The sequence below is a fragment of the Toxotes jaculatrix genome, chromosome 13 (assembly GCF_017976425.1).
Source record: "Toxotes jaculatrix isolate fToxJac2 chromosome 13, fToxJac2.pri, whole genome shotgun sequence".
NCBI classification, from domain to species: Eukaryota; Metazoa; Chordata; class Actinopteri; family Toxotidae; genus Toxotes; species Toxotes jaculatrix.
In genome coordinates, this window is record NC_054406.1 from 19,911,391 (window position 1) to 19,983,479 (window position 72,089).

General features: G+C 41.2%; 1 protein-coding gene across 1 annotated transcript; it reads right to left on the reverse strand.

Annotated features, from left to right (window-relative positions):
• Nucleotides 1-15,383: 15,383 nt before the first annotated feature.
• Nucleotides 15,384-52,117, reverse strand: LOC121192203 (schlafen-like protein 1). Its single transcript, XM_041053784.1, has 5 exons — nt 52,055-52,117; nt 51,044-51,196; nt 16,332-16,442; nt 15,786-16,175; nt 15,384-15,524 (listed from the first exon to the last, which is right to left on the reverse strand). Exons 1-5 carry the CDS (start codon nt 52,115-52,117, stop codon nt 15,384-15,386), a joined length of 858 nt encoding a protein of 285 aa, XP_040909718.1.
• Nucleotides 52,118-72,089: the final 19,972 nt, after the last annotated feature.

Here is a 72,089-nt window from a genome sequence, read left to right on the forward strand (position 1 = left end):
TGCAGGCTACAAGCCAGCAGTATGGGAACTTCTGCTACACAAGCCAGCTCTCTGTGTAAAAGACAGGCAAGGCATCAATGAACTGTAGTATGGTGGGACTACTTCTTAGTGGGAAATGGACAAAAATTCTCACGAGCATTTCACCCAGCTGGTACTTTTGGATGTGTTAAATAGTCAGAAATGAGGTAGTGATACTAGATACTACTCTGTACAGTGAAACTGGCCACACTGTACGCCACAAAGTGAAACAGCAATTCATAAACTGAAGACTCACACATCACTGTGTACAGTATACACAGGAATCTGTCATATGTTCCCTGACTGATATCATTCTGTCCCTTCGTCTGCTGACCAAACTGGTTCACTTCAAACAAGCTTCAGGCCCGACGCCTTCGCACGAACAGCCATCTCTTAGCCCCAATCTCTTTGTTATGTCTGCCAGCCAAGTCTAATCCAGGATACAGAGCCGGGCTGGCACAGCCAGGTCCACCTGGTGGGACAGCAGGGTGGCTCTGTGCGCCACATGTGCTCTGACATGGTAATTCTTTAAAGCACTGCTGACACCAGGGCTTTCAGATCCACGACACATGAAGCTGCTGTAATCACCAGGTATAGCAGAGTCTGGTTTTATACTTCTTTGTATGGAAGCAGGTTTGGTGAATCATATGAAAAGACAGAAGTCAGACTGATATAACACAAAGGATAACTTCACATGAATAATTCACAGCAGTTAGCAGTTAGACAGCAGTCAGTCAGGCCTTTTCAGCAAGCACAAGCACACAGTAACAAGCTGAGACATGCCCAGCATTACCTGGTTCTTATTTGGTTGTGTACTCAGGAGGAATACGCAAACACACAGTCGAAGAAGTAAAGTATTAACTATTAGTATACTTATCTTAGAGGCACTTGACTACTACTCTAGTGTTCTCCTGGACCCTGAAAATAACACAATGCAATGTAAATATGACAGTCATATACCCTCTTTATTAAAGTTTATTGGACATACAGTACAAGGAAGACTAATAAACCGTTCATTCATTCAACAAATGTCATGTCATTTCTTTTTTACTTTTGCCAACTTGTTGTAAAAAGCTTGCATTCCAGTCTAGGTAACAGGTTTTCTTTTTAGTGACTGTAAACTATGATCAGGACAAAGCATTGTACAAGTGTGAGGGAGAAAACTTCCTGACTACAGTGTAAAATAAAGTGGTCCCTTATCCTGGATTCTTGTTCAGGTTTGGTGCCAGATGGTATGGATTTTTGTGTCTACCTGATAAATTTAAGTCCAATATTCATTCTACTTTTAGCTCCATTTTGGTTTTGTCCTCTGAGGGAAATGTCTGGGTTTTTAGCAGTTAAATCGTCCACTGTGTTTACCAGCTAGTCTCGATCAGTGTCTGTCTGAGTTTGCTGCTGGGTAGTGTACATTTGTTGGTTTTGTAAAGGTAAAGTTGTGGGCTGGAAAACCAAAACAACAGGCTGAAAGATTGAAGAAGGCTTAATTACTTAATTCTGATACATAGTGAACAGTGCTTGGTGAAGGAGCTGGGTCACAGATGGGGCATGGTCAGACAATACCTCAATCCCAATCCTATAATAATCATAATAAACTTTATTTATATATCACTTTTCAAAACAGTTACAAAGCGCTTTACGTTGAAAGCAATAAGAACAGGGCACAAACTAGAACACAGAAAATTAAAAATGAATAAAACACCAATGTAATAAATAATTAACTGAAAAACAGTAGGATGGGTTTTTAAAAGAGATGCAACTGTTAGCCTGAGCCCAGTGACTCCTTTCATAACCACCAGTTAAATACCTGGTTTAGCGGGGGGCTTAATCTCTTAAACACAGCTTTCTGCAGATTAATGATAGTTCAGTGTAACCTCTTTAAATGTTTTGTTCCCCAGTGATACTAGGCTGCTACAAATACAAGTTTAAAAAAAAAATGAAATCCAAGAGTTCAGTGGTTTGTAAAGGACAGTGTGATTCAAGACTGCCAGAGCATGAACCACACCCTTTCCCGAGCTTTGATTTCATCAGCAGCTGCATGTCTCCCTGTAAACAGTTTTGACAGTCAGGTAGATGTCATTCGCTCTCCTCGCCCTCAAGCAACAGTGACGCATACAAGAGTTCACTTCAGGATTTCCCTCCGCTTTGCTAACGTCTGTTTTTCGCTCCAGCCTTGTGGCTCTGCCTCGCCGTCTGAGAAAGTCAGCCTCATCATCATTCCCTTGCACTTTTGCTTACGAGATGACTCACCTCAGCACTCTAGTGAAGTGGGTGCGTCAGGGTTGAACACAAAAGAAAAAGTGATGATGTATCAAGTATCGACAGTATGTGCAACGAGGCCACTGAATGGAGTGTCAGACTATGTGAGAAAGTATTACCCTTTTGATCTCTGATGTTTTATTACAGCATGAGACTCCAAAACTTGTGACATTCAAGTTTATTTGCCCTTATTTGGTATTAGTCATTTTAACAACTACAGCCCAGATTTCCACTAAACTTAGTGGGGATATTTATAGTTCTGCACAAAAAGAACTGCAAGGTTCTAATTTTTTTTTCCTGAACTTTTTACTAGTGTCACCATAAACTGCAGCCATGCTAGCTCTTACATAAGACGGAAAATGTCACATAAAATTAGCACGTAACATTACCCATAGTTTAACAGGGCATAGTACTAGAAACTTTCCCAAACACTAAAACCTTTTGAACATAACAACCGAATTCCTTTTTTCTCTAGCAGCCCCCCGAGAGTAGAATTTACATTGATGGTCCTACTACTATTCTTGAAGTCGCAAAGGGTTTCAGTATACTCCGAATAAGAGTGAATTTAGCACGTTCTCAAAGGGTGTTAGTCAGTGAAAATGCCAGAATACTCATTGTGACTGATATACAGATGTCCATGCTATGAGTCAGAGTGTGACTCAGAAGAGAAGACGACGGGAGCTTGTGTTTTACTTGGTTTACCTGAGACTACAATTATTTTTTATTAAGTCTGTACCTGTTCAGGTGCAGCCATGACTCTAAGTGCTGACACATTTTGATCTTTTAGTAATTTGAAGTACGATCACTGCAGCTAAACCAGAATGAAAGTCCAGAACACTCCATTGAAACACTTGATTGACATATATAATAATATCCTCCAGGTGAACAGGAAACAGGTGAGGTACTGAGCGTGGTGGATCTTGTTAGCTAGTGGACATGGGCCTGTGGTAACTCCAGGGAGCAGACCGGGTTAGTACAACACAGAGAAGTTTTCTAAAGAAAGTGAGTATGACCCTGGCAAACTGGCAGAGAATGGACTGAAGAGCTGGTCCTTAAATACAGAGGTTTGGAGGTGGGTTGATGACGTGATGCTTGTCAGGTGTGTAGGTGAGTTGGCGGGAAGAAATCTAGGTCACCACACAGAAGAGACACAAGGGATGAGGGGAGAAAGATTGCCTATCCTAACCACAACATACACAAAGATCTCCTTTAATATTTTCTGCCTCACCTGAGGAAACACTGATTCTTGGATGTTGAGGCTACATCTCCAATTAAGATTAACATTTTTATAGGATGATTCATAATATCAGGAAAACAGCACCTTTTTAAACTAAAGGACTTACTTCTTAAATGTTTATTTTACAAACTTCTCTGTAATAAAATACAGATGAATGGAATAAAGTCAGCGACAACAACTGCAGAATGTTTTTCAGGGTGCTTTATTTTCCCAGTGGTCAGCCCGCATAAAGGATAGAATAACTTCTACCGTAATGGCCAGTTTACTCCATCATAAGGGCATCTTGTAGGGCACAGTATTTCATACACTTCACTGGAAGGGCACATATAGAGACACTCTATACAAGGCTTCGTCCTGATTTACCTATTACCAAGACAGCCATTACAGAACTACGATATGTTTTCTCCTTTGTACGGGCGCAGTGGAGGGCATTTTATCATATCTGCTCTACTGTGGGGACACCTTAAGGACACTTTCACTGTATTTTTTTTTTGTCCTCTGGGTCATTAGAGTCTCCCCAAGTCCACCAGCTGCAGTGATCAAAGTTTACTCCCTTCAAATTAGTCTTCACCATATTGCCTAGATCTTTGGGTCCCTGTAACTTAAAATGAAGATAGATCCAAAGACTTAAAACATATTCTGGACTGTAGGGACACAGGCAGTACATATTTTTCTGCAGTGTATGTATCACATAAGAGATTTATCGTGTAAGAGATATTAAAGGCATAAAAAGGGGAATGTCTGACTTTTTAAAAGCCATTACAAAAAATCCCATCAAATTGCAGGTTGAAATTTGAAACAAATCAATGAGCATTTTAAATAAATACCAGGACAAGATCAATATTTTTGTTGTGCTAACATTTTTATTTCTCCCTTTATTCCTTCAGCTGCTTGAAAAACTCAGCAGGCAGAATGGTATCATTTGGACAATGACTGCAGCAACAGGCTGCAATTGTCTTCAATAACAGGTCATCAAATGTGGACTGAGCTAATCTGGTTGAAACAAGATATTGTCTGAGTGCTACAACGTGCCCCGCGGCTTCAAGAAATGTGATTTGTGCTTCTTGATGTGATTGCATACCAACACAGATCACAGAGTCATAGTCACACGGCTACAAACTCTGTTCTCTCCAGAGACGACTGTAGGAAGTGACTTAATTTTAAGAAGTGATGTGAGTGTTATTGAAATAAATGTCCATCTGTCAATAGACAACTGTCTATTGATCCAGAATTGGCTTAACCATTCACCACTTTCTGCATTCTTAATAACCAGGTTGATGAAACGTAAAACTTGGTTATTGTGTTTAAAACACATTGGGTTTATTAGTACTGTCAAATGTGTGATCCAAATCTTACATGCAGTTACAATACATACATCTTAAATGTAAGGCTATTTTGAGTGAATGTGTATGGCAAAGAGAAAATTCAGACAGGTGAACAAGGGTAATTGTTAATGTTTTTTGAAAGTTTATGATCTATTTTTTTTTTTTTTTACAGTGTGCAGCCAGTAGCAGTGAAGAAACTCTGAGACTTGAACTTGGGAAACATTTTCACATGCGTAGTTAAACAAGTCAATATTTGACTTGGTGCAGCTTCTGCAGCCATGGCTTTAAGGTCTGAATTATCTGAAGCCACAGCTGTAGCTCAGCTGATAATCTCCAGTATTAACTCTGATAGAAGTTTCTTAATTATGATCACACACTCTGGAGTATTACAGCTTTAAGACAATTATCAAAACTGCTGCATGAGAATGAGGGTGAAAGGGTTATTATGAATGTGATTTGACAGTCTAAGTAATGTTAATGGACTCTCTCTGCTTGTGTAACATCATTCTGTATGAACCCTAACAGCAGGTGTAATGTGATATAGCCTTTCAGAATGGACAGAGTGTAAAAACCCAACCTTGAGATATCTTTGAGAGAAGCAGCTCTGACCTTTGTATTGCATTGCTTGTATATATTGTAGGAAATCTGGCATCACTCAGCATGTCAACTGTGATATATGTGTGCGAGGAGAAAAAAAAAACAGTTTCAGAAACAACTTTAGTAACAGAAACACAAAAAGAAAGCCGTGATATAAAGATATGGGAGCTGGTTGTTGATCAGCTGAATACAGATTCTCATGTAGTTTACTGGGAAACTAAAATCACCTGAATTTAAATTTTTTCGCATTATTTCTATTTTGCAAAATTAAGAAAACAGAAATAATCTGTTATGTTTTAAAATGCGAAAGATGTCAAAGATAATACTGTGTTATGTTTAAAGGCCCAAACTTGTATGAGCCTAATTTAATCCAAAACCAAATAAAGCTGGAACAAAACAGATTAGATTTGTCAACAGTGTCAGACAGTCCATTGGAAGCACTGGGACAAATCCTGATGGGTGCTGCATGGGTGAGCCGGTGGACTGTCAAAAAAACCTGTGTACCTGTCATTCACGGTGTGCATGAGACAGGACTGGACTCACTGGCCAGTCACAGCCAAGTCTCAACCCTCACCGACCAGGTTAGGTTAGTTCCCCGTGTATCAACATGAATCCCAGTTAAATCAACAACACAAAATATCCTGTGAGGAGGAGGTTGGGGTGGACGACGGAGCCGCAGCAGCAAATAGCGTCAACACTAAATTAAATTGGAGGCATTTAGTTGGATGTGTGACGTGTCTTGATGAAGTGAAAGATCTTTACCCATCAGCCTGATTCCACTGGCAGGTTTTCTCTGAACAGACTGGTTTCAGTTCTTCTGGTTGGCTCAGGATCAAATTGCATCAGCATTTTTATAAAACTCAGTTTCACAGTAACAAATCTTTTGTCACTGCTATGACAGTTGTTATTTCCGACCAGCTGCACAATATGGAAAGCCCGGCAGGCTGCAAAGCGTCTCGCGTTACTATGACAACAGGGCTGACAGGAGGTGTGATGTCATTAACTCTGACATAGTATTTTTAGCAGGGTTTTTAATACAGTGCTTCAGATGCTGCTTTTCTGTTTTGATATGTTTGACAATGCCACATAAACTACAGTTCATGTAAACTTTTTATATTGTAATGAAAACAATGAAATGGAGAAACCATTGCCTGTTCTCAAGGCACCCCAAGCACCTGCGGCACCCACTTTGGGCGTCTCTGATGTCGACAGCTTATCTGTTCTGTTGTGTGACAGGTGACTGAAAAATATTGGGGAAGCAGGTTCTGTGTGGACAACCTGTACCTTTATCTTCACACAGCTGATTTCCTTTTTCCAAGTTATCATCCACACTGTTCATTCAGTCATCTTTCATCCATAATGACACGTATCTGAATTTGTGGCTGTGAAGTAGCACTAAGCGCTGTGCATCAGGTACTTCGGGGTCAGCTCTGTCTATTTGTGTCTGTTTTGGAAACAAAATGCACATTGTAGTACCCATTTCATTATACTTTGTAGTATTATGTTTTGGTAAGTGGACCGTTCTCTGTGAAACACTTGAGAATAACTTGCCAAACAGCAAAAGAAAGAAATGCAAACTTGACGTTTGAGCCTCCCTTGTGCTTCATTTCATCTTTTGCCAGAGATCACCACGGTCCACCAGGCAGACTTTGGACCAGGGCCATCTCCTTGGTTTCCTAGATTTGCATGGCTGTCCAGACGTCAGCAAAGCCCCGTCCACCAGCTCCTAAATGCGTCAGCAGTCTTTCCTCCCATCCCCCCTCTCCTCCTCTCATCCACGCTGCCTTCCTGCAACACCTCAGCCACGCTCCCACAGCACATTGTGTCCTTGAGGACTCACTAGCTACAGGCACCCCTTCCCCCACTCATGCTCTCTCTTTCACTGCTATTCAGTCTTTTTAAATCCGCGCCAGCTACAATCAGATTGATACAAACGCTGATTATTGCTACTAACCACCTTGACCTCAGGGTGTTCGAGTAACAGTGAAATCAGAATGAATGAGCAGATTAACAGATGAGGATTACCTCTGAATCTTTCAAATTTCCCCTGTATGTACGCATCATATATGATTCATGATTTTATACACAAACAGCAGATGTTGACAATAGCTGTGGTTCCACGCACATGGTTCATTCGAAGATTTAGGGTCAGCAGTTTACACAGAACGTGATTTAACATGGTGTTTACATGCATTTAATTGGAACAGCTGTGCGACATGCGAAGAATGAGTGATGAATATGTTCATTATTCCTTATTTTCCCACTGTCCAGGCGTCTACAATGTTCACCTCGTTAAAAGTTTGTATCAAGAACCTGTAGAGAAGCTGCCATTTTGGGAAGCAGCAAAAAGTGTGTCCACATGCATTTAAGTCAAGATGGAGGGGGTGCTCAGAAAATAATCGGCCAGAAAGTAATAATTATGAAAAGGTTTAAAGTACCTTCCAACTGGTTTGTGTCAATGTATTCTGATTGAGGTGTTTTTATTCTGTTTGTGCTTTTAAACTGATGATAGTTGGAATATGGCTCCATGTAAACATAAATAAGGAGTTACTAAGATGTCACAAACTCACAACCAAGGCAACCGGGAACACAAGTGGAGAGAGGACCCAAATGCAAAAAACCCCCAAGACAGACGATGAGTAAACTAAAAGTCTTTCAATAAACCAAAATCACTGGAAGAGCCCAGGGCCAGGGAACAAAACAAAACACAAAAGTCTATACTTGAGGACAAAAGGAAGGTAAGTCTACTAGTGGGAAAACGCAAGGCACGGGTACACGAATGAACACAAGGACTTGACTAGGCAGAGGAGGCAAGGCAGAAGAACACTCAGGAATGAACACAGGTAAAAGCATGGGCAGACTCAGATACAGACAAACTGACAGGGATACAGGGGAACAACAAGACTTAAATACATAAGGTAATGGGGAACAGGTGACACCAATTAGGGCAGGGCAGACAATCACAACAGGTGGGAAACTAGACAAAGACAGGAAGTAGAACAAGACAAGACACACAAGGGCTATGACTTCAAAATAAAACAGGAACTACTAACAGAAAAACTAAATCAGAATCCAGAAAGGTTCAAAAGTCCACAAGAGTGCAAAACAAAAGGGTTCAGAAAGCAGCTCCCTTAGGGGCTGGTCACGACAGAAGAAAACAATGAACACAAACTAGACCCTGCAATTTTTTTTTGTCTTGTTTGTGGCATTTAAGATGCATCACAGAAATTCAGGTCATTCAGGAAATTGGGTTCATATTCTCCCCAAACTTTTAATAAACTTTAATCTTGTTATTTGTCAGTTTAAAATATATATATATATTTTCCATTTATTGATTCTCCAGCTCCAGTGAATCTAAAAGTGGATTGTCAAAGCAAGTTTTAGGGAGGAGACTGTCAAACAATCCTCAGTGGTGGAAGACACTCTCAGATCAGTCATTGCCACAGTGTAGAAATACCCAGTACTTCAGTAAGAGTGAAGAATAGTAGAGACAGTAGAGTCAATGTGAAGAATATGATTATTGATCCATTGCTGAGTAGGCTGTGAATTCCAGTAAAGTCTTATCTTAAATACATCAGAAAGTTGTCTGTGGGCCACCACTTGCCTGTTCTGCCTTCCCACACTGATGAAGCTGGGTCAGGCTCAGGCCCAGTAGGGATCCTGATGAAGACTAAATAGTCAAAAACATCTGGGATGTTGGAGAGGAGGGGTGTGTGTGTGTGTGTGTGTGTGTGTGTGTGTGTGTGTGTGTGTGACGCGTTTAATATTGAACTGATATTGAACCTGCTCCAGTCTGCTGCTTCAAATATGTAACGTTATTTACTACTTTAACAAGAAAGAAGGAAAATGTCAGTCTGTTTAGGTCTTCATACACCCACTTAGTCCTGAGAGGAGGTCTAATCAGGCAGCAGAATTGAAAGCACCTGTGCCTCTACCCTGAGTTTTAAACCATCTAATCTTTATTCTCTGTTGAAGTCAAAATATGGATGAACATGAAGTTTTTGCCCAGACTGACTGTTGTAATTGCACAGTAGATTTCTCATAGCTGGTGCTCAGTTCATATTTGACCCACCATATTTAATGTGGTTGTGCTTCAGTGGGTGAAAACAACAGAAGTATATTCAGGCATCATCTGAACAAGTATTTTCCATATCAGTGGTTTTAGATGACAGACCCTTCCCACAGTGGACATTTTGACTCATTAAATGGCTGTAATTAATAAAATGATGGCTGCGTTCCATTAAAGCCCACTATTGTGCATGCTGGCTCACTGATAGTTTTCTACAGCACCTAAAATGAACAGAGCCATCATCCGTGCTACTTGTTGCACCTGTATTTTTACTATGACAAGTTAAAGACTGTGAGACCATTTTTGGAGTTAAACTGTGGATTCATTTAAAACCACTTGCAGGACCTGCCTATGAACCTTTTCACAACAGACATTTGAACTTGGTGTAGTTCCTACTTACACTGATGATGGCTTAGTTCCAATGAAGCGTCCCATGTGGTTATATCAGTGAGCCAACACGTACAGTACCAGAGCCCCGGAGCTGGAATGCAGCCATATGTTGTTAATTACATCTGTGCTGACTAGCCATGGCTAGTCCTGTTGAATTGTCCATAGATGTCTGCAGTAAATTGTTATGTTAAAATGTCACAACCAATGATAGAAATGGCAACAGCAACCAAAACACACCCCAGGGTTTTAAAAAACGGAATATTAACACTGCTTTTATGCTGCCAGATTGGAAAGGTTACCTGATTACTAGCCATGTGTTCATACCTTACAGAAAGCCCAAATTTATTAGTTGAATTTAAAATATTATTCATGTGAAATGAAATATAGATATAAATATAAATCTAAATATAAATTCAGTTATTTAGATTTAACTGCAAAGTAATGGTAGTAGTTTTGCAGCCATTTTGTCATAGGTTTGTTTACACTGGTGTATTTCTCGTCACCAAGAATAGTATCAATCAGAAATTCCTGACTTACTTAGAACATGAATGTCACCATGAACGAACATGGTGACATTCACTCTGCTGGTTAAATGCAGGTGATGATGTTGGAAGCGGATAGTTTCTTAGTTGTCCACTGTTTGTCTGTTTTCTTCTGTGTGTGTGTGTGGGTGTGGGTGTGGCTGACCTACTTTTGGATTCTGGCCAGTTCACTTGCTCACCTGTGGCTGATCATCTAATCAGCCACTTTCTCTAGAGTTTATTCCAAAAAAATCTTACTTCTGCTCCTGAGGTTGTGTCCTACATCTGGGTCTAACTAATTAACTTAATAAATCATAACAAACTGTGGACAAGGTCAACTAATTTCGCTTCAAAACTTTCCGCAGTTGTTGTTTTTGTTCATTTAGAGTCTACTGCTCATTTTACAGACCCCACATTCATGCTTTAATTTCTGAGGTAGCGCACAAGCAGAGCTTCAAAGGACTCAGGTAGCCATCATTCAAAGTTTGGATCGTTTGGATCTGACAAATGCATTGAGTGCATTTCCCTGCCCATATCTAAGCCAGTGGTGGTGTTTTTTTTTTAAACTCTGCATTGTTTACATCCTGGGTATACCCCACCTCTCACCCACAGTCATCTGGGATAGGCTCCAGCTCCCCCGCGACCCCGACGGATTAAGCAGTATAGAAAATGGATGGATGGATACATCCTTGCTTATTTGCTAGCCGTCTTCTTCACTGCCTTTGTTGGCTCATTGCTATGTTTCTTGCTGTCAGTCAGCAGAATGACATGAAACAGCAGGATGTGAATCGAAGAGGGACCCACATGTAACTGCACCATAGCAATGTAAGTGGACAAAAACATCTACAGTGTACCTTTTAAAGTAAACATGTAAACACTCTCATTTTGAAGTGCCGGGCTGGACTGAGCTTTGGAGTCTGTGGATACTTGCTGGCATCATGTAACAGAGTCCCACAGCTGACTTGAGGAAAACCAGGTCTCTCCACCCTCCCATGTGGCAATATGTCATCAGTTCAATGACAGTGGTGCTGTTTTTTTATACTATGATACAGAGCAACAATCAAACCACAAAAAGGAAAACGTCTAGTTTGTTAAAATCTCCAACAGCTCAATGAGCAACAGCTCCCCAAGCAGCTCGGAGGCCTGATTTCAGTAGTTGAGTCAGGCTCTCTCTCCCGCTCCCAGTGTGCAAAGAAAGGCCTTTTTATTGACACAGCTTGAAAAAAGACTTGTCAAAAAAGCAAGTGATGTGAAGCAGTCGATCCTCCCTCTCTACTCCCTCGGCTAAGGCCTGATTGTCTCATGAGCTCTGTTCGGTAAACAGGCGTCCCTACAGAACCGGGCAGCCAGGCGTCCGGCGCTGGAGCTAAAATAAAATAAGATAATGAAAAAAATAAACCAAAAACAAACGAACAAACAAAAAAAAAACCAGAAGACAGGAAAAAGAGCATCCCTGTGAGAACGGCTGGCTAAAAATATATCCTCTCTGTGCCTCTCCAAGGTCACTCTGTCATTCTGATTTGATTGGAACACAGCAGTCACAGCCATCTTCCTCCTGAGCCTCGCTAACAAGCATGGTATTACTCTGCCAGTGATTGCTCAAACATCTTCCATATCTGTAGCAGTTATTATCCCCTTAGATTAATTTTGCTTCCTTGCCTTGAGTCATAATGCATGTCATTTTGTTGACCAGGTTGACCAGGTACTGCAGACTTTATCCCCTTTTCAATCTAATGGGCCGTACATGTGTTTTTACAGTTGGGAGCAAACAACATTCTCGTTCAAGGACAAGTGATGGTGGTAAATTATTTGCAGAGTACTGCAGATTTTATTCCCTTTCTCTTTTCCGTCTAATGTGCATTTGCATGTTTCCAGAAGTGTTGCATGACAACAGAACTTTAAGGGAACTGACAGCTGCTTTTGTGCCGATGTCCTCGTTGTTTGTTTACACTGGTGGCTGTTTGCCTTCGGAGGATCATCAGCTGGGGGTCATAGTCTACCTAGAGTTTTACTGAACACATCACCTTGTAAATTTATGACCGGTTTGTTCGGCTGAGTCACTGTTGCCATAAGAGGATGTTTCTAATATTTAAAAGCTATGACACTTCTGTGTAAATATTAGTAGAAAAAAAGGCCGTACAATACACTACACTACACTACACTACACTACACTACACTACACTACACTACATACACACACACACACACAAAAAAAACAAACCAAAAAACAAGAAAAGGCTTCCAAAACTGATCTTCTGTTGAAGGCGATGAGTTCGGCGGACATCTGCGGTATCCATATGATCATAAGACAGTAGCAGGTGGCATGTGCGGCACCATGAGTCAGACGAGCTGGCTGGTGGAAGATGGGGGTTTCTCAGATATATTTTTCAGAGGCGTGATACACATGTTGACTCAGGCATGTAAATTCACACTGCTGGTGTGAGGGAACAACCCCGTGGGTTTCAAGAAATCTAGAAAAAAATTTTTTTTTTCTTTTCTTTTTTTTTTTCTTTTTTTTTCTTTTTTTTTTTTAAAAAAAGGTCAGGTTATCCACACGTGAAAAGCGGGTGACATTTAGGAGTGTGCACACTAAACATATGCAGAGATATTCCTCTGCTTTATGCACATGTGGCATGACTCTGACACGTGTACACGCACACACACTGTCACTGCTGTCACAAATGGACTGTGTCTCATCAAGGCTGACATTAACAAAGCCTGAGTTTATAGTTTAGGATGTGACGTGATTGCGAGGTACATGAGGAAGATTGTTTGGTTAATGTATTACTGTTCCCTGGAGCAAGATTCCACTTATTCACTCCTGAGATAAATACGACTCCTCCAAAGGCTTCTACATGTGCTACAATTACTGTGAGACAAAGCAAAAGGCAGTTATTTCCCTTTTTGTTTTGTCTGTCATAGTAAAAGCGCCACTCAGATTGTACCTGTGAACCTACAGACGGTGCATTTATGATTTCCCCTTTACGACAACACCCGGCCACAAGAACAAAAACAAAACACAACGTGACGCTCTGTGTGTGGGCAGGCTGGGAGAAGGGAAGCAAAGTTTCTGCATGGTAAGAGGACTTAGTCAGCCACCCCCATGAAGCTTAGCTGGCTGATCGACACTAACTCACAGCTGCTGCTGCTGCTGCTGTGTGTGTTCGTGCGTGTGCATGCGTGCGTGGTTATGCTTGTGCTAAGTGAACCACACAAATAAAACATATGAGATAAGAAGCAGGGGGGTGAACTCTCCCCAGATGTTTGTTGCATAGCTGAAAGAAGATCAGAACCGGATATGTGACATGAAACTCAAATCAGAAAGAGGAAGCAGGCTATGAAATGTGTTGGATAGATTGAAAAAGTGAAACCATGTTTCTAAAGTTGACTTTTAAATATAAGATGTTTGCAAAACAAACCCTGCACTAATCTGATTTGGAGGGTTTTTTTTTTATTATAAAGAGGACCAAAGGCCAAGCAAGCATCAAAAATAGAATGTATAAAGCTACAAAAAAAAAAAAAAGTGTTCATCTGTTAATTTCTGCCACAGACACTATCCAGTTTTCTCCTAAAGTTTCAATTTCATATGACAGTTCCTCTGTTTGCACTCGTGTGTTAAATACATTTCTTTAAGGGGATTTCTTTAAGAAGATTTTGGTGGCAAATACAATTTGAAGCAGGGAATTAGTTGCATTGACCCCCGCCCTGAATGGAGAGCACTTATGAGTGCCTGTTCTGAAGGATGTGTGCTGTGGATAAATGGACAGGCAGGGACCCTGGCAGGAGAGCACAGAGCGGGCAGATTCATGGCCAGACAGTAGAAATCTGTCAGCCTCCTGGCAACGTGAGAGGACACCTGGAGGTAATGTAAGCAGCACCCCCCCCCCCCCCACCCCCACTCTCACTCTCTCTTCTTCTTCTTCTTCTTTCTCTTTATCTCTCTGTCCCATCCCTCTCCCACCCCCTCCTCATGACTCATCACCAGAACCTTAATCACCAATGAGTGGGCACTGCCTCCCCTTCCACAGGGCACAGGGAACTGTGCTGATACTCTGTTGCCCCCTGCTGGATGCTGTGTTGCATTGCAGTACACGAACCACATGGCTAAGAGACGTGGGCTGATTTTCACAGGGACAAAGAAGCTGCAGTGAACTTCCTGTTTGCATTTATGCACTTTAAAGGGCCACCCCCAATTTTGAATGTCCAAGTCAATTTACTGGTCACAGGACATGTGAACAGAGCTGTATCATTTCCTCTGTGGCTCTGGAGGAGTTTTTATTTCCAGTTAGAAAAATCAACCCTGATGATGCTGTCAGACTAACTTTGTCCATCTTAAGAGTTTTCTCAGCCTGGGCTCTGAGACACATTTGTAACAGAGAATGGGGGCACAGAGTCTGAAAGACATGAATGTTAACCAGGCAAGGAGGGGCTAACAAAAGACACCAGTGAAATGCATCATGGGAAGTGTAGGTGACAATGGTGGTGATGATGATTGGGCCTTTGGGGCCAGTGGAGCAAACTGAAAACATAACTGGGAAATAATATGACAAATTCAACTTAATTTGGAGTCGTGTCTCTGGCCAGTATTCAATCTCTCTCTTTTTGTTTTTTTCTATTTCAGTTTCAAACTCCTAAAAAATATCCAGAGCTTTAACATGTTAAATTCTCCACTGTGTTCACCAGCTAGCTGCTAAATCAGCTGCTCACTAAGTCCAGTAACTAAGTCCAGTTATAATGTCACATCAGGGGCCAGTCTCTGTCCCACTGGATTCTCTAACTCTGTGCAATCCACACACACTCTCCTCTAATGTCCCTTTCATTTTAAACGTTTGATATTTAAGTGAAGCACTGATGAGACATGAGAGTGAAACCGAGAGGAAAAGAACAGCTATCACACAGTAACTGTACTTTAGGTGAAATTATATTTTGCTATTGTATGAATCTCAACCAAACTTGGCAGCCAGGTGAATTCACATCTGGCTGGGGGAGGGGAATCTGGTGCCAGATCCGGGAATCTGGTGTTGTGAGCTGGCCTGAGATCTTGGCCTTGGGTTCTCAAAGCAGGTCTGGAAGTACTGGCTCGGGGTTGGACAAATGGAGGGGAGTAGCTCCTGGACCTGACCAGCTAAGAACCAGTTCATAGACTGTACTTTGTGCATAGCCTGCTCCAGCTGCTGCAATTTATAAGTCCACATCTGGAACACACACACACACACACACACACACACACACACACACACACACACACACACACACACACACACACACACACACACACACACACACACACACACATTCATTTTATGTACACATAAACATGTAGAGCAGCTTTATAATGAAAGAAGATTAGGAACAGTGATGGGTTTTCTCACCTGTCTGGCCCACTCTAGGATGACTGAGGCACCCAAAGGCCCCTGCACGCTCCCATCCCATCTCACGTACACTTCGCCCTGGCCAACCTGAAAGAGGGTTGGCTCAGAGAAGGTTGGAGGTCTAAAGGTGAGGCGCAGCACCTTGAGCTGGTGGCCCTCTTCCTGAGGCTTTACCACAGGCAGGAAGTGCAGGCTGCAGTTGTTGGGAAGGAGAGGAGGAACGAACTGCTTCATGATCCTGTCCACCTGCAGGCGCGTCTCGTCCTCCATTTTATGGCTGAATTTCACACCACAAACTACTCCATTGTCTTTCACGCCGACCAGCAGACTGCCTCCCCCGCTGTTCAGGAAGGCACATCCGTAGATGCGAACTTGTCGGTGGAAATCTTCCTTCCCTGTAGGAAGCCACAGAAAATCAGACACTTTCAAATTAATGTCATTCACATAAGAACATTAATGTATCTATGTAAAACCATGCTATATAATCCCATATAATCCCAAGGTGCAAACAAATTCATCTCCCAAAGAGCTGCAGTTTTTTTCAGCTGTTACAACCTTACCATGACCTTGTTTGAACTCAATCTTGCGCGTCTCATTGCCAATGTGAGCTCCATAGTGGAACCACTGGCAGTTGGTGATGTCCTGTTCACTGACACACTAAGTTTCACAGAGGGGAGAGAAAAAGCACCGAGGTTAGGTCAGTGAATGTGCCACTTCATTTCTACAGCACATGTATTTGTCTATAGTCCTGTTATTTCTACAGTTTCACAAATAAACCTTGGCTAACACTGGATATTTGAAGCCAATATCAATTTGAGAGAATATTAAAAATCAAATAAAAAATACCAGCAGGGATTAATTTTACATTCTACATTATTTTTATACTTTTTTTTTTAGCTCACATAACATAAGCATTTTGTACTAAATATATGTCTTAGTAAATATTTTACAATTGAACAGGAACAAAGTTGAATAATAACAAAACAACAGTAAATACCATGAAATCACAGAAGTACTGAACTAAAAGTCAACATAAAACATACAAACAAATTCACTGGGTGCCCTCATACACACTGTTGATACATATTGTTGATAATTGACTTGCTCTTGCAGCTATAATCATAGATAATATTTTTTATGCATTAGATATAATATTGCTGTCTCACCCATGGTGTTCCAGGGCGTTCACCAGCCTGGTTTTGGACTGGGGAGGTCTGTGACTGAGGACTGGGGATTGAAGAGCTGGAGAGTCTCTTCTGTTTTGCCCATCTGGACCTCCCTACAGGACTTCTGCTTCTGTTTCTCTTAAAAATACCTTTCCATTTTTTTCTTTCTGGACCTGGGCTCTTCCTCTCTTTCATTTTCTTCTGCTAAGGTTTTGGGCTTTTGTGTAGATGCTGCTGTGAATTACAACAGTAACATGACAATGCAGAAAACAGAACCTTGGAAAATTGTGAATTTTACAGATCAACATGGGGAGTTTGTACACGTACAGTAAGTTGTATGGAAGCTTATTGTGTGTGATCCAGCATAAGATACACAATGTGAGATGATAATAAGGGGGCGTCAGTGCACTAAATAGATAAATGAACATGAGGAGGCTTGGTAAATCATCAAGTCAAGGTGGATCAAAACAATGATCAATCAAAGCCGTGAGGCATGGCGAGGGAGCAGTGCTGCCACTACACTGATGATGACAAAGCTTATGAGTGTGTGCAAATATACTGCAGTGAACAGAGAGTCTTACCTTTTCTTGCTGTGCTGGGGAAAGTTTTGAAAGTGTCTCTCCAAACCGTGGATCAGCTTCAGAGTGTGTTACCTTGACAACCTCATTTCAAATACTGACACGTCGTCGAATGGAATTCTGCTTCTGTCATCGTTCGAATGCCCAAACTGGATCTCATGTCTTTCTCCAGATGTACATTTGATGCAGGAAAGTTTTGAGTTTTGAGTTTCAGATCAGATACAGAGACTCAATTCTATAACAGTCCCAGAAAATCCTGATTTACTGACTAGCCCAAGGCTCCAGACCGCAGGGGGTCAAAAGCATTTCACTTAGGCTTTGCTGCTTTGGTTAATTACAAAAGTGTGTGAGGAATATGCATTACTGAAGCACAGCATCACATTAATATTGATGCTTCATTTAGGGTCCTGGAGACCCCAGCCCCTCTCTGAACATAGAGATAAATGGAGGAATTGTCATTAACATGAATATTGAAAAAGTCAAGACTCAGTATCCTCTCTAATGGAATCCAGCACAACTGCTCCACCATGAAGTCTGTTTTTGTTCAGTTTTGTAAACAGTCACACAGACATCAGTTCAGTTATGTGTCAGCACTGAGGTGACAGTTGTGGTGTTGTACTGTGTTATACTGAGAGGTGTCTAATATTCTGCTCCCCTCATTGATGTAAATGCTAAAGACAAATCCTTGAAAAACCTGTCAATGTAATGTATAACACCACCTTTAACCCTGTGAGACCTGAACTATGAAAGAATGGTCAGAAAATTCTAATTTTTCAAATATGAACTCTTTATTTGTCCCTTTGACAAAATGTAAAAAAAAAATAATTAAAAAAATAAATTCTAATTATATTTTTTGTTTGTATCACACATGTCAAAACATTTGGAAAAGTGAGGGGGGTCCACCAGGAGTCAGTATACGAGCATAAGAGTTCATCTAAAAGGGTTAAATGCAAAGTTTATGCTTGATGGTGATGCAATGAGTCCCAGAAATGTGGGTATCATATATGATACGTACGGGCTCACAGGGTTAACTTTGACCTCAGTAATAAACACAGATCAAACTAACACATTTACAACAATGTCACCAAAAACTGAACATTGTGAGCATCAGAAAAGTCAACTTTGCCTGTTCATAACCAAAGTGACTCAGAATGCAGTGGCATGTGGCACTTTCCCCAAAATACAACTGTCAAACCAAATTAGTTGTGTATGTATACATAACTTATAGAAGACAGGGTTGCATCTGTGAGAGGAAGTAAAGCCACAGTCAACAAAGTTAAGATGTGTCCTTCTGTATCAGTGTGTCCTTTGTTCTACAGGGTCCAAAATACACTGCACCTGCAAAAATCAGGTTTGGAAACTTTTATCAATTCCCAAGAGTTGTGTTTGGATTTGTGATTTCCAGGTAAAACATCATTACCATGTGTATCCTACTGTGCACACAGTGCATGATGGGTGCTTGTATACACAGTGCACATATAGTTGATGGAGAAGGGATCAAGAGGGGTTGGCTTGTCTCACATTTACCCCAGGGCCTCCTCTGCCAGGCCCTGCACCTGACGTGTTATATACAATAGAGAAATAGTTTAGCCTCATTAAATAAAGCTCATCTCTTTTTCCATGCAATTTACTGACTAAATAGTGGAATGCACACAAGCACATTTTCAGTGCCTGAGGAAGTGAAACAGAACATTGAGCACAAACACTTCACTGTGCAGCTGTAACACTTTCCCATTGCTGACTCAGCATTATATGGCATCATAAGAGCAGTATGAGCGTGTTGTAAGTGCATGATAATCACTTCCATCACAGCATAATATCATGAAAACAATATGTCAGAGTTTTGAAGCAGGGCTCCAGTCGATTTAATGAGATGTTGTTGAACAACCACTTGAGGTCAGTGTTGTTCTAAGTTAAGAGCCCCTGGTTGTGCGTCGATGTCCTGAATCTGAGGTCAGCGCGTGCGAGCCCCATCCAGTGACCTCAGTGAGGAGAAGCCATGTGCCGCTTGAGTCTCTGAGGAGCCAGAACTAAGATGATAGTATGAGCCTGAGTGTAAGCAGTGACAAGCTGATGATACCAGAAACAAAGGCTCTCTGAAGCATGAAGCAATGTCAAGGCAATAATTTCTATGCCACTGAAATCCAATGAGAAAAACTGCTTACAGTAAACCAGTAGAAAAGGATTACACAAATGGTTTTATGTTATTTTTTTGTGTTTATGTAAATAGGATTTCAAACCAAGTCTTCCATATGTGAAGATTGGTTTTGCTTGTATAACTGTCCACATTGTATGTGCACGTGCAGAGAATGACAGTTGTGATTACAGTATGTTTTATTCTCTAACTGGAATAATTTCTAATACAATCATAGATAAGCTCATAACAGGCCCTGGCTTATACTCTTTGATGAGAATCATGTAGACGGGTCCTAAATATGCAACTTGATGGGTACATACATGATATTGTGCTAGAAACCTGAGCCTTAAGCTAACAGGTCCTCGGAAACCTCACCAGTTGATGATCCATGTAGAAGACACAGAAATACAGGAACAACAGTTTTCTTGTTGATCGACCAATCAATGAATCGTTTTGCCACTTCAGCTGTTCTCAACAATAAGAAGCTGTAACTACTGCATAAGCAAGATGAAAGCAGGGGTGTGTAGACATAAATAGCCGCTTCACAAGGAATGGGAGGCGTGAGTGTGAGGTCTTGGGACTCAGGTTGGCGAGTGAGCTGACTCGGTGTGCCCCGGGGAGTTGAGAGTCGTTGACCCGTGGCCAGTCTTCTTCCAGCAGCAGCAGCACACCTCACATATTATCACCCAAGTGAGTCATCAGCGTCACGTCAGCATCACTGAGGTTCTTCATGCCAATCTTCCATTTGCTTTTTTTAACCCCCCCCCCCCCACCCCCCCACGCTTTCTTTGCGCGATTGCCCCCCCTCCCCCCTCTTCTTCATTCTCTCTCACTCACTTTACATCCCCACCCCCCCCCCCCCCCCCCTCCACATAAACCCACACACACAAACACATACATATACACGCACACACACACACCATCATCCTCTGTATGCCTCCATCACGTTCTGCTGAAAAATTTGGAGGTCTGCCAACACTGTTACATTGCTGCTGCGCATGAATGTGGCAAGTGTGTGTGTGTGCATGTGTGTGTGTTTGTAGGCCTGTGTCTGCGTGAGCGTGCACAAGCGAGTGTGTACGTGCAGTTACAAGATGTGGGTGTGTATGTTCACCACTTTTAAGGACACAATGTTTTTTTGCAAACATGTGAATTCAATTGCCGACGACTGAAGGGAGGAATCGAGAAGAAGTGTGTGTGTGTGTGTGTGTGTGTGTGTGTGTGTGTGTGTGTGTGTGTGTGTAGGGACAAATGGATGAATGGGAAACTGGGTTCACTGCTTTTAGGGCCTTGTCAGTGTGTATGTGAAAGTGTGTGTGCGGACGTGTGTGTGCGCATGAGTGAGAGACAATATGTTGAAAAGAGTGAAAGAATGCGAGAAAAGGAGGTATTAGATGGGTGTTGTCTTACAAGCAACAACAGCACAGTGCAGAAAGAGGCATTTTCAACCAATTTATTAATCCTTTTAGGCAATGTTCCCTGTTCAGAAATGCAAATTGAATCAATCTGAGTCTGACTTTTAAGACTTTCAAGTGGGATTTAATTAGAAGCCGAGGCGCACAGTTTTAATGAGAGAGGGGGTGGAGAAGAAGGAGAGACAGAGAGGGAGAAAAAGGGGGGAGAAGGAGGGGACGAGAGGGGGTGTTTTAATGCTATTCCTACGGGATCGGGGTGAAGGACACATAAACCCAGCGCTGACGGCTTTCTTAAAAGACGAAATTCCATCGTTCCATCCGGCCATCTGTCCATCCGTCCCCGTTGCCCTTCACCTTCGACTCAGCTGTTTACACCCAGGGAGGGGTTGGTGCTCGGGTCTGTTTGGTGACATTAAACAACGCCCGATCCACTCCAAACCCACACATACCCCTCAGCAGAAAAAAATCACCCCACTTCCTCTGCCAGTGGTTCTGCAATCTCCATCTCTGTATCCTTTGTCCTTTTGTGTTTTGTTATTTACTCCAATACCATTTTTCTTTCCCTCTCCTCCTTCTACTTCTATTCCTTGCTGAGATTCTCTAACCCTCCTCATCATCCTCCCATCATTTTCCAAGCCCTAAGCTGACTGAGCCTCCCAAAGCCATCAGGTCTGATTGTCTGATCTTGAGGCATCGAGTCCGCCGGCTGAAATGAAAAATGAGGATTCCTCTCAGCCTCTATTTTTATTCTGTTTTCATTCTCTCTTTCATTCGTCTCTCCTCGGTCTCTCCCTTTTTTTCGTTTTCCACCTCCCTATCACACTCTCTATCCCGTTCACACACACATACACCTCTCCGCTGGCTCTTTCACCCATGCTTCTTCACCTTTTGTGGCCCTCCACGAGCCTGCCAATCTCAACCCATCCCTCCTCTTGTTTCTGTTCATCGCTGCCCTCCGTCCTCTGCTGCGCTGACTGGCAGCTGCGTTGGCACGGGGATATGTGAAGGTAGCTGAGACAGAGAAGGAGGCAGAAATTGCTGGATAATGCTTCAGATTACAGTGTAAATATTTTGTATGTACGAGAAATCAAAGAAATACAGTAAAGAAAAAAAGGGGGGGGTGTCTTCACTTGGCAGCATGCATACAGCAAAAAGGCGTATGAACAATGAAAACCCTTTATTTTACAGCCAGTGTACTTTGTAACTACACTGTAATTACAGTGAAGAGGGTGAACGATAAAACACCTTATTTGCTGCACATACACTGTAAATACACTGTAATTGCAGTGAAAAGGATGAACAATGTCCCACTTTGTTTTGCAGTCCACACACTCTGCAGCGCCACTGCAATTGCAAAGGAAAGGGTGAACAATAAGACACTTGATTTTACAGCCTCATACTTAATCAGCATTTTACAAACATAAATATAAACTGGAAAACTACAACAGGGTGCTGTTGAACTATATACTGGCATGTGTTTCTACTATTTTGTCCACCCTGCTTATGTTAATGTTGGTAGGTAAATAACAGAAACTGCTCTCTGTATAATGCAAAATAGCTCAACAGCACCACAGACTACATCAGAACATCATGAAGGGAGGGTTTATTGCAGGACTGTTGCATTAGACTGCATTAGGTTTAGCTGTGTATTTAATAAACCGGGAGCAGAGAGTATTTTATACTTATAGCTATAAAGGCACAGCCTTCTTCTTCTTGGGCTAAGCTTCACATTTTGTTGCTTAGCAACAACAATGAAAACAAATTAAAAACATTAAAACTATATGAGGTATATTATTGGTACTCCGTGATTCCATTACTTTTTACACTATTACACTGTTTTGTAAATATTTTATAAATTTAAAAGTCATAAGTAATTTAATTTCAGTATTAAATCTGTACCTGCACTGTTACCCAGTAATTCTCAAATAGGAGTAAATAAATCAAATGGGACTGAATAATTCTAGTTGTTGGCCCCTTATTCTTTAACAATTTGCCTTCTTCCCTTGTACTTGCATATGAGCATGAAATAAGTATTTCACTGACAACCTATATGCGCTAAATAATTACACAGTCGTGTACGACTGTAGCCTTACTAATCGCTTTTCTTTACGTATCAGTTTCTTACAGTGGTCAGTGGAGTTCTTTAAAATGACTCTTCTCTAACACCACTGCTCCCATTAAGCTTATTTTTGTTGATAAGATACTCTGTCTTTGACTTCACTGTGACCTTGCAACTGATAATTACAGCCCCAGGATCATTATAATGACCTACAAAACCAGTAATGCTCTATGGTTATGTTATTGTTTTCTCAGTAGCAAGTAGTGTGACAGATTTATTATTATTATTATGATTTTTTTTTTAATCTCTACTAAATATCACTTGAATTATCCCCAAACTAAAACCCAACCTGATCGCTCAACCTGTTCTGTGGTTGTTCTTTCATACTGAGCTAAAGTCTGTGAAGAAGTGGCAGTAAATATAACTCACTGTGGGTGGAACTAACTGTGCTGCTTTGATTTTACTGAGCAAAGAACTGGTGAGAACAGTGATCAATCAGAGCAGAGACATCTGGCTCATAACTAATTTTTTGAAGGGAACAGAGGATGTAGTGATTAACTACGAGGCGTCATGGAAAAATATGTGGTGTTGTGAGTTACTTGTCCCAGGGAAAATATGAGTAATGACTTATTAGGACCTTTTGGAGTTACGAGACCGACTCTAATTGCATTACAAAGGAATTCAGAGACCGGATTTCATCTCTGAATTCTTTGAAAACCTCATGGACAGAGACACTGTCAAATATCTACCAATATCTCACTATTTAAAACATATCCAAATATGTTTAAATAAATATGTTAGTCTGTATCGTCTGCTTTTGATGTGACAGACATGAAGCAGTCTTACTGATTACTGTACTGTGCTGCCAAAGCAATTTATTGATCGGATAATAGATCAAAAATCATTTTGTTAATAATTTCATTCAATTCTCAGAAATGCCAAACTTTGTCTTTCAGCTTTTCAAATGTGAGCACTTTCTGCTTTTTCTCATTATATTTGATCTGTTGTCGTGTTGGCTGAAGAAGCTTTTTTAAGCCTTTGGAAAAGTTTGATTTTTCTTTTATATGAAAAATAATCAACAGATTTAAACAAAAGGGAAAATAATTGTTACTGTGGCTGTAATTTATTTATTAATTATTGTAGAATGGATCACGACTAAATTGTTGGCTATGGGAAACTCTTAATCTGACCTTACAAATAACTGTGATGCTATTTCACACAAGAACGCATGAATATCTTATTACTGGGTTTAGTAGATTTAAAGCTGCATGAAGTAATTTTTCAGCCACTTGTGGCAGTGCAACAAGCTGTAAACACAACATGAACATATTAAATTATTAAGCTGTTGTGGCTGACATGTCAACAAACAGTTGACTTTTCACACATCCAGCCGACTCTGAGCAACATTAGCATTTACTGAACATCTGAAATAAGATGTTCTTTAGCTGTTACATGCTCCACTGTCTGTCTGCTGTTTGGTGCTGGGCAGACAGTCCACAGTGTGTTTATCACTGATTTTCCAATGAAATTAATTTAATAAGAGCAGAGTTTGTGAAGTGTAAATCCAAAACAAAGAGCTAAAAGAGGCTAAAAAAGCTTCTCAGGTTTAGGTTAGGTTTGTTTGTGATGTGTCTGAATATTTGAAAAAAGATTAACTAATATCCAAAGTGACTGGTCGTCACCCTTCACTGATGCTGAGTCCACCATAATGTCATGAAAACAGACAGAATAGTAGAAACTAGAGGCTGAGAGGTGGCTGACAGCCGAGCCAAAATGTTGTCTGGGCTCCCCAGAAAGCATTGCTCCTGTCCTGAGTTGACGGTGAGGTGAGGCAGGGTGAGGCGGGGGTGAGGCTGCCTTGTGTCACTGTGGTAGATGAGCTGGTAGTGTGTAAGGCACAAGGTGATGGAGTGTGTGAGGTCCGGTCTATCGCTGTCATTAATAACCCCGACAGGCCTGCCAGCACCTTGGAGCCCTGCTCCCATACATAAACCTCAGAGCAGCCACCAGGGCCCCTACACTGGCCCCTGAGGAGGCACACACACACACAAACACACACACATCAGCAAACTAGTCTGACTACTGATGTTAACATGATAAAGAGGAGTCATACGTGATGTGAGGAATAGTGCTACACCTGGAGTGAAAAAGTGTGTCAGCAGAAATACAGGAGATCATGGTCTCAGATATGTGACGTTCTTACATATTTTTCCTTCCCATCACTGCATCCATTCACCCGAGGCAGACAAAAAAAAAATAAAATAAGTGAAGGAGCCTGGCAGAAGTGTCTGCTTTTGTCTTTGTCACAAAGCAACTTTCTTTACTGTCAGTGCATCCACAGTGAGAGTAAATCTTTAAAATCAAGATGCACTATGTCTTGCACAATGTCCTGCGTCGATTTGGCGTTTGTTTCGCCCCGCTCTCCTGACAGTTAAATCTTATTTCACACATTTGGTCTTAGCGTCAGACTATTCAGGTTTTGTTGAACTCAAATGACGCAGCCTTTGGAGTTGTAAAACCTCTTGTATGAGGGAAGTAAAGATATGGAAGAGAAGAAGACGGATATCCAGAGGGAAGACGGGATGCAGAGCTTCTTCATGACTCTTATTGATCAGTGAATCTGCCCAGATACGCTTATTTTTGCCAGATACCAGCTTCGATCACTGTGCAGCTCGTCTTTTTACCTTCTCCCGCCTTTGAACATGGTCGAGCACCTGTCCTTCAACATATCAATATGCAGGAGGGAGATGGAGAAAAAGTGAATGAAAACAGTGGAAGGGATTGGTTGATGGAAAATGCAAAGGGAAAAAGAGAAAGAAGAGTGTGACGGTGGAGTAAAATAGACAGGAGGGCAACAGAGGAATGGCAATAAGTCTGTGTGTTTGTGCGGCAGGAGAGGGTCCTTTCCCAAGGAGATGGGAAGATAAAGATAGAGATGGATAGGATAGGAGAAAGGAGGAAAGAGGGAGACGCTGTAATGAATTAATGACTGTTCTCACAACTAGATGCCTCCTCTCTCCAGCTCAGACGCAGCCGATGAAATAATAAATAAACACATGAATAAGTGAAAAGGCCTGGATGAGACGGCACTCCGGAGGGGGAGAAGATTGGAGTGGGGTGGGAGGTTTGGGAGGGTGTGGGGAAATGGGGGGGGGGGGTGTTATGGGTGGTTGAGAGGGAGAGAGAGGGGTGGTAAGGCGGATAGGCACACGGTGAGCCTCTCTGGTGATTTGCTCCAACATCAAGCAGCTGGAGGTTACTGAAAAATTTAGCGATGCGCGGGGAGCCAGTGAATGCTAATAGCGCAGACTGACACCCCCCCACCCCCACCCCCCTTACTCTCCACCCCTCCTGCACCAACTCACTCCGTTGCACTCCGACCACCTACCGTCTCCGGTGACCTTGCTCGACGGCGAGATCAAGCGGCCACCAGCATGCTAACGAGATGCCGGCTTTGGGTTTGCAGGGTTGCCAGACGCTGCAGGGCGCTAAAAGGGCAAAATAGGGGCATCGGAATGACATGTAAGCATGGCCGGGGCCTGGACAGAGATGGGCAGGGTGCCACTCATCCAGGGCAACAAGGTCTAGCAGATTAGATTGGAGAGAGAAAGTGATTGCGCTTCAACAAGAGGGCTGTTAATGAGGAGTGTTGGACTTGAATACAAGCACACCAAACACATGGAGTTGCACGGACTGACAGGTTCAAATAATCATCCAGTTTTGAAATCCAGAGCAAAATTACTGAGAAAGAGACAAAACAACAAATGAAATAATTTGGCATCCATCGAGTGGTCATCAATCCTTTTTGTAATAGCAGGGAGCAAAGACACAATTAACCAATATGCCTCAGAAAGCCAATACAACAGACAAAGGTTTGGATACATTGGTACACAACTGCAGATTCGAATTCCACATGAAACTAGCAAAAATATCAATATGGCTGTCTAAAGCTTGCCTGCTACGTGTTCTAATCATACACCAGCTTAAAGCCTTTCACAATATTCCCACACTGAAGGAAGCGTCAGTCTAACAACTGCACAGCTGTACAACACTACCTGAATTCTTTACACTGACAGTCTTCAGAATGCACTGTTGTACCAGAAAAATGTGTCTCAAGTCTTGCTACAAATATAAAAGGGCGATGTGTGTGATTTAATTATTGACAGAAGCTGTAAATACAAGATCTACTCTACGTGCCCATATATCACATATGAGAAAAATAAGACTCAAGTTGTAATAACCCTGAATTATAGGTTTTTTGTTGTTTGATTTGACCACATATAGAAAAAGACTCTTTATCAAGTGTGGTTAAAATATTACATACCAGCACATCAGCATTGAAACCCTTATATTATTTTATAAATTCAAGTCCACCTACTTATCTTTCTATCATCAGTCCAGAAAACCTTCCACAGCTGTTATAATATCAATATCTTCCATTTGGTCGCATCAAACTCGGCCAACTGCTGCTACCTGACATCCATCAAACACTTGCTGGGTAATAACTTGTGGCAAATCAGAATCTAAAACACTGTGGTTGTTAAAAAAAGGTCTCAGTTAACACCTCACATGAGAGTAAGAAGAGAGAACAGGTCATATTTCTGTCTTTTTCCCAATCGCTGGACTGATCTTCAGCACTGTGGTTTACTCATTACAAAGATTTTTCTTAAATATAGTTTTGACAGTGCCAATATTAGAACTTTGATATTATAACCTGAGTTAAACTCAAAACTGCAATATATTATTATATAAACAGGACTGTTGTTAATTATGGTTCAAGTAGCTGACCCAAAGAATGCTTTGTATTTAAAAACAAGTTTTAAAAAATAAAATCATACTATCATGGTGAGGAGAACCTGAAAGGCAGCTTGTTGGCAGCATTTCAAGCAAATCCTAAATGTTTCTTTGCAGCAATGAGATGCACAACATTCAGCATGTTCCTGTAGGGAACATTTCTCAAAGCTTTCCCCAAAACAATTATGCAATAGCAGAAGCCTAAAGGACCATTTTTTTGTACAAACCCTTTTTGTTAAGAGTGTAGGATTATTGAAGGGTAAGCAACCGTTACAAAGCTCTAATGTGTTTGGGCCAGTAAGCCTTCATCAGAGCAAGTGAAATGCTGCTGACCCTTTGTGACAGTTTAGTCGCCTGCAATGAACCTTCAGCAGTGTGAGTAATCTGTCATTTTCACTTTCATCTGACGGATATGTTGCTGTTTACTCCTTTTGAAGAAACACAGTATTGAATTTGAGTAAATGTAGGGAGAGAGAAAGGCTGGTCAGGATTTTTTTTTTTTTTGCTTTCATTTGGGATTTCTCCTCATTTGACCCCAATCTGTCCCAATGCTGAGTCAACTAACACAGATCCTGTTGTTTTGTAGTTGGCCTTCTATTTTCACATTACAGGAGTATTAGTAAATGCTGCTTTAGCTGTGTTTCATGTTTGAAAAAGTGCCAAGGGACAGGAACACATAGAAACATTACTTTCAACAAAAGACAACAAAGTTACCAGTGATTTATTCTATTTTTGAAGGCAGGTGAAGTGTTTATTTTTTTTATTTTTTATTTTTTTTGGCAGCTGTGACCCAAATGTCCTCATGTCCATCTCTGGTCCTCCTGGCCCTTAGGCCTAGATGGCCCCCTGGTCTCAGTCCTTCAGCCGGGATGCTGACAGACTGGATAGGAGGCTCGGGGCGCCGCTGTGGAGCCCCGATGACATGATTTACGGGAAGAGCCGCTGGGGTTGCTGGGCGACGTCTCACTGCGGTCCCCCGCCACTATAATTGGAGCTCCTTGTCCGGCTCCGAGGAGTCTGCCCAGGCTCACATCACCTCCTCCCCTCCTCTTACTCCTCCTCACCCCCTCCCCTCCTCTGCCGGCCTCACTCGACAATGCGCTCCCTTCCCCTCTTCTCCTCCTGCACCACCTCTGAGGTATTGTGAGACAGAGGGAGGGAAGGTGGAGAGGTTTGCAACAATGGTAGCTATGTGATGAGGGCCACTCCTTTGAGGTGAAGACACTTAGGTGCACACACACACAAACACACACAAAAGCATGCACTCAGGCACACATGTGCGCACAGACACAGATCTGCATGGAACACATAAAACAAAGAGCCACACTAACACAATGGCGCTGTGTTGTCTTTCCCTCCACTGTGGTGTGGATTTATTGGCTGCTCTGTGGTGAGCAGATCCATCCCTGTTGTAAAAGAGCATTGTCTGGGCTGCTCAGAGCAGCAGCTCCAGTGTTCTGGCTCTCCGTATCTGAGTCTAAACACCTCCACTGCTTTCCTACCTACCCACTATAATCAGCGGAGAGCGCTGGGAGTGACTTGGAGCCTGGCTGGCTGGCTCGGCTCGCTGCAGAGTGCTGGCTGTGAGCGAGGTCATCTGTCCAAAGCTCTGCGAGTCTCCAGGGAGGGAGAGGGAAAGGGATGCAAGGAGCTATTTGAGGAGCAATGGAGGACAAGGAACACCCTGTTCACCCTGCACTGGGCAAAGTTTTCCTGTAAAAACATTCTCAGTTCGCTTTATCTAAAGGTCTTCTTTTAGAATACTTTTCAGTACAATGTTATTTTACCACTATAGGATTATGTGACGTTCATTTCTCTCAAGAGGGAACATAAGTTTCTCACTGAACTGTAGATTTAAATACGTTATCTCTAAGATGGGACATTTAGTCTTCATTAACAGACCTGTGTTTTAGCTTTTGTTTAAGGAATAGCTCATTCCATGTTTTGCGAAATACACTTTACTGAGAGAGTTAAAGGAGAAGATTGTTACCACTCTCATGTCTGCAAGCTTAGTGTGGAGCTGGAGCCAGGAGATATTTAGCTTATCTTGGCATAAAGACCAGAAGCATTGGGAAACAGCTAGGCTAACTCTGTCCAAAGTTTAAAAATACACACATCAGCACCTTTGAATCTGAATTAATTAGGGTTTCCTGTTCTCTCATGGAGTGCTGGTGATGTTACGGGGCACATGATTACACCTGCACCTTTGGATAATCTGGCTAAACTGACGGCACGTTTGACACCTGTCTTATACCTTGTCTGCTTGTGTCTCTTGCCATGTTGGATCTATTTTGGACTATCTCAGGTATTCATTTCTGAATTTAAAGCTGTAGTTGTAGCTGTGGCGATTATGTACGTAGCAACATAGGCTAACAGCTGCCCCTTTAAGCCAAGACTAAGGGAAATATACACAAAGATGTAAACCCAGCTTTACTGCAGTGTAATGAAACTTATCAATGATGTTTTGAGTAACAGGGTGTAAATATAGCTTTATGTCTGACATTAACCATCTTCCCTGGCATTTGAAGCAGCATTTAAAACATAAAACTGGAAGGAAATTCCTACAGGTGTGTTAGCATCAGGCAGGGCTGTAAATATATCAAGGATGGCATGAGAGAAAATATAAAAATAAGTAAAAGCTTTAAAATGCTAATATCCATTACATGATATATCAGTCTGCGTTTTATATTCAGCTGTAGTCGGCAGAGACTGGCAGTTCTTCCATATTTTAATGCGATCAGGGCCAGTATTGGCTAACCCATATATCGCTCTGACCCCCGTTATGGCATCCATTCATCAGCCGACCTGCATTTTCTCCAGCTGAGCCTGTGAAGCAGCCAGAGAGGCCGGAACCACTGTGATCTGCCATGCACAAAAACGTGAGGCAGATGAATGGGAAGGGAAAGGAGAGGGGAGAAGTAAGGAGCTGTGTGAGAGTTTTCTGCGCTGAGGCCTTCAACACTGTCAACAGCACAGAACCAGGCCGACTAACACTGCTGCTGACAGAGGTGTGTGTGTGTGTGTGTGTGTGTGTGTGTGCACGTGGGCATGGGTGTGTGAGGAAGCAATGGAAACTGAAAGAGGTTTTTTTTTTTAAAGTTTTGATAGAGGGTTTGTCACCATAGAGCCTCTCATCACTTTTCAAAGGAGAACAGACTCTTCTCAGAGAATATAAATCCACTTTCTCTGCTTTTTCTGAGCTTTATCACACTAGAAAGAAACACTGTTTCCCTCTTTACTCTGTTCCTCTTTATCATCAATCATCTCTCTTTCTGACACACACACACACACACACACACACACACACACACACACACACACACACACACACACACACACACACACACACACACACACACACACACACACACACACACACAAGCACACGCACACTTACTCACACACACACACACACACACACACACACACACACATACTTAAACTGTGTTGGGAGCCCAAAGTGTTGAGGTAATGACTTACACATGTCCCTATTAAGGATCTGGCACATGGCGGGGAACTTTCCCACCCGTCCATAATTGATATTAATCCCTGCTCTTTGGAGTGGCTCGGGGGAATGGTCGGAGGAGACGTTAATGCACATACAATGGCACAGTCCTAGACCTTGTAAAAAAGAAAAAAAAAAAGACCCTTTGAAAGAAGACTGGAATAAATGAGATTAAGCCCTGCCAGACAATGAGCGGATGAGACAAAAATAACAGAAAAGAAAAAATAACAAAAAGAGAATGGAAAATTCCCAAAGATGTGAACAGAAGAGTTGATTGAAGAAAAAGAGAGCAAGCCTTATTATTATATGAGAAATCTTTTTAGTATCAGATAAGAATACTGTACTTATGTTAGTATACACTATGAAAGAATGGCTCTCTATATCAATGACTTTTTCAATTGAGTCCTGGCTGAAAGCAGAATATAAAAGTTACAGAAAGCCTGCAGTAGATCTATAAAAGTCATTCTTAACAAAGGACCTAGACTACAAATTTAAGAAAAAAAAAAAAGAAATACTATCTGGAATAAATGAGACCAGTTCTCAACTGCTAAATTACACAAAAAGTAATTTAGCAGTCAAGCAAATAATAAGACAATATCATCACTAAACATTTACTGTAATAATCATAAATTGTGAATGAAAGGTAGAAATGTGCAATCCCTGAAAACTGTAATCACAACATTTCATATCTTTAATGGCTTTATTTTGTGGTAATTTAAAGGGTTGTTTCACACAAATTATTACTTTTGGTGGATGTAGCTATGTCACAACATGACAAACCCTAATAATCCAATAACCTAATACCCATATTCTTAATCCCATAAAGTTTTGATTTGTTTGTTTCTCCATCCAGGGGAAACAGCAGCCAGTGAACGTAACACCAGGCCAATTTAAACCACTAGACAAACCTGAGATATGGGCACCGGTTCAGAGGCCTGGGACATCCCTGCAAGGGCAAGGAACTGAATTTTGTGCTCACAGTGTTCAATGATTACATTAAAAAACTTTAACAGTAAGATCTCCTCCTGGAAATAGTACAGCACTTGCATACATCCCTAGGTTTTTCTGATGATGCCGAGTTTAGCCTCCAATTCGCAACATCTACTGCAACTGTTTGCCAATGTTACAGCTGATACCAGCATTTACAAGGCACAAATGGTAAATATATGTGTGTGTGTCGGGGGGGGGGAATCAGTGGTGATGATGCTGAGGTCTCCCCGAGGGCCCAGCCTGAGTTCCCAGCTGGGTGTCAAACACACCCTGGGGTCCGCCTCAGTGGACACCCATCTGCCCCTGCTGTCTGCCTGAGGAGAGAAGGAGTGAGGGATGTAGAAAAGGGAAGGTCTAACATGGAGGTCAACCAAAAGTGAGACTTACCAATGAAAGTCTCCCATCACTAAACATGACCTCACAGACATTAGATCAGTTAGGATTAATAAAGTCAGTCAGATAACATGTCTGCCCCAGTGATTTCAAAGCAGACAGAGCAGGGAAACATGTCATTTAATTGTGTGATTACAGAAAATGCAACAATGAAAAGGTTGCGATCTTCACCACAACCGAATGACATCTGATAATGTAGTTTGGAGAAGATTATGTGCTAAACCCAACTAACAAAGGTGTAGACAGAGCAAAAGAGGAGCCTCGTTATCCATTCCCAAATACATCAGTGAGGTTAGGCTTCCAACAAATTGTCAGAATTTGTTGTAATGGACGGTCAATATTAAATTAGGTTAAAGGTAAACGCAACTCGAACACACGTTTCTCAGCAGTAGCCAAGGAAAAAAACTAAAATGCCAGCTCAAAGAAAGCAGGCCAGTCTGTTCTAAGCTGGAAATCTAGCAACAGCTTTGAACAGGAAACTGATGTCCCTGTTCTCGAGTCACTGACGCGTGGGACCGTTGGAACCTGGAGACAACCAACCCATTTTGATTCCATCGTGAAACAGAGTCACATAACTGTTTTCAACTCCTCTCAACTATGTAAATGCACCACAAACAACACAGAGGAAACATTGACTGTCATGGTCAAGGGCTTCCCAGTTCTCAATGATACAATCTTAATAAGCAACTGAAACTAGAAAAAGGAAAATGATGTAGGTAAACAAATCGCTTGGGCAATAAATAAATGATTTGTGCGTCTGTATAGTGGCAATGTGAGGCAAACATGCCCTCAAGCTTCAGGCTCTTGAAAGACAAGAGAATGCCTACCTCTTTAAATCTGTAGGTGTGAATGCACCATTAAGGCATCAGTATGCTTGAACTGTAGTGCTTGTCGCTTTGTCGAGCAGCATCTGAAACCTGCCCCCCCCCCACCCCCCCCCCACCTGCATCTGACAGTTTTCCTAACTTTCCAAAACCGACAATCTGACAATCACACCCACCTCGCACAGCAATTGGCCAAGTGGGCGGAGATGAGAGCAAACTGTACACAGGACTCACATTTCTCTCACAAGCTCTCTTTTTGTTCTTCTTTACTTCCTTACTCCTTCTGGTACTTTTCCTGTGAACAGCTGAGCGCAGCACCATGAATGCCTTCAAGGAGAAAGTACGGCAACAATAAAGCGATGCTGAAAACTACAGATTGCGTCTTTATCTTAACTTTTGAACTTCTTCTTCTTAACTTCAAATAACGTATTTTAAACAATTTCTCTGAGTGTGCATTAGTCTGTGTTTCAGTCCACAGTGGCAACGTAAGTGTCCATGAGTTTTATTGTTTTATTTCTTTTTTGGCCCAGCATCTCTAGTGCATGAGCATGTTTATGTGTGTGTTTCGTTCACCTGGTGTGGGTAAAATGCAGAGAGTAAATTTCCCCAACTTAAGGGATCAATAAAGGTATAAACTTAACTTAAACTTTCCATGAAATACATTCATAGCTGCAGACATATCACACATTTCTAGCGTACTTTTTACCAATTTATTTCACACAGTGTATTTCACACAGCTTTTAAGCTAAACTTCTCACAAACTAGTTTGTTTCAAGCAGACTCCAGCCTTTAGAGCTCTGATTCGTTTGTACAGCACATGTAAAATGAAATACAGTCCATGCTTCAATACACTGAAACATGTTTACAAGTTTACAGCTTGTGCCAAAAATGATCCATAATAAAACAGACTGAAAAAAAAGCTATCAGGAATTCTACATATTTCTGGACAGAAATCACCAGATATTAAGTGGAACAATAAGCATGCAGGAAACAACAGCAGCAGCAGTATGAATGAATATGACACATGATTTCTCAGTTTGATCCTCAGTTGCATTCTCTCTGTTGTTTTTCTTTCCCACCGAGTACTTTCATTGTGTTCATTCATTCCTTCACAAAATAAAGGCTTTGGCAGCTTTGTCACAGTTCTCCTAGCAACCACAGCTGGTGCTATCATGGAGGCCCGTTGGAGAATTGACTGCACTCATATAAAAGCTAAATATATGACAGGCTGTCAAGACAGACAGATTTACCTGAAGATGTTAGGAACCAAACCACCAGTTTAGGGAAACAGAGAGGAAATGGAAGTGTGGTTGTTAAGTTGCTAAAGGTTCAGTGGTTGAATGGAGTTCAGATAAGTTTCCTCTGACATGTGGGTGAGTTGATAATGACCAGATTCTTGTATTAGGCTGAACATTTCCTTCAGACTTGGGGGTTTTTCATCATTTTGTTCCATCTTATGGCCCGGCCTTGAAGATGGATGCACTGCTGGGAGTCCTGCTGTTTCTCACCACGCTCATTGGACTTTTGCAGTGACACCCTGACCGCTCGGTGGCCCACTGGCACACCAGAGCGATGCCTCGAAACTCATGCACACACCGCTAACTACTAACACACACAAAATTATCTAAATGAGGGACACGGGTTAATGCTTTCAAATGCATCCGTGTTTGTGCGGATGCTGTGATCACGCTGAGGAGTAAAAGTTAAAGAATGAGTGTGTCAGGGGAGGATGTTTGTGTAAACATCAAATGTGTGTACATGTGTATGTGAGGGACAGAAAACTAAGAGTGGGAGAGAACCACAAATTAAAGCAGAGAAAGTTTCACTGCTTTTTTTGAAAAAAAAAAATTGAACATGAAATCTTGAGGGGAAGTTTGGAATTTAGATCAGTGATGTAACACAGGGTAAACTCACCTAATCTCAGTTTAGACATATTTTCTGGCTGATGTAAACGTTAATGATGTAAATTCAGAGTACGACATGTTAAGCAGAGCATCACTGATGTAAGTTATATGTAAGTTATATGAAATCTTATTAGAAGCAAAATTAGAAATGTAAATAGAATGAATGTGGATGATATTTCTGTGAACAGCATTTTTTTTTTGTACATCACTGGTTCGTTAAACCGAGGCGTAAATAAAAAAGACACAAAATCTGATGTATGGAAAAGTGGTATGAAATTAGTGCAGTGATGAAAAATACATACATGCACACACACACACACACACACACACTCCTCTGTCGGAGTGTGAACTGCTCCACACAGGGTTTGGAGACAGTCTAGAGTCGATGCTACAAACATGACTTTTGAATGAACAATGTGAACTTATTGTCCCGTTAGCAGCCGAGCTAAGCTAATTAGCAACTGACCACAAAAGGTACAAAGGTGCAAAGGTTTTGCACAAAGGTCAACAAACAGTAGCTCACCAACTAGCCCTGCGAGTATAGTCACTATGTCACCAAGACTTTAGAACCAAATATTTTGCAAACCTGTGCAGATTATGACAAAAATATCCATATTTGTATATCAGAACTCAGTACAGGGTAAACAGTTCAGAACAGTTTTATTCATATTTGTTTATAACCTTTCGTCTACATTAAATTGATATTTACTGATATTTACATACACTGGATGAAATGGATAATTTAGCTGTTCACAAAAATCTTTTACACAGGTGAGAGTTTTCCATGTGAGGTTAATATGATGTGACAGTTTTTTTATTTTTTATTTTAATACCTTCTTTGGTAGTTTCCACTACAGGGGAAATATCTTTCAACAATAACTGTTCCAACTTCTAGCAAGCCACAACATGAACTGCCCCAGGTCACTCCACTCATGCCCTACAGAGACACACACTAGCCATGTGATTGGCCAGTCATTCCCAGCCCTATTCTCCTATTAACAGCTGTGCACCGGCCTCGGTTATTCTTCTTTTGTCATCACGGTCTCAAGAAGAATTGCTCCTTCTATTCATCTGCAGTACATCCAAACCTCTACTATCCTGGTGTCTATCCGCAACTGACAACCTTTGGCTGTCACAATTTCTATGCTTCTCCTTCACAGAGGGTTTACTTGTTTTCATTGAACTGACATGCATAATTTCTTATGGTGGATTTAATATGGACAAAAGATATTTTTTTTCCCCACCAGAAGATGAATTAATAAATGTGGAAACAAAAAGTTTTAGGAGTGATGGAAATTGTCATAGTACCAGGTCGTGTTTATGAGTTTTAGTGGTTTCAGGCAAGTTTGATTCAAATATGCTAATGTTTTTCAGTCCTATTCCAGGCCCAAGTGCTTTGCTAGTAGCTGCATTTGGTGCAGACCCCCTGGAGTTGTACAGGATGTGTGTTAGTACAGTTTGGTTTTTAACTGGAGGCTTTCAGCCAATTCCTCCAGCCACCACCTTTTTCCTTCCCTCTCCTCCAGCTGTTTCAGGTCTTCATACCCAGGTTGAGACTGACCCAAGCTGTCAGGACCTCCCAAGGTTTGGCCTGCTGGGTCAAGACCACCAAACAGGGGCTAACAACTCAGAGGTCCCAGAGAGGCAGAAGAAAGAATCAAAACCAAACACTGCACCAAGCTTGGTGCTGCTTTATTCAGCCCCAAATAACTCAATTTTCAGAGTAAGTCTGGAAAGAGAAAACCCACTCTGAACTGCAGGAAACCTTGAATTACTCTGTAATTTTGTGTATTATGTAAATGTCTCATTGGTTTAAAAAAAAAAAAAAAAAACACACAACAACAACACTTCAGGGCTGTTACCTGTTATCTCAACTCAAAATCACTGGCTTACAGTCCATGGCTAGGAAACAAAAACCCAGAACTAAAATTCTCCCACACAGGAGCAAGAATACAAACTTAGGGGCAAAACTGAAAAACTAGGCACAGGAGAAAGTCCAGAGGGGAAAATACAAGGCTCAGGTACAGGAACATACACAGGGAGTTGATGTAGGGAAGCAGGGCAGAAGCACACACACCAAAAACAACACAAGTACAGACATGGGCTGAGATGCAGACTCAGGTACAGACACAGAGGATCTGACAACTGGACTGGGGAACAATGAGACTTAAATAGACAGGAGGTAATGGGCAACAGGTGACACCAATCAGGGCAGGACAGACAATCAAAAAAGGAGGGAAACTAGACAAAGACAGGAAGTACACAGGGGAATGCAATTCTTTCTTACTTTCAACATAAAGAACAGGAATATCTGAAAAACACCCAAAAGAAACCATAACCAGAGTCTACAGAAAGTCCATTACAACATTAACAGAAATCATAAAAGAATTCAAAACTTACCCAGGGGTGATTATGCCCAAAGAAACCAAGAAACCATAATATTCCAAAGTAATCTAAAAGTCCAAAGATTTGATTGGATTGTTCAAATATGGCTGTGGTTTTTCAGATACAGAGCAGTGTGAGGTTGCAGACGTCCATCAACCTGGACACACACACCCCTCACCCTTGTTGTTAGATGAGCAGGTGGTGCACAAGGGAGAAATTAATGAAGCAGAATCACATTCTTTAAAGTTTTTGCCAACTTGACATCCAGACACACACTTCCTAATATGGTGCTTTGTTAGCAACTGCAGCCCTAGTTTTTTTATGGGCATGGTTAAAATTGGATTTGATTGGATAAACTTATGAAGACACCCCAGTGTTTGGGATGAGTCATCAAAACTATGGTAAAATGTTACAGGAAGGGAACCGTGATCAATTTTAGACAATTTTGGGCCTGTGTTTTTTTATTATTATTTTTTTGTTGTTGTTACTGTGACAACAAAGGTCGAATACACCTGCCACTGGTGCTCTCAGTTTGAAAGACTGGAGGAAAGTTGCAGTGAGAGCAGTGATATGAACAGTAAAGCTGGTGGTTGTAAAACTAAAACAATGAGATGAAAGACACTAAAACAGCTGTAGAGCTGAGGGGTACTGCACGATGAGCGACACCTTTCACATTACATTCCTGTCATTTTGATCCATTGTCAACTAAATTTTTACCTTTTAAACCAAGCCTTAACTCCAGACATGGCAAGCATACAATCAGGCATATGATCCAGTTTTGTGTAACAGTTTTGGCAGGCACTGACAAATGACTAATGTTTTTCATTTGGGTTGGAGGACTTGCTACAAAACCTTCCATTATATATTTCCTGTTCTGTTTTTTTTTTTTTCTGACTCGAAAGTGTCCCATGATTGTTATTCTTAAACATCTTACAAACAGCTTTTTGGTAAGAATGAATTAGATAATGTGTTTTCATATCATTAGACAGAGCAGTGCGCTCTTTGATGTAATATGGCTTCAATACGCACATCTATTATTTTTATGGCCTTTGTTCTCCGTTGTGATTAAAACTACTCAGATCAAATTGGCTCAGTGTTCTGGGGACTTTCACACCTTTATTCATACTGTATATATGTGATAATTGTCCACAGACTGCCTTCCCCCATCCTCCCCCTCCCACCTGTAGCGTTTTCATCTTGGCACCTTCTCCTCCATAACTATCTTGGCTCATATCTCTGAGTGCTTTTTTTCTGCCTGCTCCCTCATTCACTAATCACTAATCAGAGCTCATGGCCCTGCTGGTCTACAGTTAACCTCTAGGCACTTGGGAGATGCTCCTCCACCTCCTCTGCATATGGCCATTGTAGATTTTGGGTGGCAGCCAGAGTGCCCTTTCTCGCCTGCCTACCCGCCAAACGCTGGCGCAGTACTGAGGCATAAAGGCATTTGTATGCCAGTCATGTTTCGGAGGGGCCGCTGGCTCTTTAAGACTGTGGGAAAGAGGGCATTTCTACAGTCAAACAGCCCCGTTTTCACACATTCCTGAGGAGGGCATATTGAGCTCATTATCATAGCTAACTACAATGGCTCTTTGTGCGGGATATGGGATTTGGTGAGGTGCCAGATATCCTCGGGTGCATGTGTAGATGCACATGTGTGAATCTTTCTTCATTTTTTTTTTTTGTGTGCACACTGAAACGTAACAGATAAATTCGGTAATACCTGGTGTGAATTGTGAGGTATCACAAGACTGAATGAAGGACGATGTGTTTGAAAGCTCTGGAAGTGTGAAAATCTATTAAATATCACCTTACTGTTTGTAAGATCAGACCTTTCAAGCTCATTATGAATGTATGCACTTAAAATGCATTACACAATGTGTGGCAGGTACTGTTTTCTAGTAAGACACTCTTTAGGTATAAGTTTATAAAATGGAATAACTAGTGTTTGATTAATTTGATTAAGAGAGAGTTGCAAATTATTAGGTACAGCTACACACAGTGATTGAGTTCAGTGCACTGGCTCTTCATACAGGCTGGAAATATTGTATATTCATGTTATAGTCAACAAATTGCATGAAGAGACCAAAACCAACAATGTGTTGGTCTGTCTCTCAGTGTCTGTCTGTCTCACTGCTCTTCCCTGTCTGTCATCACTGAGCCCGTTGGTTCCTACCAAAGAAGTAAAATTTGAAACACAGCTCACATTTATATAGTTTTAACTTTTAAAATGATTCTTAAAACAGTTGTGAAATGTACTTTTTAAAAATAAAACTTTTTAGTACATGTTAGTCAAACAGGAAATAGTGCATTTGTCAGGGACTATTTTTAGCTGTGGATTAATCCACATTTGATCTTCTAGTGAGTATTTCCAGCAGCAGGGCGATGTGTGTGGGACTGAAGCAAGATAAACTGCAGCATGTGTGTGTTCATGGTAATGAACAAACATCACCCACTGCAACAGTGTTGCTCATTGATGTTTGTTTGATGTTTATTTGGATCCCCATTAGCTGTTACCACTGCAAAAGCTGCTCTTCCTGGAGTCCATAGGCACAAAAATATCTACGGCAGTTTCATGTGATTGTGTAAATAAACATACACAGATCAACCACAACGTTTAAACCTGTAACTGGTTTTAATGTTGTGGCTGATCGGTGTTAGTATTGCACACATAGATATATGCACATACATAATACATGTACTTACATATGAAATGTAATAAGAAAAATAAAACAAGGTACAGCTCTAGTTTTTAATGCACACGTCCTCATTATATTCAAAAACTATGTAAGTCCATTCAAATCAGCCTTAACTCTATCAGTGATTCAACAGAAGTTTCAACATTTTTTTTTTTTATTTATCAAAAGTGATCTTATTCAGGGATTTTCTGATAAACGATGGTAAATTCTTCCACTGAACAGCCGCCCTGCAGAGAACAGTCTTCTTTAATGCTCCAGTTCCAGGTTGCAGAAGAGCTGCCTTATCCATTGTCACTTGTCTGCTTTTGTCATAATGCTTATTCCTAGAGAGGAGCTGTTCTTCAGAAAAGGAGAAGGTTAAGAGACTATACACCCACCTCTGACCTACATGCATTCCCTCATCATCTCGTCTGAACAGTCCAGGATCAGACATGCAGCTCGATCCTGAGCTGAATCTGAAGCTTCAGTGGATCCTTTTTTTTTTTTTTTTTGCTGCACTGGATAAAAATCACAGGCTAATAGTCCTGATGTGTGAAAACCAAGTGTTGTACCACCAGCTGTGATGTGTTTTTAACAGTTTTTGTAAAACAGTGAGCCTCTGTGGAATATAGGAATAAGGTGTACCAGGCTCTGGATACACACACTGTACTTGTTAGAAGGATCATTGATGGTTTTGGTCTAGTCATGGTATTTTATTGACAATAATAAAACTTATAACCGGCTCGGTTAGATAGTTTGATAGAGCCCTTTAAGCTAAAAGTTGATCTTTTGTGTTTGCAAAGCAGTTACCACTGTCTGTGTTTGCAACCCTGGTGTGTCTGCATGTGTAATGTGGTAGGTATGTTTGACTCAATGATTGTGTGTTGTAGTAGTAGTGATGATGGCAGAGAGGGGGGAGGATGTATTGTGTTACACAGGAACACATTAGCAGGCAGCCGCTCTGAAAGTGGCGCGCTCGTTTCCTACTAGGATGCTCCCAACAGCCACACTGATCGAAGTCGACATCAACAGCTTTCCCCCCACCTTCCCTCCCCGCAACACACACACATATGCAAACACACACACAAAGTAGCAGCAGCAGCAGCAACAAAACATTTTCTAGGACAAAAATGGCGACAGCAGAAGAATCAATTGGAATCTTCCTTCTCCAGTGACACCAGAGAAACAGAGCCGAGCAGAAGAAGTTACTGAAAGAGATGCAGTGCGAGGCCATCATATTTCAGCACGTATTCCCGCTTGCAGACTGAAAATGGAGACCCCCCACCCTGAACGTATCACCTTATCATCTAGACCCCGTCTCCGACTCTCCTTCTCTGCATGTGGCCAAACAGAAAGGGAGGGCCACTCTCCCTCTGCTGGGAAAAAGGTTAAAAGGGGCTGTCTTTCATCAGCTCATCATCCTCAACTCTGCCTGCATAATTTATGGGCTTGTTACTGTAATCAAAAATTCTTATTTATTTATTTATTTTTTAATGGTGGGGGTGGGTGGTTGGGGGGGGGGGGGGGGGGGGGGGGGTGCATGTTGGAGGCTGCGCTCTCCCACACAAACAGTTTCAAACAGCGAGCCCGGGCCTTTTCATGTGAAATGAGTTACTGCTGTGATGTCCCTCGGGTAAGAAGGCACACACAACACATACACAAAGTTGTGGTGAAAAACTGTGTACTCATGCAGCACAATATCTCAAACTTCCCTCTGCTCCGCTCATGAATGTTAATGAGGGCAGAACGTACAGACAGATTCGCACACTGTAAACTAATGCAGCGCCTGTGATGGTGCTGGTTTACAGGCTATTGTTGGCCAAACGAATTGATCATGAGGTCATGTTGTGTGTTTTTTTTTTTTTTTTTGTGCCCACTTTATCTGTAACAACTGCGCAGTTGCATCACGAATCTCCTAGCAACCAGTTCTTGCACCACATTAAGAGATGGCTGTGGGAAATTAATGGAAAAATATGTACCAAAACCAAATATGTATGCAATAAAATATTCTCAAACAACTCTGATATTAAGTTTGGGAGAAAATTTGGAAGAAAAATAACGGCTGGAATAATTGGATTTTTATAAGCGACTGAACACCAGCTTGTGAAATGCTGCTTAATTTATAACACTGACATATTACTTTAAAAACCATTTATGTGAATTGCTGTGGTTTGACTTTCAGTCACTGAAATTTCTATACAGGATTTTGAAGTTTCTCTTTTAATTTAGAAAGCTGATGTCTCTTTCTGGATTTGCAGATTCAGGTTGAAAAATCTATCACCTGAAGTCTTCAATCGCTCAAATGAGCATTTTCTTCTTTTTTTTTTCTTTTTGGGTCATATGATTGACAGAATGTAACCTAATGTGACAGACGTCTGATCAATACCAATCGAGCTTCATTGCTGAATTTTACTAAGCCAGTGTGGCTTCACTTTAATTTTAGATCTGAAATGTCCAAGTGAGTTTGAGCCATTTCATTGTATTTAATGAGTCTTTTTTTTTTGTCGTTGTTGTTTATGCTATAGAAACATTAAAAAAAATACATATATAATGTAAAGATTTTATATATATACAAATTTAGCATTTATTTATGCTTTAAATTCAGTGATTAGTTCAGTGGTAAATGTCAGTTAATTTTTAATACTTAGTGTTCAATTCCTCACACGATTCTCATCCCTGTGGCATCTCTTTGATTCTGTAGATGAAGCATTACGTTAGCTGAGGCAGAGCACTGAGAGCCTGCCTGCTATCAGGTAATTACCAGCCAACACTGGCAATCAGCAATCATGTTTAAAGAAGTTACATATGCAGTGTTTATAAGTTGACACTCACAAGTCAACTCACACTCTCTCTCTTATCATTCATGCTGCTGCTGCTGCTCATGCTGCTTGTTCCCACCTGCTACATGCTACTGTTACAATAATCTTATTATTAATTTGACTTCCACAGGCATCTTTCCTTGTGAATTATACAGTAGCTCAGGGTTATTTGTTTTCTGGGGTCTGTTTTTTTAGCACAGGGAAAATACAGTTAGCTTGATTGATTGATTGATTGTTTATTGATTGTCGATTGACAGAGCTTTCTTGATAGCTGTTATCAGTGTTAGCTTTTCTGGGGGTGAGTTTGTTTTCGGATTTCCAGGGTTGATTTCCTTTTTGTGTGGTCAGTAGAGACAGTGGTACAGGTGAGTCCCGTGGTTTTGTTCAGAGTACGGTCAGTGATTTAAAAGTAACAGCATAAACCTCCAGAAGAAACCAGACTGTGGAATCACATTTAGGTCAAATGTGAATCTTTATCATTTTGATGAGGAATCTCCAAAATCTGTTAGTGTGTGAGAGATAAAAGTTTGGTTGACTGATTATCACAATGTATTTTAAAACATTTTGGTGCCATAAAATAACTCAAAATCTGTACATTTAAATAAATAAATAAATATAAAATAGATGAACAAACATTTAGATTATATTTAATATTTGAGATTCCATGGTTGTTGTTTTTTTTTCCATCTTTATTTTTTATTTGTTCTGTGCTTTCATTTCAGAAACACTGAGACATCAGACCATGTACATTTCAGTAACTATTGGAAAAATGCAAGTGTTATAACATTTTTGACTGGTAGTGTTTATTAACTCCAAACCACTCGCTCAGTGAAAGAGAGTGATCACAACTCCAACTCTCCACTCTTGCTGCTGGATTAGTTAAGGTACCAACACATCTCAGAACATGCTGCTTTATTATATTTTGGGGGAGCATCTTAAAAAGCAGAGCCTTTTCTGCCAAATGTTGCTCTCCACATGCAACTATACCGACATGTTGAGTCGCTCTGTAACAACTTTACTTTTCCAGTTCTTGCTGAGTAGACAGAAGGTGTATTTTATCAAGTTCCACTGCTCTATATGTTGTCTCCAGATTCACACTGTCACTGCAGCTGTGTGATACTGAACTCCTCTCGGCAGTGAACTGTCATGCCTGTCCCACTGATGTCCCCTGCAGAGGCAGAGATGGGCGGAAACTCTCCATCATTGCAGCTGGAATGGTGTGTGTGTGTTGCATGTGAACGTGCTGCATGAAAACACGCATGTGGGTAGGAATGTTGGTACACTGTGTTTATAGTGTGTGTGTGTGTGAGAGAGAGAAAGAGACCAAGCTGCCTAACGAGTGATGAACACACAGCCATCTCACACTATCGGAATCTTTCACCACAGCCTTAAATACACTGTCCTGACAGTCACCACTGAGGGGAAAAAGGAAGTTGTTGGCCGCAGAAACCTGCGATTTTACATGATTCAGCCGCCGGTCATCCACCTCATCAAACCCTGGTCCATACCAGGGCTTTTGATAATGCAGCCTCCTTCCCACATGGCTACCGGCAAGCTGACCTGAGAAGCTGGGCGATGAGTCTCGAGTCTGGCCAAACACATTCCTACCCAGCCACTAGTCTCTCTCCACCCTGTGGGCTGAAGGCCTGAAGCCCATTCCTGGGCTCTTCCTCTGCACTTCTGGTAACTCACAGTACATGTGCTCAGAATTTAAGGTCCAACATTCTTATGATAAGATAACATAACATGAGAGTGTACTGATGTCTGCATATTCTTACTTCATGTAGTTTTTTTCCCTTAAATTTTAACTTATTCATTGTTTCTTAATAGTAATATCAGTTTTTTAAATTTACAATTAATATCTTTTTGTTTAAACAGGAGAGCATAGACTAATGAACAGATTAAAGACAAATATATTTTTTTGAAAATTCCTATAAATCAGGAATGAATAGCTTTATTATTAGTAGGTCAGTCATCGTATTAAACCAGACAGAAACACCCCAAACACAGAAAGACACTTGAGTGAACCAGTGTAACAGTAAAACAAGGGGAGCTGCACATTCTGGTGACAGTTCTCTTTAGGTTCATTGTAACAGGTCCTCCAACCTGAACAACCATGGTTGTTTGTAACTACGCTCTGATACAACCCATAGGAGCGTCTCCTGAAATCCCACCCCTTTGGCAGCAGGCATACCAGACCTTTGTTGTCAAGGTTACAATAACAGCTTATGGAACGCTTGTGGTTTGGTTAGGTCTAGGGAACGATCATAATTCAGACTAAAATGAATCCTTCCTTAAGATTAGAGGACCTTTGTTGCCATGGTTATAATAATAAAAATATGGAGTGTACAGGTGGCACAATGTTGTACCTTATGCATGTAGTGAAGGTTGTGGACTGGTCAAAGAAACAACGATGACAATCAGTTTGAAATGGGAAACTAATATTGGTCTCAGGTTCCAGAGTCCTGTGTGCTGTCGATCGATCCATCCACCCAAACCTCCTCCTAACAAAGTCTATGTCCTACATCACCTGGCTTCTTCCATTGCTCCTGTTCATGACTACAAGCGACCCTCTTTCACACTGTCACATTGTTTTCACATTTAACACATTGTTAGTATAACTCGTTATTTGTAGCTGCTATAAATATATACTATATGGCCAAAAGTATGTCTGAAACCTGACATCTGTATGTGATTTTGAACATATGATTAAAAAAACACGGGCATTAATGTGCTACTATAACAGACTCCACCACTGAGGTTTTAGTCTTTCCATCAGGTATTGGAACCTGGCTGCAGTGAGCATCAGTAAGGTGCAACACTGATGTTTAGTGATCGGGCCTGACTCACAGTCTATGTTCTGGTTCATCCCAAAGATGCTGGAGGGGTTTGAGGTCAAGTTCTTCCACAGTAGTCCTTTATGGACCTGGATTTATATGCAGGGCAAAGTTATGTTGAAACAGGGAAGCGACAAACACATGGTCTTTAAACTCTCCTGCTTGAGTTTCTTCAGGTATACAGCAGTCAGAAACAGTGACTGTCATAACGAGTGATGGAAATGCTTGTCATTGTAAGTCATTGTAAATAGAGCTCAAAGGAATGCTGATACATCTCAGAAGTCAGAAGAGTCTGAGACAGAACGTGAGCTGAACAAAAGAACTGAAATCTAATTATTCAGTGACAGTTACTTGACTTTACAGACAGGTTTCATCTGTTCCAGTCAGTGTGATAATGACCTTACACGTGTGTGAGCTGTTGTTCACATAGGTGGCATACATGCAAAACAAAGCCGGAGCAGTCAGACCTACAGTCTGCGCTTTCTTTGAACTCTCCCATCATCAATAGAATTTCTGTGCAACATCAGGCTCATATATCAGAGCAAATTAAATGTATGTACTTTTGTTTTATACATTGTTTACCTTTGGTTGATTTCTATACACATCTACAGACCTGCAAATTATAAGAATAGGCTTATGTTATATTATATATTATATTATATTATATTATATCATTGAAACAAGTGACCCAGCAGGATCCATGAAGAACTGGCTCGGAAACAAAAGTAAACAAACGTGTGTGTCCACATACTTCTGGCCATATAGTATAGGATTTAGATGACTCATTTGATAACTTGTGTGGATAATGGCTACTACATGTAATAACAACATTATTATTGGTAGTAATGATAATAACACCAGTGTCTTTTTTTTCCAGAGCTCATTATGGGGAAAAAAATCAGGAAAAAGAAAACACGACAGAAAAAGAAAAAGTGTTGGCTTTTGTTCTGACACCACCCAGCTCTTGCCTGTTAATGATTTTTTGCTGACCGAAAGCTAAAGTTTAGGGATGAACAGCCACCGTGGAGGAGCGTTTCTTTCACTGCGCTGCTAACTTTTTTGCTTGTCCTCCTGAAAACAGGTGCCATCAGCTACGAATGATAGGAATTTCAGAGGGAAGCGAGACTGAGGGGAGATAAAGAGAGCGAAGAGGCCTTTGAGTAACAGCTCATCTTTTATTTGGCAACACTTCAGATGTAGCCCGTTTACCACGTCTAGACGAGACAGCTTTCAAAGCCCAGGGTAGGGTACTGTTTTTTTTTTTTAACCCAAGTATATAAAAGCTATTTACTGTAACAGCAGAAGACAGACATCTCTTTTAGTTTTCCTACCACAGAAGCTCTACTTCTCCTCTCCGTTGCAGATGAGTTTGTCAGATGCCTCCGTCCACCTCTCTTTCTCTCCGCGTAACCCTCCTCCTCTCTCTTCTAGCAGTCTGTTTGAAGCTGTGAAAGAAGTGAGACAATCTGATCCCGTTTGATGGATAATTTGAAAAACCCAACGTGCGAGATCAGGGCTGAGACGATGTTCGTTTTCTGTTGGCTGGACTTCAGAAAACAGCGGCTTGTTCTTTTTCTGTGGCCCTTTAAATCCGACAGTCAGCGCGTTGAGACCGCTTATGTACTCTAACTACAGCCACAAGCTTTTCATGTGGCTCCTCATGCTGTTTTGCTGTTGAGAAACCTCATATTAAAAGATGTGTAGTGCAGAGAGGACGTTCTACTTCAAATATTTGTGGTGTTATATCAGGTGTGTCAGAATGAACGCAGAGTCAGTCCCAGCATTCCTCTGTTTTTCTGCTTAATTTCTTCAATTCAAAAACAACTTCAACAAACACTCTTAAATAATTAATAACAGCAGGACATTTTTTTTTTGTCGTTGATATGACTGAGTTTTATGATGGACTCTGACTGTGGAATTTACTAAGAATTTACCCAGAACTGATTCCACTGAGGGATTTGATCAGATTCAACAAATACATGCATCAAGGAATTGTATTTATTCAATGTTGGTTCTCAGACTGGTTCCACTAGTCTAGATGAGTTTCACCAAGCCTGGAAAGACAGTCCAATCCTGTATTTAAAAAAGCCCTCTGTAGTGCCAGAACCTCCCATTATTCATCATTAATAGAGGAAAATAAGAACAAACCCTGAGGTTCCTTTTCAGCAGGCTGAACTTTGTCAAGTTACTTTACTTTACTTGACTCTTAACACCTTGGAAAATCATTATCTAATCATACAGTTATTCTGGATGGCATCACCTTGTCCTCCAGTTCTACTGTGACGAAGCCTGGGTTCATTTTTGACTGGGACATGTCCTTTGCCTGCCTTCTTCCATAGAAACATCCAGTCTATGATATTGTAAGGTCCTGACCTTTATCTGTGAAGAGCTTTCATATAATGTATGTGATGATCCGGTGTATATATATAAATAACTTTTACTGAACCATGGTTGCTAGCCAACAAAATGCTACACCAACTAAAGTAAAAATACCCGTCATTAATCTACACGTGTAACTCATTTTGATCTTGCTTTCCTAATATAAACATCATTAATCATCGTTCCTGAGCCTCAGAATTCCTGCTGTTTGCTGGACAACATGGAGCTGAAGAGGAGGAGGTGAGCAAGACTTGGACAGGAGTCCAACTAAAACTTTGACAAGTTTTAAAACTGGGAAGGAGAGATTTCATTCATCGCTGTCAATCTGAAGAACAGAGAGCGGTGACATGATATTATTGAAACTGTCTGTCCAGTGAAGATAACATTACACACTGCTCACGCTTTCTCTCACACATACACAGGCTACTTTTCTCTTCCTCTCTCTTACTCTGACCCGTAACGTCTCCACATGTGTTTATTCTCTATGTGCTTTTGGTTATATTTCCTCTATGGTCCTCAGCTGTCCCTCAGACTCCAGTTTCAAAATGGATAGTGTTATTTAAGTCCTGTATTTAAGTTCATTTTCCTTCCTACCATAAGTTGATTTGGACCTCCACAATCACGCAAATATGATACACTTTTAAAATGACAGTAGTGTGGTTCTCACTGAGAAGCTACATCTTTGTTTGTTGTTGGTTACACAAATAACTTAACTAATAAGTTCAGGCTCAGCTGTTGCTGTCTTTACTTTGTCTTTCCCACCAGTTGAATTTAAAACAGCAAAGAAATACCTAAACAAATTAAATTCAAAAATTTAATTGAATTGTCTAATTGTTGTCCACATGGTATCTACTGTATTTTCTTCTTCAGTGTAACATAAAAAAAATTATGTTAAATGCTGAAATCTATGTTGTTGTTGTTTTGGAATGGAGCTGCCAGGAGCTCAAATGTTTCCCTGTCTAACTCTTGAAATTTGACCATTTTCCTGCCAAAACATTAAAATATCCTCTTTTAACTACAGAATAAATTCTCTAACACAACCCACTAAACAACATCCTCTCCATCATGGGACACAGCGTCTCTCTACTGAGAACCAGCATTAAATAATAAAATTTCTCCACGCATATATTTGTTGAATTTCATCAAAAGCCTCAGTGGAATCAGTTCTGGATAAATTATTAGTGAATTTTACAATCAAATACTCCATAAAACTCCATGTATCCACCATATCAATGACAAATGATGACTTGCTATTATGAATTATTTCAGAGAATTTGTTGAAATTGTGTTGCAGTAATCCAGCAGGAAAACATGGACATGCGGATAACCTCCAAGTCCATTTAGATAAACTCGATAAACAAACTGTAAGCCATAGACACTGCTCCCCTCCACTCATGGATCTGACCACAGGACACAGAGAGGCATGGGCTGAAGGCAACACACAGACCGTACCAACTTAGACCAGATTTTTCTTTTGACATAAAAAGAAAAACATCTCATCAAACGAAAAATGTAAATGATGCTATGATGAATTAAAAATTACACGGAGGGGCTTTAAGAAGATGTGAAGATTGTCTGGTCTCTTTGAGGAGGTACTGTAATTCCACAGATTTTAGATTTAACACAGCAACAGCTTCATGTACTGCTTTAGAATCGCAGGCAGTCAAATGTAGGCTTGAAGGCCACTGTCATTAAATGGACTCCAAAAACGCTGGAGCCTACATTTCCCATAATGAAACACAATGCATCTTTTGTTAGACCCCTCTGGTAAAGACCCTCCAGAGTCCACACCTGTTTGTAAAGCACAAAAACGTTACTTCTTACAGCTATATCTACTCCCTCTCCCTTGTAAAAAAATCCAGAATCTATGAATATGCAAATATTTTTCATATCAGAATTTTAACTCCTGGATACAACACGTCTCCTACTTCACATGTGCAGAGAAGTGCAGAGAAACTTTCCTCCCTCAGCAGATGAATTTGAGAACTCTGCTCAAATTCCTATGCACATTCAAAGGTTTCCTTTCACTTGAATGGGACAGTGGTCTCAGACCTTTGGACCCCACTGCTTGTGTCATCATCCTGCACAGTGAGGCTCAGACATCCAAGTAAATTAACAATGAGCAGAACACATTTTTGAGTGGAGGGTGACTTTGTATGACTTGTATTGGATTTAACAATAAGGGCATCAGATCAAATAAAGCTCCTGTGTGTGGTTTAATTTGGAGGACGTGTTGGTAAAACCAGTGGAGTACTGCTTTAACTCCAACCATGAGTCTTGTCCATGAGTCTGAAGCAGGTGTGATGACCACCTGCTCACTCACTGTGAGGATAAGAGCATGAGACCCTAGGCTGAGCTTAAAGGCTAAGTTTCAAATAGTAAAGAACTGCCACACTGAGTGGTGTAGTAGAACTATGTTTCCAAGCCGCAGGGTGTCCTTCTCCGCCTCGCCGGTGGGATCCTGGGCTGCTCTGATGACGGGGTGTGACTGTGGCTTCTGGGGAGTGTCTGGAATGGGTGCCATCTCCCTGCGGTGCTCCACAGAGGCCTGATGACGGGAAGAGAGGGGACATTTCACCATTTCAAACCGTCCATTGGTTGACATGGGAAGACAGGGAGGAGGAGGAGGAGGATGCGAGGTGGGTGAAAATGGAGGGTGCATGGGAATGGCTTATTCGCTCCTCCACCGCCCAGCAGATCTGGCATATCACCAGCGTTATGGCGGTAATTGATTCTCTCTGTGCCATTAGTCTCTGAGACAAAGATGCGCCAACGAGAGGGGGTGCTGTCACTTAGAGGCTGGCATGGCGCCCAGCCACACACTCTCAGCACACAAATAGATACATGCAAAGATATACTCCTTTTACGGGCGCGCACACACATTTAGTTTTTTAACACAGACGCAAAGTAGCACACAAAGTAGCATCACTATAATGTCAGCTGTCAAGATCTGTTGAAGCTCAATGCTCATTTGCAAACAGGCCAAACACCAACAATATATAGCATAAACATGGTCAATGCAGAACTCCACACACAGAGAAATCAAAGGGAATGCAAACGACTGGTGATCAGATTTGACATTCTCCTCTTATACATGATATTATTCTGTTTGTGTTATGTTTGTGAGGTTACTGCGGTCGCGGCAGAACAGCATTCCTCCATGAGACACGCACACACGGACACACACACACACTTGAATATGAAAAGAGAACTCCCCAGACAAAGAGCAGGGCATGTCTTTATCTCATTAAAGTTAACGAGAGGCTGCTGTCTTCTGCCTGCAGACCAGCAGTAATCTGATGCAGAAGCTGCGCCGTGGACATCAGGCCTCAGCGCCATCACTGCCACCGCTGTGATGCTCATCTCCGTCATAACACTCATCGCCAAAACCTGTCTCCGCTGTTACCGCTGACACCTTAATGCTCATTGTCGTCATGGTGATGATTCTCATCACCGCTGTAACAGTCATTATGGAAATCTTCGCTGTTGCCACGTCACCACGTCATCGTTACTGTTGACACGTGAATGCCAAACACTGTACGCCATCACCATGGCAATTGTCTTTTGTCATCCTCTTCGATGCTGTTTCTCATCGCCATGGTCACGGCAGCAGTACCTGCTTCACACAGAGGAAAAGAGGTGGAACAAAAGCAGGTAGTACACACAAACACACACACACACACACACACACACACACACACACACAAAGGAGCACATGCACAGAATGCCAATTAAACAAATGAAGGATAAGCTAGCGGAGACAACAGCCCCTTTAAGTCAGTTACAAGCTAATTAAAGAACATATAGCATACAATCTAAGATCACTCAGATCAGTTTGCCCTCAGGCGCTGCAAGCTGCATGATAAGCCTTCTTCCACATCTCTAAAGTGAGCCCTGCATGTAGGGACTGATGTAAAAAAAAAAGGGGTATAAATTGGTGGCACCCCTCCATCACACCAGTAACCAGCCATGTCTCACTTTATTCCTCTCGCCTCTCAAGGCCTGCTACTACTTGGATGCTCATTTGGAGTCAGTAATTAATTGGAGCCTCTATTTTTTTTTTCATCTATTTTTGTTTGGCTGTTGACCGACGTGTGGTCCTCTCACGCACTCGTCTTCAGGTCGACGTGGCTCCCTAATTAAGACTCCAGAGGACGGCTAATTGCTGTTGCGTGCCTCTCGGCGGAGCAAGGGAGCCTTCTCCCGGCGCTGCCCGGAAAGAGCGCCCAAGCGCTGAATTAAAGGGGCTTATGTAAGCTTGCGGTGAAACTATTAAACACCAACCAACTTTTCCTTGTGAGGAACTGCCACTTGATTTAATGGGCCTCATTAAAAGTGCACATCACAGAGCTCCAAACCACTCTCTCCAGCCTCACACGACAATGGGATAATGATTCCTCCTCCATGCTGTCAGAGCCTAATCCTAAATATTGAACAGTGCTATTGCTCCTGCAGAACAATCCAAAATGGGCTGCAGCGTTCTTAAAAGGAAGGATTCACATCATTTGTCTTTTTTGACAAGGGGCAGAGAGGAGCAGCTGAAGGAATAGATGGCACTGAGCAGCTCGGTGTTGTTTATTGGGAAAGTTAAATGGAGAAATATGGAGCTGAATGAAGAAAGATCCCGTTTCAAGCTGAAATACTGTTCTTATTGCATTGCTTAAAATTTTAAATAAGCTTCTGCTGATGGGGCGAGATCAAATACATGTTGGTACTGTTTATTAGGCATGGCTGAGACATGAATAAACACTGCATCTATCAATATACATTTCAATACCTTTGCACTTACATACTTATGAACAAAAAGCTGTAAGGCAAACATAGACCTGAAGACACAGTGATATAAAAACTACATTTCTATCCTCTGTCCTTGTGTTAATTGTTCTGCTGTCACATTTTTGTTTTTTCTCATCAAAATCCTATGATGACAAACAGGATTCATCTTGCAGTCAGAGCTACATTATTCAATTTAATGTGATTTGGAGAAACCAGCTCACGGCTCCCCGTTAGCCTGTGGGTCGCAGTGGCCACCTCTACAGCTGAAGAGCTCGATACAGATTAAAGAACAGTTTCAACCTAATGTTTGCTATAGGTACATTAGCTGACATTAGCCACTTTAAAATAGTGGTCATACCAGATCCAACAAAGGCTGTAGCAGCAAAACCCTGAGTGCACTGGACTGAGCAGGGGATCATGGTCTCACTTTAAGAGAGAAACGTGATATGAGTTTATTAGGCCATCATTTAAACTTCCCTCTATCTCAGGTATATTTAATCTTTAATCTTCCATTGACTTTAATCTAAAATATCACAAGCTGCCACAAGTTCTTCCATGTGAACTGAAATCAAAATCTGTAAAAACAGAGTCCAAAGAAAGACAGAAGAATCTGGAAAGTATAGATTCTGTAGGAGAAACCAAGTGAGGAAACATAGCAGCAACAATTACTTAAGAGATACAATTAAGGCATGAGCACAGTAAAGACCACTACCACAATGGACGCTTCAGTAGATACCCTTGAAACATTCCTTCACTTCAAACACATAACTTGTGTTTCTCACAGAAAAAAAAATCTCTATGAGAAGAAAGAGATGGTAAAAAAAAACAAAAAAAAAAAAACAAAAACAAATCAGGAAGAAGCTGGAAATGAGTCCAACTCATGCATAACTTCAAACACTCTATCTTCAAAGTTGCATAACATTAAAAACCAAGCCCACTCCGAGTTCTCAACATCAAAAAACCAGCCAGCATCGAGGGGACACTGCTGAGCCTGCTGAGCCATGCCCTCGCTCTGAGGCACAACATGCACCCACCCTCCTCTTCATCTCCATCCTTTGTCGTCCCGTGCTATCGTCCTTGGGGTATTTGTTACCGCAGAGCAATACAGCATTGTGAGTAAGAGAAGGGCCAGGTGGTAACGCGCATAATGACTTCGCACCCCAAGAGCAAGCAGACTGAACACAGGAACCCTCTGAATTCTTTCCACCAAAATGGCTTTTATATCACATGCATACATTTTTTCTGTCTGAGTGTGAAAGCCTGTGACTAAAATGGAGGGTATGAAGCAGTGGTTGCCAACCGTCTTTGTTTGATGTACCCTCACAGCCCTGAACTCATGTATCTCTTCATCCACACCTCCTCTTATGTGCTCAGATGAACTGATTTTAAACTGAATGTGTTTTTTAATACTATTAACCATTGACTGTCAAACGTCACATGACTGGAATGATCAGTGTTTAGGTTGGTTTGGAGAACTTTGTAGTCCTACTACCACCACTTGGAGCAGCAGAGGTTGAATTATTCATCCATTACCTTAAAGCAAGTCTATGTAACTTTGACTGAAGAGCTGCCAATGTGGCCACAAGTGACCAGACCAACTAAACCTGTAGCTGCAAAACCACTGGAAATATTGAATTAATACATTACGTCATCTTGCTGGAGCTCTTTCACACACTTACTACATTACTTTGTTTTAATATTTAATATTTAGTACTTTAAAATAACCACCGTACATTCTCAGTCTCTGCCACAGTCATGGCTGTGGCTTCAGTTTATCCCCTGTGTCTCTGGTGTTTTTTTCCCTTTCCCCTGCATCTCCTGTCTTCCCCTCTGTCTGTCTCTGTCTTTCTATGTGTCTGTGTAGTGGGTGTGGTGCTCCTCACTCCCTTCCAGCTGCCTGATTGTCAATCTGTCACACCTGCAATCCATCTCCTCATCAGCCCAGCAGTATCTCTGACCAGGTTCTTCATCCACTCTTTGCCAAATCTTTGCTTCAGCCAGTTTGGTATCAAGAGATCATGGCTTCTAAGAGTTGTTTATACCGAGTTTTCCTCGTCTTATTTTCTCTGAGAGGACCTATATCTCCTCATGCTCCAGGATCACTTCATGTTTGCCTGCTCGACTCTCTGCCTGCCACACTCGCATCACAACCCACCACCCAAACCAGCTCATCTTCACCGGTCTCCGGCTTCCCTCAGCCGTCTGCCTTGTCAGCCTGCTCTGCTCCCCTGCTCATTCTCCCTGTCAGTCATCCAGCCCAACTCACTGCACGGCCTTCATTTCCCGCTCTTCTCTGACTTGAAAGTCCGCAATCCCTCCTCTGCCCTCTGGACTTGTTGTGTTGCAATTCTCCTTCTCCGTTCATCTTCATTTCTTCAAACGAAACAATAAATATTCGCTCGATCATTTAAACAATTTTAATTTAAACATTAATAATCTCAGTCGCATTAACCTATGAGCTACTCTACCCTCTTTCCAAGTACCCACTGGCAACTGAAGAGGTACCCCGAGGGGTACAAGCATCCTTTCACATCATTAAAGTGTACGTGTTGTTGTCGTTCATGACACACCTGAGCTCAAAATTGCGTTTTGGTGCTGAGCTGTTGTTTGTACATCTCTTTACAGCTCCAGGAAGCTATAGGATCAGGTGTGAGGTGACAATGAGGAGATTGCAATCAGCAGGTACAAGGTGTGATTGTATTGAAAGAAGACAAATGTATAGGAGACAATGTGAATAGGAAAAAAAAAAACAAACAAGGTGTAAAAACACACTGGTGTCTTTAAGTCTTCGCTTGGCTTTTCCCCTTCTGTGCCGCTTTCAAATGCACCTGACAAATTCTACAATATACCGATAAACACATACAAAATCCCGCCCACACGTTTAAACAGAGAAAGCTCTTCAGAAACACACCTTTACACCCACATATGTTGACATATGCTCATGAACAAACTGGTAATGTTCCATCAAAGCTTATAGCGCCCATTAAAACGCAGAGACACACATGGAGCTATGCTCGTAGTTAACACCCACACACTCTTGAATGGCGTGCCTTTTCCATCACTGCAATTGCCAGTGACAATCATGTACCCCACTCGATTACACCTGGCTAATTGTCGAGATGCTACGTTACCATAGAGAGACTCACAAAGACAAATCACACACTTCTATATAAAGTTTTTTTGTCCTGTTGTGTTTCATGAGAAAAGGTATAGTTTTACAGTTTTGCACAAGCATGCAACGCCCTCATGTAATCAGATAATGGATTATTTAAGCATCTGCCGTGCATCTCACTCTGCTGTATAAACTGATGGAGATGGAGTAGATTTTGTCTTTTTTTTTTGTCCTCACACACACACACACATATGCTGCACACAGTACAAGGCACACACTTTGCCTGAAGGATTTTAATTTGAGATGCAGACTCCAGTGTCATAGTGAATGATATTAAAAGTCGTATCATGAATAAATCAGGAGACAGAGGACTCACCTCAGCAATGTGACAGATAAGCAAAGAGAAACAACGCACAGGAGGAGACAGAGAGAGGGAGAGGAAAAGGTTCAGGACTGACGGAGGAAAGACCGATAAATAAAGCCACTTGCATTTTAACCGTGCACACAGCAGCACTGTTTGATGTAGGCCATTAGTTTATGGCACTTCCTAACAAGGCTGTAATGACTTTACTGCTAAATCCACAGCATACCTTCATCTGTCATCTGATCACTCAAGAATGCTTTTTTTTTTTTTTTTATGACTATTTCCAAACAGGGAGCACGTTCGTAATGAAACACTTCATTTGTCACAAATCACTCAGCCGTAACATCAAGAGAAATGGACAATTTGTCAATTTGTCATGTAGTTACTGAATAAGAGAGGATGTCACAGCAGGAGAGTGGCGCATCCAAAAAATTTTTGAAGGGCAAGAATTCATTCAAACCTGTCAACAATTCAAATCAACAGGGACCACAGATGATGAAGTGATGTGCTGGTTTAGGTGGTGTAAATATGTGAGACCTTGGTTGAAGGCTCTAACTCTTACCAGCAGTTGTTAGTGCTTAGCGTCATAGGCTTATTCCAAAGATAAAAACAGTGGTTATATATTTCTATACAGTCATGTTCATACTGAATGAGTTTCACATTATGTTATTCACACAAATGCCACAACTAGACCTTCATACGGTCTGGGTTTCTTACAAACTGACTGTACAAACATAAGCTACTTACCTTTTTATATTTTCTATAACCATGATCTTTCCCTCACTTTAATAAAGTTTCTTTAGTTTCTTTACCCTGACTATAATTTATTTGCCAAAACTACAAAGAGTATGTGAACACCATGAGAAGCAGAGGTCTTCTGCCCTCGCTGGCTGAAAATCTCAAGCCTGTTTGGCCTCTGACCACACCCAGCAGTGATGGGTGTGGCCTGTAAGCACAACCAACAGCGATGTCAATGGGTACTGGAGTCCACCTGAAAGTCACTGCAAGGTGAGTTAAACCACTGGAGGTCAGCAAAGACTATCAGAGTATGTATCAGGAGATGTAAGTTACTCTAACTGTCTCATAGTTTCCATGCATAGATACTGCAGATAGAAATCTAGGGTTTTGCAGAATCTGCTAATGTTGACATTCTAGTCTGGTGATCAGGTTGCAGGACTTTTCTTGAAGGTATCGAAACAAGAACACGCAGTCTCATAGATGTGAAGCACCTTTCTTACATAGAACTCCAGAGATCAGATGTACTGTGTAAATGACGTATGCACCATTGCAATGCAACAAAAAGGAGAACAAAGAGACAACCATGACAACATTGTACCATCTTGTGATTATATTCATTTACATATCGCCCCCCCCCGTACAGCACTGTATGGTATGGGATGTGAATCTGCGAATTGAATCATAAAGTTGACCTTCAAAATCGTATATGTTGTCAATTAATAAGGTATTATTGATCACAACATGCATCAATATGTAATATCTGTACTGTGCGTAATGACACGGAGGCCGTTCTGGTGCCGTCAGAGGACATCTCCAGAACACCAACAGGAGGAGTCACTGTCACATCCAAACAGGGTGGAAAAACGATCCACCGACATCCATTTATGGATAACTGCAGGAGAGGCCAGTGGACTTCTGCATGTATGAACAATGGCTGAAATCTATGTGTAACAGGGAACAATGCTTGCAAAGCTTTATTCAAAAACAGAGGGATACTCTTCCTTTCATGCACAAACAAAGCTTTGAATCTGTTCTTAGCAAAAGATAGATTATATATCAATATATTTTAAAAACCTCCCTGCTCAAATCTCTCAAAAGCAGCCCCACATACATCTACCTGTGTCTGCCTATGACACACTGCACATTGTCAACATTTTTGCCACCTCAGGCAATCCAAGCCTGCTAAACTGAGCGGAAAACCAACTAATGTGGCATCAGTGCCGTACTGTGGCATGAACTTCTACTTTGAAAGAAAATACTGACGCAGTAAGGAGTGACAGGAAAGTGAGGAATGGAGGTGCAGAAAAAAAACATTTTGGCTTGTTGGCTGTTTTTCATGGTTCTAACTTTCTTTAATGTGACAGTTTAGTTGTTTGGTCGACCTGTTTGCAGTGAAATGAAGCCGTACACACAACATTTACATTATCTTATATAGATCTTTGTGGCAGACATTTACCCCACATTCAGATACAGAGCAACATTAACATTCCTTAGGATTCACGTGTCTGGCCATTTTATGAATGTAAGTCCTCTGTTAGCTCTGTTTTGGTCTTCACCAGCTCTTCAGAAAAATATGTCTCCTCAGCTTAAATGCTTCACTATGTTCACCAACTGCTCTCTAACTTTGTCTGTGTCCTGCTGCTGAGCAGGTTAATGAGACTGATCTGACTGCAGTTTGAGTCCAAGCAGTCATTTGAATTTTTTTAAATATAAAAATATTGCTTAATGCAGCTTTAAATTTGATTGAAATAAATTCTCAGCTTAAAGGAAGTGAGAGTTTTTACTGAAAAGGAGAATATGCTCACTCTGCCATAAGGAGTTACAACAACTGGAAGAATTTTTTTTTTTTTAGTGTTGTCTACCCTGTCTGTTGTCTGTTGAGGTTTTGCCTCCCATGATGCCTTCAGCATCCCCACCCCCATAAAGCCCACCCAGAGACATTCACAGGGCTCCAAAGGACAAATGAACAGAGGGAAGAAATGATCCTGTTTTAAAACTGTAGCTCTGTCTAACCAGCCAAGAGGAGAGTCCACCATGTCCATGTCAACTAGTGTATGGTGTGTGTATGTGCACATACGTGTCCATGAATATGCATGTGTGTTTTGTGTGTCTGCGCTGTGGTTACCTCTGAGGGGGAGACAGCGGCTCTGTCGGCAGGTTAATCCAGCCCTCAGGCTAAGCATCAAACTTTCAGATCAGAGAATCAATAATTCAGACAGCAGCTTGTCAAGATCTATCACAGAACACAGACTGAGAGGCAGGCAGCGGCACGACAAAGGCACAGAGGTGATTTACAGCCTCATACAACTCGCACACATACAAATAAAGATGGACGCAGATTCCCTGCGTAATTGTGCTCCAATACACTCGCTCAGATCACAGCCACAGTTACACACACACGCACACACACATGTAATGCTCAAAAGCGAGGAAACATGCGCATACATAAATTTACTCACACACAAAGAGCCACACCTTGACTTCAGTCCCCAGAGATACAATACAATATCTGTTGGAAAGGAACTGATTGATGGTCAGAATCACTTTTGATTCCCAAACCTCAGAGTCTAAACTCATTCCTGGTAAGACTACAGTGCATTACAGATCTACTGCTGTGCTTAAGATCCACCAGCTAGTCCTTGAAGCATATACCGTCCCATTAATATGGCCGTGGCACAGTTGTAAATCCCCTGCAAATCAGAGAAACGTAGCAACAAACCATGTCTGTTTAGTGTGCCTTGTGGGGGAGTGAGCTGGTAGGGGGTAAGAGAAACTGAGGGATATTTCAGCGTGTGGGTGTATAATGGCTATCAGAGGTGACTTTCAGTGGGATCAACTCAAAACACTCGCACACAAACACACAAACAAGCTTTTTTTTTTTTTCCCTGTCCTCGCACAGACACAGAACATTAGCTTATACAGATAACCATATCAAATGATCATGCAGCAACTAGCAAGCTCTGTGGGTGTGTGTCTGTGAGTGTAATTGTGTGTGCCTGCATAAGGCAGGCATAAAGTGAAAGTGCTGACGCTCAGACACATTTTCTTGGAGCTGAGTGAGCCCCTGCAGGCCTCGTAACCTTGAGTTCCATACAGTGTATGAACCAGAGGCTGGCAGTCAATGTAACGTTGTGTATGTTTGTGTGTGTGTGTGTGTAGTCCAACCCATCACACGTCATCTTAGAACCACAGGTGGTGACTCTCAGGCTACAACAGGCTGCTCTGAACATCTGACTCGTTTACGTGTTGGGTTCTATGCAGCTTGATGGGAACATCTGCAGATGATACTCAAGGCTGAAAAAGCACTGTCAACCACTCTGCATATTTTTCAAGGGAATAGGTGACAAAGCATAAATACAATAGCTAATAGTTACTAATATTCTCCTAAATGGGCAGTTCATAACCTGAGGGAACTCTGGAAAAAGCTGCTGGATGACCAGGAAAAAAAAAAAAATTCAAAATTTCTCTAATCTCTGTTTTTTCAATCTTTTTTGTTTCTTTTTTTTTAATCTCTATAGTTTTACCTCTTTGGGCCAGAAAAAATCGAAACATACACTGTCCTATAAGACAGTAAATTTGAGTATCAAGTAAAGTACTGTAGTAAAGGAAAGTGTCCTTTTACTAAAGCTGAAAATACACTATCAATCATTAAAATCAAGTCTAAATGAAACTGAATGCAATTTTAAGTAGTGTTAGTGCATTAATAACAGAAATATTGATAGCATTTTCTAGATTTTTCTCGATTAGACTGCGATTATTATGAGAAACGACAATACCCAGTTTCATTTCCATTAAGTGTTGTTGTGAGTTTTATCTCAAGTAAATAAATAAATAAATGTAGAAAACACACCCCTGTCCACATACTTTTGGGTACTTTTAGTCTGGGGCTTTTTTACAGTTTGAGCTGGGCCCTAAGGGTGGGAATAAATTCCGAATTGAATTTCTATTCAAAATGTCCTCAATAAATAGAAAAGGGGTCTTTATTTCCAGGCTCTTACTCCAGTGCAGTGTGCCAAACCGCTCATTCTTTCTTTAGTCTACTGAATTGTCATATGAAACATTACTGGCTAACAAACGCCTTACCAGACAAGTGTGTGGGAGCATGTAGGATTTTCATTTGAAAAACTTAATTTAGTAATTTGGAAAACATCACAGTGTTCTGCTTATCATTATGTACCCCGGCTCCCCTGAGTTAGAGAACGCTCTCTCCACTGCAACACTAGTCACAGGGAAACCCATCAGTATCCACAATGCTGTGTGGCTGCAGATCTTTTATAATGAAACAGGCTGGAGTCTCTTCTCGTGAGCAGAATTGGCTGGAAGTTTTGTAAAGTGGTGCAGTGTGTGCTGGTCTTTGGTCTTATGGTGATGTAGAATGATATTTCAAACACATAGTTAACCTTTTCCATGCAATGTTCATTATTAAGACATTAAATCTAAATCTAAAGTAGGCCCAAATGATTGCACTGTGCTCAAACAGCTCCACCTCTTCTCTTTGGTGGAAATAGCTTTTTAGAAATAGATTTTTGAGATCTGTGAATTGATTCACAACCATAGAAGAAAAGAATCACAACTCTTAGGTCAGTCAATATTTACCCACTAACAGGCCCTTTAGTTCTAATTAACTGAAATCTTAATGCTGCAGTGATATTTGAGACAAAAATGTTCCTCCAGCTTTGGGGCAACAGTTTGTTTGTTCCTTTCCTGTTTCAACAGGGCAACATCCTGTGCTCAAAGCCAGAGCCCTGACCCCAACCCCATCCGCCACCTTTGGGTTGAAGTGGAACCTTTCAAACATTTGCTAGAAATTTTTCCAAGAAGAGTGGATGCCATTGTAGCAGCTGATGGATTTTCATATAGTTTAGGTGTCCACAAACTATTGGCCATATAGTGTGTAACTATAACATAGTTTTATTTGTTTGAAGAACCTTGACTTGACTTGACCATGTCCCCTCACTTTTGTTACCTAACCTAACAAGACTCATGATGGAGAGAGTTAGCAAGAGAGTGAGAGAGAAAGTGAGAGGAGGAAAAGGAGAGACAGACAGACAGAGAGACCAATCTGACCTCAAGAGGAGAGGCAGATAAAGAGATAAAAGGATAAAGAGGGATGAGAGACGAGATGGAGGATGCAAGAGAGGAAAGGGAAGGAACAGCCTGCTTGCTTCCTGTGTTCATCCATATTTCACAGCACTTTCAATTAGTACCAGTGTGGCTGCACAGAGGCCAAGAGAGATAAAGAGAGAGATGGAGAGAGAGAGAGGTTTGCTCCAGGTCTCTGTGGCCAGGTAATGGCCTCTCTCTCTCTCTCTCTCTCTCTCTCTCTCTCTCTCTCTCTCTTTAAAGGTGTTTGCAAACATAAAGTCTGTTTGCTTTGGCCTGAAGCAGGGCACGAGCTCTTGGTTTGTTACATCTACATATTGCTCAGGTTATTTTTTTAATGTGGCAAAACTTCAAGCACCCTGTAATTTATCAAGAGAAGCCACATGGATACAGTCTTTTTGTTCGGTCAAAAAAAGGAGGAGTAGGACTTCTTTTACGAAGGGGGGGGGGGGGGGGGGTTGCTGTGAGGAGCTCAATTTGCAACTTTTTCCTCCAAGCTGGTGCAAGAAGAGGTCAAGTTCAAAGTACAAACAAACACAAATCTCTGAATATGATATAATAACATGGTAAAAATTCATTTTAAAACAGCTGTGGAAACTGTTTTCAGCTGATAGTAGAAGGATTTTATGCCCTGAGTTCACCTGATGCAGGTAGAAGTTCTGTGGACATCAACTTTCATTTTGGAACACTAACAGGTTTAATTTTATAATTTATAATACTGACATCTATTCAATAATGAACTATCTTTAAACTCAAGATTTAAAACCCTTTAAACTAAAGATTATATTAGGAGATGATGACAAATTATCAAGGATGAGTTGCCGCTACCTATTAACAAGCAGACAGCAACATTTGCATTCAATTCATTGTGTCTATCTAAGTTCAACATTCACTCTCCTTTTAGCTCTCTTCTGTTATCTCCTATAAAATATATTTATCTGCTAAATGCTCCACCATGTTCACCAGCTAGTTACTAACCTCATCTTGTCTTAGGTTTGGTGCTGAGTTTATCAGAGCTTTAAAAACATCACTATTGCACTGTATATTGAAAATTGTGGGCTGAGATCATATATACATTGATCCTTGTAGCCATAACTTCCATCTCTCCAAGCCCTGTGTCCAATTTGAGTGATAATTGTGTACTTATGTCCAGTTGAACCCTTGTAGAATTAGAAACAACTGGCCTCTACCAACTAAATACAGAAGAGCCTGTCAGCTCAAATTACAGGCTCGTTGTCAGTGCAGATCAGAGGTAGTGAAGCAGTGCTGATGCTACCTCCACTGACCTGTCTGAGGTGGCTGCTGCTGCATCTGAGTCCTCAGCTGGGTACCACTAGGATCCAAGTGTCAGCAGGGTTTGACTGTAATCACTCACTACAGTCACAGAATCCGCAATCAGCCAGGACAGAGAGGAGACAAGTGATCACTGAAATAAACTCATGTTGTTTTTAGTCCAACTCTGAGATGGCCTCAAAGCTAAGAACGTCAAGTTGAGACATTTACTCCTGTGGAGATGGTTCCCTTGGAGAAAACAAACTTGTTAACGGCCCAGCACCAGAAAACAGCTTTAAAGTTTGAAATGGGCTGCATGCTGAAGATTGTGCAATCAATTATGAAAAAAAAAAAAGTATTCTCTCAACTTCTTGGATGAAAGGCTTTACTTTTACAATGAATCTTAGGCCAGTCAATTTGTGTTTGTACACCAAAGCTTCTTCAGTTCATCTTCATCAAGTAATGTTTCATCCAACTTTTATCCTCTGCTTTGAGTTATATTTGGAGCTCATTTCAATTTTTACTTTTCAAAATAAAATGTGCAAAGCTTTCTGTTTTATTAAGCATTTTATAAAACGGGTCAAAATCTGATTAAAAAAAAAAAACATGCTGCTAAAAATCTGTATGAAAACATGACTTTAAAATTGCAGCACAAGCACTTTTTTTAAACTTACATAGGGGCTTGTTGAAATCATCGGCTTATCTTTGACTCTTAATTAAAGTATTGTCTGAGTTGTCGCTGTCACAAGTGACCTTTTGCTGCTGAAAACATCAAGACTTCTTGATACACAATGCAAAATTTAACTTTTCCTTTCATAGTGGTAGCTAATGCAAGCTAGCCAATCAGGCAAATTAATATTAGGTACCGTTAGCTATGATGTGGTCAAATTTATGACACTTCAGAGTCACTTAACTTTTTTTTTTATTTGACAGAGACACCCGTGGTTTATTCTCCTTACCCACTGGAAACAAATGCATGCTATAAAGATATGTAAAGTAGTGAGAAGATGTCTACAGTAGGTACACAGGTAAAACATTATAAATACAATTTTATTACTGCTTAAATGATTATATTTAATATAAGCTCATGGACGTGTTCATTAACAATTTTTTCAGTAACAGTACCACGAAGTATAACAGTATAATCCTGTGGCAAAGATCCCAAGACACCACACTGGTCTCTAAGTGCTACAGGAATTTAAAGTACACAAAGACCATGTCTGTTTGGGCTAAACTGCACAGAAATTCATCCAACAGTTGTAGAGACATTTCACTTTGAACCACCAATGTCTCATGCTAGTGGTGATCATCAAAGTTATCAGGGTTCATTCTCTGGGGACCGTGACCGACCATGGCAATCCTCCTAAGAGTTGCTGAGATTTTTCAGTCTGGACCAAAGCATTGACCAAAGACTGCCACCCTTTCAACCATGCTGTTGGTGTGGCTAAAAACACTGAATGATTTCATATTTTCAGCATTTTAATTCCACATAAAAGAATAAGAGAAGATGACAAAGACAACTATGGGTTCTACCATCTGTTAAAAGCATCAGTGTGTCACAAGTCTGGAAGTAGCAGAAAATTTCCACTTACTAGTTCATGAGAAGGACAACAGTGGGACTTTCATATGAAGCTGTGACCATGACCTCATTTGATGGCACAAGTACAAACATCAAACACGTGACTGAAGACATGTGAATGAACACAAATGTATATGGAGAGTACTCTTGGGTCTCCATGACACCCTGTTGAAAACCACTGGCGTTCTCAGTGTACTGGTTGGACTGGGGAGAAGTGGAATTAAGGGTGCATGAGAGAAGCGACCATTCCTTCTGCATCCAGCAGCTGTTATCTGGCACCACCTGCTTCTCCAGGGAGCCGAGGCCTACAGAGAAGGGATGCCAGCCCCCAGGCGTAACCCTAGGCAATGCATGTCAGCCATATGCGCGGCCTGCTGCAGGGACCAGCGTGGCAGGGAAATAATGACTCCAGTGTTGGGGTTGAGACAGAGAGACACTGTCAGTTTGGGCTGTACTCTGGCTGACAACTCAGCTGATGCCAGGCCAGGTCAAACCCCGGCCACGGAGGACAAGGGGTTCGGGCTTATCCTTTCAGCATTGCAACAGACCATTTTGATGTCAAACATCCCGCTGTTTGATAAAAGTAGGGCCACAGGACATAGAGCAGAAGACATGACTGCAGGGGAATGACGAAGAGTGACGCGTCAGGAAATTAATTAACGTGGGGAAAGGAGCGAAGCACCTGCCTCTGGGCGTGCAGGGCAGAGCAGCCATCTGAATCAATGAAGCTGCGCTGCTCAGATCTCTTTGACCAGCCAGCCAACCTGCGGCTGTAAGCAGCATATGAAAGTGTAATGAGATGTCTATTGCCTGGCTCAACGTCACCCCCTCTGTTTCAAGCTACCCAGAGCTGGATGGCAACACTGTGATATGATAGTACCGCTGACACCTTGGGAATTGCAGAGAATTTCCCCCCATGCTAAAAAAATGAGAGCAGAGTCTGGAGATGGACAGTGTTTTGGGGGAGATGATCCCTCTGTGATAGATGCAATCTACCTGCCATCCAATCTAACACTCCTCCTGCTCTCTGCTCCTGTCTCTCAGTCTCAGTCTGATACTGCAGGTTTCCTCACACATCCTCTAAAATGGAGTTTTAATCACGGTAGGATGGAGAAGAATCAACATTCCTCACAACATTTTTGTGGCATGTTCATTTTACACCCTATGCAAACCTCAGTTTACTTAACACATACAGTGACACACACACACTGTGAATTACAGCCTTGAAAAAAATCTCTTTAATTTGTCTTCATCCTTGGTGCTAAGTGCTTATGGTGGTGCCTCTCCACTTTATTTACCAGAGATCCTCTGTCAATCAAATTGTATGAGCCTTCCTGTCTTTTTTACAGACATGTCTCAGTCATTTTGGTTGTTCACTATTCACTTCTTTTTATCAAAAAATTGATATATAAATAAAATACATCACTCGCTATGTTCCAAGAGTTTTTTTTTTTTTTATTTCCCCAGAAAAGACCTGTCTGCTCCAAACAGTAAATGTAAAACCTCTCCTTACAGGATAGATTAAGTTACTGGTTGCTTTAAGGGCTCAGTTGTCAGACCACATTGGAAATCAGATGTGTTTATAGTTGATCCGAATGGCCATACTCAGGGAGAGTGAAAAGCTGGCTGTCTTCAAGAGATGGGAGATGTGATATCGTTTAACTATGGGGATAATGGTGTACGTTTTCACACAGTCTCTCCGTGAAGACACAGATAGTGTTGCACTCTGTTGCTCACATAAAAAGTGACACAAATGGTTGTTTCTGCAATGAAAAAAGAGATCTTGAGCTAGAAGTTCAAACCCTGGTTCCTTTTTGATCTCCACACAGCTGGCCAGTGATGGCATGAAGTGGGTGGGAATTTCACCTCATAGATCACAGTGGTTGACAGTTACAGAAATGGTTGGACATAGCCTCCCTTTAGGGAGGTTTTGACAATAAAGAAGAATGCACGGAATAATACATGATGATCCCAGTGCAGCAATAAACAGAGAGCATTATAGCCCCTTTAAAGTTGGATCATGAGTGAACCACCATCAAAACCTGTGCTGTGATGATATTTCGCAAGAGGTGATGGTGTCACCCTTGTTTGCCCAGTTCGATCTTCGCTCCTCTCCACCAGCAACATTCTCACAGCTTTTCCATCATCTGATATGGTGTTTCATTGATCTGTTTTCTCTTCTGCTTGTTTTGGCATCTTAACATGGAGTCAACAAGAAAAAGTCCCAGGGGCAACAGAGAGTGGCTGCAAGGTAGGATCGTTCAGTTCGGTCAGTGTTACAGGCCACGAAACTATGCAAGTGTCCAGGTGTCAGTGCCAGATTTTTTTATTTTTTTTTTTTCATTACAGTTTCTACTGTTTGTTTTGTGTCACAATGATAATGTGATATGAATATGTTTAGATTGTTTCCATGGTATACTATATCTTATTATATTTCATATTAATTGCCCTGTAACACCCTGTAAAGCACCCCCTGGTCATTACCATTATGAAATAATGATTAAAAAAAAAGCAACTGAAATGTTAAGATGCTGATGTTTAACAGGTAATGTTTACCATGGTCACCACTGAATTTTAGCATGGGTTTGGCATGGTAACACTTCCTAGTACAGCCAAGCCTGATGGGGGTGTCACGAGTTTGGAGGATTTTTGGTCATAAACCAAAGTATTGGGCAAAAACAAATGTTTTAAATGTCTGTGCTTTACACTCAGTTGGCTGATTATTAGGTACACCAAGATAAAATCACTGCTCTGTAATGAATCCTACCATCATGATGGTTATATTGTTCAGTTTTAATAAAGTTGATTTAGGGAGGTGCTGATGGTTTTAGAATGGTTGAATTCGGATACACTATTCATGGTTCTTCATTCTTGGTGAGGACAACATAGATAACATTACTGACTGTTATCTACTAAATCTTCACCAGCTACTTCTACTTGAATCCCAATAAAAGTTGTCATGTTCCCATGTCATATTTTAAATTACTGCACCAAAAGCCCCAAACTCCTGTTTTACCTAGAGACATAGACAAATGATCTGACGTTAGGGTGTTACACAAGGATTTTGACAGTCATCACACACGAGCAAAGATGCAGAGAACAAAGACGTGGCATACCAATGAGCAGCTGCAAACAGGCCAGAAGCTGAAAGCTGGACACATTTTTTTCAACCTATTAAATGTTAGTATTTAAATAAAGAGATGCCTAATCAATTCCATTAGAAAAAAAAACTGGGACACTGGTTGATTAGCACACTTTGTTTCTACAGTATGATGTGTAATGAAGACTAGGCTGCAAGAAATGCATGAATGAATGAAATTATAAGAAAGAAAAAGACTTTCAGAAACACACTAATTGAATTAGATGTGGAAATTTTAACTACCAACAGTGAGCTGAAGATTTGGAAGCTTTATTAGGAGCTTACATAATGATTTTATATACTGTATTATTAATGAGCTGCTCCTGAAGGTTAGTGAAAGTTAATTTGTAAAGATGATCTTTCATGCTTATTCTCACTAAAGAGTTTCTGACGTCCAACTCAAGCTGCTGACTGAAGACATTGACAGTTTCCCCTTCAAAGGATCAAATTTTACCACTCTAGATTAGCTTGCTAACCATCACATGACGCTCACTTGGCAGGTTGTAGCTATCACACGAGGCTCAGACCCCGGACTCAACTGCACGACTTGACAAATACTCAAAGAGTGGAGAGTAAAGACTGGTTTCTTTTCAGGCAAGGGTTGGTACAAGGTAAGGCTACAGCAACAGGCAAAGGTGTCCAAAATCAAGGCAAAATCAAGAAAACCACAAGGAAAAAGAAAGGTCAACACACACAATGCCAATCACAAGGAAAACAGGCTGGAACACTTGACTAAACAGACAAAGACAAACTGGCACAGACAAAGGGGAAGACACAACTTAAATAAACTAGGGGGTGGGGAGACAACAGGACACAGGTGCAACACATTACAGCGGGGCAGGTAATCAAACAGGTAGGAAATGCAGGAGGGCAGGAAGTAAATCTGAAAATAGACAGAAGGTTAGTACTACAAAACGACTAATCTTTAGGTAAGAACAACTTTATGTTCTTACCTAAAGATTACCTGAAATCATTTAAATTAAGTAACCCATAAATCTCTACTTACTAAATCCTTAAATAACTTAGGAACTGCAACCAGCTCCAGACGTTAAGCTTACCTTGTTCATGGTGTGACCACCCTCCTTCACTACACTCCTCACATATCTCTTCCACCTTTTCTCTTGAGTGCATTAAATCATCTTCATTTTTGAGCTTTTCAAGTTCTTCTGTCAAATAATCGTCTCTGATTTAAATCACTTTATTAAACTATCATTTCTCACGTACTGAGAGTTGAATGTGACATGGAATGATGATGAGGAAAAGTGCAGTAAAACAAAATTATATTCTAGTGGTGATAAAAAGCATTTTTCAGCCATTTTACCTACATGTATGTTATGCTAATTTCCTTTGTCTTTGTTTTCCCGTGGATATGACCAGTAACATTAATAAAATATGAAACATATTCTCATACTGACTGACCCAGACACATTTCTATGCAAGAAAAATCTGTTTTCAAGTCTTCACCCTCCCCCACAGTAGTAACAATAAACTTCCAGATCAATTAGCAGTCAGTATCAAATCTCACACAGTATGTACTAAACCCGAGCCACATATTATTGAGGGGATAATTGTTGCCTTGCGGTGGTTTGAAGTTGCTCGCTGACTGACTGACTGACACTGATACATACACATACATGAACAGTAATTACTAACAAGCACATAAAGACACATAAAGAATGAGTGACACTGATAATTAACACACATGCAACACATGCTCTCCTCTTTGTTGTGCCTTTCAGAGGGGTCTGTGTACACCCCAGTCAGAATAATCCATCTCCATCATGTCGACACAGTGCTCTGTCTCTGGGATTGTCACACTCACTAATTACTCTTTAAGATAATCAGCCTGTGTGGCTGGAGATGCAGCTCCCCTCCATGGTTCTGTCTTCCCAGGGAATGAGAGGTTTAATCTGTGGCGAGATCAGAGCTACTGGGAGCAGGAGGAGGGATAGGAGGCGGATGGAGGGAGGCGGGTGGAAATGAGAAGGAATTTGGGCATCTTAACAAACTCTTAATTACGTTCTCTATCCTCTGCTGGTGGCAGGCGTAAATGGCGGTCCCCAGGGAGCCTCTGATCCACTTTCTGATCTGCAGAACTCACAGCCGAGCTGCTGATCAAAAAGATGGAGCGGCCTAGATGCTTCAAACACATGGGACCTTTTTCCAACGTGGGACTCATAGCTTGTCATTGAGCGGAAGTTTGAATTGTCGAAATTCATGCTCAAAAAAGCAAAAAAAAAAAAAAAAGCTCATTTCCCTTTAAAGACAAGAAAAATAGAGAATTTGAAGAGAAACAGGGAGAGTTCAATGGCTCCATGAATTGATAATGAGCATTCATGCAACGTGCTGAAGGCGTTTGTCCCATATATGAGGCAGAATTCATTGGAGATGACCTCCACCCACATCCTCGCTGTTCTGATATGCCAGACACAGCTTTGATGTTCGCCATCAGCTGAATCCCTGGGGACGCTCTGCTGTAATAAACTACAGCAGTGAGCGTACTGTAAAACACTCTCTGGCAGGAAGCCCCATCAGCCTGTCCCAATGGGTCAGGAGGCCACGGAGGCCGAATCACGACACATTACTGTACAGTATGCCTGCTGACCACCAGTGTTACATATCGCATCCTCTCTGTATGAGTAATCAAACAAATCGAGCAAGAAAACGGTCAGAGTGAAAAAAAAACAAGTTTATCTCAGAATCAGGGTGTTTGCGTGTAAATTTATGGACTGTGAAAAACTATCCAAACCTTTACACGTCCACAAACTTTGATGTCATGGCCATGAAAGAGACTAATTTCTGGACTGGCTGGAGGGCGTCCTTTAAGACCGCATAATGGCAAGCATAGAGCAAACCTAGAGCACAGTTTGACCACCACTGCAAATTAGTGCACAAGGTATATTAAACGGCAGGTAACCATAGCAACAGTGGTTCTGTTCGGTTAATTTCACTGAAATATACAGTAACTATCAGTTAGACTAACCATAAACACACTTTGAAAATGACTGAAGTCAGACTACCTTCTTTTACTTTTCCAAAGCAGCCATGACATAAACCTGGCAATACACCAGAACATGTCCTGATGTGGAAGATAAAACGTTCTTCACTTTGTCTTTTATTTTCATGTCTCGTAAATTTCAGTTTTGTTTATTTTCTTGTCATGAGTATGACCATATATTGGTGTTATTTGTACTGTAATGTAAAATATCGGTCACCCAAAGTAGTTTGTTCACTTTAGTCCCAACAATCTCTTTGTTATAACCGATGAATGTTTGGACCCAGAAGCAGAACACAGACTCAGGCTGAACAAGTTGAACAGGATTGATCGCAAAGGTAGTGAAGGCTGTGTAGGCAGAGG

Bases quoted from the DNA above. Each gene is read 5' to 3' on its own strand.
- LOC121192203 (XM_041053784.1), bottom strand. From the start codon at position 52,117: ATGACTGTTACAGCGGTGATGAGAATCATCACCATGACGACAATGAGC. The intron at 51,197-52,054 runs GTAACAGCGGAG...TCCCGTCATCAG, and splicing joins TGAGCATTAAGGTGTCAGCG to GCCTCTGTGGAGCACCGCAG. The intron at 15,525-15,785 runs GTGAGAAAACCC...GGTCAGGTCCAG, and splicing joins TCCTAGAGTGGGCCAGACAG to GAGCTACTCCCCTCCATTTG.